The 72,089-nt window shown below is 42.8% G+C and overlaps 1 long non-coding RNA gene across 1 annotated transcript; it reads right to left on the bottom strand.

Moving 5' to 3' along the window:
* Window positions 1-36,426: 36,426 nt before the first annotated feature.
* Window positions 36,427-52,022, bottom strand: LOC130302776 (uncharacterized). The gene is made up of 3 exons (XR_008852938.1): window positions 52,008-52,022; window positions 47,133-47,172; window positions 36,427-36,573 (listed from the first exon to the last, which is right to left on the bottom strand). It is a non-coding gene; the product is annotated as an uncharacterized LOC130302776 (long non-coding RNA).
* Between the last annotated feature and the right edge of the window lie 20,067 nt (window positions 52,023-72,089).

Here is a 72,089-nt window from a genome sequence, read left to right as displayed (position 1 = left end):
TTCCCTTCTGTTTGTTCTTTCTTGTATTTTTTATTTATCCAACCTCCTCCAATTAATCACAGCACATAGTACCTCCGAGAATAAATGTTTTCAAGCAAAGTATAATACTGTCATTTGGTTATAAATACTCAAAATGAGAGATACATTACAGGTCTATTATGTTTTAAAACCAAGGATAACATATTGGGAGCCACAGGTTTTAAATTTAAGAACAACATTAACATGATTTTCAGTTTAACTCTCTGGCAAGCGTCCCTGTGTTTATTTGTGGATTCCAACTAACTGATCACATGCCATGTTTGTTCCACTCTGGAATACCAACACTTTCCACTTTGTTTTTGCTTTGTTTAAAAAAAAAAAAAAAAAAAAAGAAATTACAAGATGCAGACTGTGGTCACAAATTAATCCAGAAGAATATTTACAACTATAATGCGTTATAAATAAACACTTAACATATACAAAGCAATTTGTTTTAAGTTGTTCTCAACACATTTTTCATTTATGTGCACTATATACTTTTTCCTCAGCAGACAAATGAGATTAAAATACAAAACAGAAAAAAAGTTTTTTCCGGCAATACATATGTATACTCTACCTATAAAATGCAATGTTGTACTAGTTCTAACACTGTAATTCGTATTGTGCCAGTCACTCTATAAACCAGATGTTAGGGTATGGCCACACAGAGTGGAAATGCTGCAGATTTTCTACATCTGAAAATCTGCACCAAATGATATCGATTTGGTGGATTCGTATGATGAGGTTGCATTGCAATGTGGTTGCTTTGCGGGTGGCCATATACAGTTAACACTTATAAAATGCTGCTGTTAACCTGTGCTTTTTAGTATTTGCCAGTTTATGCTATTTAGCAATTAGGAGCTATTGCTAAAATATTAAAAAGAGAAAAAAAAAAAACAGGTTAGGCCTACTTCACACTACCATTATCACACAACAGTGTGATGGCAGTCAGGGCTGCCGGGGAAAATAGCGGGAGAGGTGGGACAAGTGCTGAAAAACAGCAGCACCCAATGGACCCCATTGATTATAATGGAGTCCATCAGGACCTGCTGTTGCCTGTTGAGAGTTTGACACAGCGGCAGTGTGAAAGAAGCCTTAAAAGAAGCATTTCAGAAGTACTTACTACATACAGCCAACTGCAACATAACCGCATTGTGTGTGTTTACCCTTACAGATTTTCTGCTGCATGTTGGTGTAAAACATAAAAAAATGCACCATGGCCCATATTTAGTGGACCAAACCCATTTTAACCATAAAGGGGTACTCCCGTGGAAAACTTATTTTTTTTTTTAAATCATTTGGTGCCAGAAAGTTGAACAGATTTGTAAATTACTTCTATTAAAAAATCTTAATCCTTCCAGTACTTATTAGCTGCGTAATACTACAGAGGAAATTATTTTCTTTTTTGAACACTTTGCTCTCTGCTGACATCACGAGCACAGTGCTCTCTGCTGACCTCTCTGTCCATTATAGGAACTGTCCAGAGAATCATATGTCAGCAGAGAGCACTGTGCACGTGATTCAGCAGAGAGCTCTCTGTTCCAGAAAGAAAATAATTTCCTCTGTAGTATTCAGCAGCTAATAAGTACCGGAAGGATTGAGATTTTTTAATAGAAGTAATTTACAAATCTGTTTAACTTTCTTGCACCAGCTTTCCCAAAGTTTTCCACCAGAGTACCCCTTTAACCCCTTAAGGACCAAGGGAGTACAGATATGCCTTTGCTCCCTGGTACTTAAGGACCAAGGGCATACCTGTACGCCCGTGGGAATTTCGGTCCCCGCCGGACGCCGGGCACTGGGGTGACTGCTGATATCGATCAGCAGGCACCCCGCGCAAATGCCCAGGGGGTCATCAGACCCCCCCATGTCGGCAATCGGCGCAAATCGCAAGTGAAATCACACTTGTGATTTGCGGTTATTCCGGGTCATACGGGTCTATGGTGACCCGGTCACCCGGAAAATAAGGGGGATCGCAGTTTTCCAAGACACCCACGATCCCACTGAAGGGATAGGAGTGAGGTGGCAGGGGTGCCACCCCTCCTATCCCTGCTATTGGTCGTCAAGACGCGACCACCAATAGCAGATCAGGGGTGGGGGGGGGGGGGTTACTTTCGGTTTCCCCGTCCTGCCCACCCACAATAGGCAGGGCAGAACGAGGAAACCGAAGCGGACCAGCGCCGACGTCCACTTACCCTGCGGGTGAGGCTGCGGGCAACGATCGGTGTCGAAGATAGAGTGGTCTCTACACTGTAACCCTCCAATTGTTGCAAAACTACAACTCCCAGCAAGCCCAGACAGCTGTTTGGGCATGCTGGGATTTGTAGTTTTGCAACAGCTGGAGGGCTAAAGTTTGGAGATCACTTTGCAGTGATCTCTAAACTGGCCCTCTAGATCTTGCAAAACTACAACTCCTAGCATGCCCACAAAGCAGTTTGCTGTCTGGGCATGCTGGGAATTCTAGTTTTGCAACATCTTGAGGGCCACAGTTTGGAGATCACTGTGCAGTGGTCTCTAAACTATAGCCCTCCAGATGTTGCAAAACTGCAAATCCCAGCATGCCCAAACAGCAAACAGCTGTCTCGGCATGCTGGGAGTTGTAGTTAAGTACCTCCAGCTGTTGCATAACTACATCTCCCAGCATGCCCTTCGGTGATCAGTACATGCTGGGAGTTGTAGTTTTGCAACAGCTGGAGGCACACTGGTTGAAAAATACTGAGTTAGGTAACAGAACCTAACTAAAGGTTTTCCAACCAGTGTGCATCCAGCTGTTGCAAAAATACAACTCCCAGCATCCACGGTCTGTCATTACATGCTGGGAGTTGTAGTTTTGAAACAGCTGGAGGTTTGCCCCCCCCCCCCCCATGTGAATGTACAGGGTAGATTCATACGGGCAGATTTACAGTAAGTTTCCTGCTTCAAGTATAAGCTGTGGCAAATTTTTCGCCGCAGCGCAAACTCCTAGCGGTAAACCCACTGTAAACCTCCGCCAGTGTGAATGTACCGTAAAATCACTACACTACACTTACACAAAATAAAGGGTAAAACACTACATATACACCCCCTTACACTGTCCCCCCCAATAAAAAAAAAAACATATCGTACGGCAGTGTTTCCAAAATGGAGCCTCCAGCTGTTGCAAAACAAATCCTTCCAGCATTTCCGGACAGCCAATGACTGTCCAGGCATGCTGGGAGTTTAGCAACAGCTGGAGGCACCCTGTTTGGGAATCACTGGCGTAGAATGCCCCTATGTCCACCCCTATGCAATCCGTAATTTAGTCCTCAAATGCGCATGGCGCTCGCTCACTTCGGAGCCCTGTCATATTTCAAGGAAACAGTTTAGGGCCACATATGGGGTATTTCCGTACTCGGGAGAAATTGCACTGCAAATTTTGGGGGGCTTTTTCTCCTTTTACCACTTATGAAAAGGATAATTTGGGGTCTACACCAGCCTGTTAGTTAAAAACAAAAAAGTTTACACAAACATGCTGGTTTTGCCCTTTACTTTTTAATTTTCACAAGAGGTAATAGGAAAATAGACCCCCAAAATTAGTAATGCAATTTCTCCTGAGTACGGTAATACCCCATATGTGGGCGTAAAATGCTCTGTTGACGCACAACAAGGCTCAGGAGTGAGAGCGCACTATGTACATTTGAGGCCTAAATTGGTGATTTGACATAAACGCAAAAAAATAAATACCCACATGTGACCCCATTTTGGAAACTACACCCCCCACGGAACGTAACTAGGGGTATAGTGAGCCTTAACACCCCACAGGTATTTGACTAATTTTCATAAAATTTGGATGGGAAAATTAAAAACGAAAAAAAAATTTCACTAACATGTTGGTGTTACCCTAAATTTTTCATTTTCACAAGGGAAAATAGGAAAAAAAAGCCCCCCAATATTTGTAGAGTAAGAACATACCCCATATGTGGATGTAAAGTGCTCTGCTGGCGCACTACAATGCTCAGTAGAGAAGGAGCGCCATTGAGATTTTGAAGAGAAAATTTGTCCGGAATTGAAGGCCACGTGTGTTTACAAAGCCCCCATAGTGCCAGAACAATGGGCCCCTCCCACATGTGACCCCATTTTGGAAACTACACCCCTCATGGAATGTAATATGGGGTACAGTGAGAATTTACGCCCCACAGGTGATTTTTGGAACAGTGGTCCGTGAAAATGAAAAATGTAATTTTTCATTTGCACAGCCCACTGTTCAAAAGATCTGTCATATGCCAGTGGGGTGTAAATACTCACTGCACCACTTTTTTAATTCTGTGAGGAGTGTAGTTTCCAAAATGGGGTCACATGTGGGGGGGCCCACTGTTCTGGCAGCACGGGGGGCTTTGTAAATGCACTTGGCCCCTGACTTCCATTCCAAACAAATTACCTTTTCAAAAGCTCAGCAGAGTACTTGACGTCCACACATGCAGTATTTTAATACTCAGAAGAAATGGGGTTACAAATTTTGGGGGTAATTTTCCGCTATTACCCCTTGTAAAAATGTAAAATTTGGGGGAAAAACTGCATTTTAGGGAAACATTTTTTTTTTCATTTACACATCCAACTTCAACAAAACGTTGTGAAATACCTGTGAGGTATTTAGGCTCACTGTACCCCTTGGTACGTTCCTTGAGGGGTGTAGTTTCAAAAATAGTATGCCATGTGTTTTTTTTTTTTTGCTGTTCTGGCACCATAGGTGCTTCTTAAATGTGACATGCCCCCCAAAAACCATTTCAGCAAAATTTGCTTTCCAAAAGCCAAATGTGACTCCTTTTCTTCTGAGCATTGTAATTCGCCCGCAGAGCATTTTCTGTCCTAACATGGGGTATTTCCATACTCCGAAGAGATGGGGTTGCAAATTTTGGGAGGCATTTTCTCCCATTACCCTTAATAAAAATGGTAAATTTGGGAAAAAAACAGCACTTCAGTGAAAAAAGAATTTTTTTTCATTTACACATCCGACTTTAACGAAAAGTCATCAAACACCTGTGGGGTGTTAGGGCTCCCTGGACCCCTTGATACATGCCTTGAGGGGTGTTGTTTCCAAAATAGTATGCCATGTGGGGGTTTCCTGCTGTTCTGGCACCATAGTGACTTCCTAAATGTGACATGCCCCCAAAAACCATTTCAGAAAAACTCACTCTCCAAAATCCCATTGTCGCTCCTTCCCTTCTGAGCTCGCTACTGTGCTCGCCGAACACTTGACATACACATATGAGGTATTTCCTCAAGAGAAATTGGGTTACAAATTTGAATTAGAATTTTCTCCTTTATTTTACTTTTATTCCTGTGAAACACCTAAAGGTTTAAAACACTTACTGAATGTCATGCAGTTTTAAGAATGGGGTCATTTGTGGAGTATTTTCAAAACGAAGGCCCTTCAAATCCACTTCAAGCCTGAACTGGTCCATGAAAAATTCCGATATTGAAAATGTTGTGAAAAATTGGAAAATTGCTGCTGTACTTTGAAGCCCTCTGATCTTTTAACCAAAAAAAAAAACATGTCAACTTTATGATGTAAACATAATATATTTGTGAATCAAAATATAATTTATTTGGAATGTCTATTTTCCTTATAAGCAGAGAGCTTCAAAGTTAGAAAAATACAAAACTTTCAATTTTTTCATAAAATTTTAGAATTTTTTACCATGAAATGATGCAAGTATCTTAATCTTAATGATGCAAAAATCTTAATCCTTCCATTATTTATCAGCTTTTCTTGATGTTCTTTTCTTTTTGAGTTTCCTTTCTGCCTGACCACAGTGCTCTCTGCTGACACCTCTGTCCATTTTAGGAACTGTCCAGAGCAGGAGAGGTTTTCTATGGGGATTTGCTCCTACTCTGGACAGTTCCTGATATGGACAGAGGTGTCAGCAGAGAGCACTGTGGTCAGGCAGAAAGGAACTTAAAAAAGAAAACAACTTCCTGTGGATCACATGGCAGCTGATAACTACTGGAGGATTAAGATTTTTTAATTGAAGTAATTTACAAATCTGTTTAACTTTCTGGCATCAGTTGATTTAAGAAAAAATGTTTTCCAGTGGAGTAACCCTTTAACCCCTTAATGACGCAGGACGTATATTTACGTCCTGTGCCGGCTCCAGCGATATGAAGCGGGGTCGCGCCGCGATCCAGCATCATACCGCGTCGGTCCCAGCACTCATCAACGGCCGGGACCCGCGGCTAATTCCACACATCGCCGATCGCGGCGATGTGCGGTATTAACCCTTTAGAAGCGGCGGTCAAAGCTGACCTCCGCTTCTAAAGTGAAAGTGAAACTATCCCGGCTAGTCAGTCGGGCTGTTCGTGACCGCCGCAGTGTCCCGAACAGCTTACAGGACACCGGGAGGGCCCTTACCTGCCTCCTCGGTGTCCGATTGACGAATGACTGCTCCGTTCCTGAGATCCAGGCAGGAGCAGTCAAGCGCCGATAACACTGATCACAGGCGTGTTAATACACACCAGTGATCAGGATGAGAGATCAGTGTGTGCAGTGTTATAGGTCCCTATGGGACCTATAACACTGCAAAAAAAAAGTAAAAGAAAAAGTGTTAATAAAGGTAATTTAACCCCTTCCCTAATAAAAGTTTGAATCACCCCCTTTTCCCATAAAAAAAATAAAACAGTGTAAATAAAAAAAATATAAACATATGTGGTATCACCGCGTGCGTAAATGTCCGAAATATAAAAATGTATCATTAATTAAACCGCACGGTCAATGGCGTACGCGCAAAAAAATTCCAAAGTCCAAAAAAGCGTATTTTTGGTCACTTTTTATACCATTAAAAAATTAATAAAAAGTGATCAAAAAGTCCAATCAAAACAATACCAATAAAAACTTCACATCACGGCGCAAAAAAATTAGCCCTCATACCGCCCTGTACGTGGAAAAATAAAAAAGTTATAGGGGTCAGAAGATGACATTTTTAAACGTTTACATTTTCCTGCATGTAGTTATGATTTTTTCCAGAAGTACGACAAAATCAAACCTATATAAGTAGGGCATCATTTTAACCGTATGGACCTACAGAATAATGATATGGTGTCATTTTTGCCGAAATATGCACTGCGTAGAAACGGAAGCCCCCAAAATTTACAAAATGGCGTTTTTTCTTCGATTTTGACGCACAATGATTATTTTTTCCGTTTCGCCGTGAATTTTTGGGTAAAATGACTGAAGTCACTGCAAAGTAGAATTGGTGACGCAAAAAATAAGCCATAATATGGATTTTTTTAGGTGGAAAATTGAAAGGGTTATGATTTTTAAAAGGTAAGGAGGAAAAAACGGAAGTGCAAAAACTGAAAAACCCTGAGTCCTTAAGGGGTTAAGCCGTGCTCCCTTTATACAGCATCCAAAACACTTTTATTGAACTTGGGATAGAAGAAATGTCTAAAACTCATAATAAGGGTGCGTTCCCACACGGCGTATACGCAGCGTATTTGACGCTGCGCAAAATTTACGGCAGCAGCGGGAAATACGCTGCGTATTCCTTGCTCACTATACACACAGGGCTTTCCGGCGGCAGCCCTATGTGTGTAGTGAGTATTAGAGGTGGGGCCGTGACTGTGACGCGTGGCCCCGTCTCCAAAACTCACTGCACACATTGGGCTGCCGCCGGAAAGCCCTGTGTGTATAGTGAGCAAGGAATACGCAGCGTATTTCCCGCTGCTGCCGTACATTTTGCGCAGCGTCAAATACGCTGCATATACGCCGTGTGGGAACGCACCCTAAAGGAGAGCAATTCATGTAAACCAGTTTTTTGGAGCAAATGACGTCAGAGTTCTGACGCATTTGCATTAGCAAACATCTGCAGCTGGGAATTTTGCTGCATTGCTTCCACTGTGTAATTCACAAGGCTGCAAATAAATTGTGATACCTGCAATAAATCTGGGGAGTATCTTTGCATATTTGCATCATTAATCCACAGCATATACACAACATTTTAAAACCATACTGCAAATCAATTTCCACATGGATTTTAAATTGTCATTTATTTTGCTGCCACTGTTAAAAGGGTACTCCGCTGAAAAACATTTATTTTTATTTTTTAAATCAACTGGTGCCAGAAAGTTAAACAGATTTCTAAATTAATTATATAAAAAAATCTTAATCCTTCTAGTACTCATCAGCTGCTGTATATTACAGAGGAAGTTGAGTTGTTCTTCCTGTCAAGAGCAGGATTGGTTTGCTATGGGGATTTTCTCCTACTCTGGAAATTTCCTGACATGGACAGAGATGTCAGCAGAGAGCACTGTGGTCGTGACAGGAAAGAAATCCAAAAACAAAAGAATTTCCTCTGTTGTATACAGCCGCTAAAAAATACTGGAAGGATTAAGATTTTTTCTTAGAAATAATTTACAAATCTGTTTAACTTTCTGGCATCAGTTGATTTAAAAAGAAAAAAGTTTTCCACCGGAGTACCCAATTAAAGGGGTACTCTTGCCCTAAGACATCTTATCCCCTATCAAAAGGATAGGGGATAAGATGCCCGTTCATGGGGGTCCCATCGCAATCTTTCAGCCACCATGCCCCCTCCCATAGGCTTGCATTGAGGGGGTGGAGCGTGACATCACACAGGGGCAGAGCCGTGATGTCACAATACTCCGGCCCTGTGATTCATCAGACTCGGAGCGATGTTCACTCTGGAGGATGATGATAGCGGGGTGCTGCATGAAAGATTGCAGGGGTCCCCAGTGGCGTGACCCCCGCGATCAGGCATCTGATACCCTATCCTTTTGATAAGGGATGTCTTAGGGCCAGAGTACCCCTTTAAGGCCCTCTAATCGAGCCCTTCAGCTACTCCCAACTCCACTTCTCCTAGACTTTCAATTCTTAATGGTACAAAGCAGGGATGCCCCTTAATCCCCCCCCCCTCTATATGTCCTTAGTGTGGGATCCTGTGGAGCATACAGCGGCTGATAAGTACTGGAAGGATTAAGGCTTAAGATTTTTTAATAGAAGTCATTTACAAATCTGTTTAACTTTCTGTCATTAGTTGATTAAAAAAAATTTTTTCCAGTGGAGTACCCCTTTAATGTTGCAGATTTACTGTATAGAATTAGGAAAATCCGCTCCAAAAATGCTATGTACGTTTTTTTTCACTGTGCTTTTGTGAGCCAAAGCCAGAACTGAATTGAGGAGGAAGGAGAAGTGTAACGGTAAGCTCAAACTACCAAATTTCTTTGCAAACTCCATTTTTAAATTACGCTTGGAAATTCTGGTGCAGCAGAGCTCTACTGCTGTCCACGGGATTCCTTTGCACAATCCACACTACAGTATTTCAGTGGTGGATATTCGGACACACTTGGAATCTCTGGCCGCAATTTTTCCTTAATGGGAACTTTTTTTTTTTTAAACTGGCTCCAGAAAGTTAAACGTGATTTATAAATGACTTCTATTAAAAAATCTTAATCCATCCAATAATTATCAGCTGCTGAAGTTGAGTTGTTATTTTCTGTCTGGCAACAGTGCTCTCTGCTGACATCTCTGCTTGTCTAGGGAACTGCACAGAGTAGAAGAGGTTTGCTATGGGGATTTGCTTCTACTCTGGACAGTTCCCGAGACAGGTGTCATCAGAGAGCACTTAGACAGAAAAGAACAATTCAACTTCAGCAGCTCATGAGTACTGAAAGGATTAAGATTTTTTTTAATAGAAGTAATTTACAAATCTGCTGTGCGGCGTTTGTTGCCGCCGGGGCGCCGTGTCTGCGGGGAGGTGCGACCCATGGACTGGTTTGAGTGGCATTGGGGCGCTCTGCCGGTGGGTCGTTTCCCCCCCCCCCCCCCGTGGGCACTGGTGTCGCGGCGGTGGTGGTCGCCGCCCGGTGCTGCGCCATTTTGTGCTGGGGACGTTGGGGACCCACTCTAGGTGGGTGGCCTTGACGTGGCGAGTGGGCTTGTACTTTTTGATCAAAGATGTATACTAACAACCTGTTAGTTTTTGGCAATCGGATCGTTATACAAGATTGTGGATGTGCACCATGTCTGTTTTCTTCCCGAATTCATAATTTACAAATCTGTTTAACTTTCTGAAGCCAGTTGATATATATATAAAAATGTTTTCCTGGATAACCCCTTTAAGAAACCTAAGAACATTAAGAAAATTATTATTTTTAGTATTCTTTTTGACACATATGTTCATGCATAGATTGTATATGAAAGTAATGGCCACCGGCATAAACTGTTTAGTCCTTGCTGCTCTTACAATATGATCAAGGTGTCCGTTTATTACCTGGCATAGTGTTTCCCAACCAGGGTGCCTCCAGCTGTTGCAAAACTACAATTCCCAGCATTCCCGGACAGCAAAATGCTGTCCGGGCATGCTGGGAATTGTAGTTTGGCAACAGCTGGAGGCACCCTGGTTGATAAAACACTGACCTGGCAGGATACAAGCAGTGGGCTTACAGTAATACGTCTGTCATGGTGTAATGTATTCTCACTGGCTCATTTGCAGCCTTCCATCCTCACAAGGATTTCATGATTAAATGTGTCACAACTCCTCAGAAAGCAGAGTTCAAGTAGACTGCCTAAAATGTTTGGCAAGAGATCATACACACAAGGTCAGCAGGAAACAGATTTAATTTTATTGGGCCACACTGTCTGTAGTCATAACAGGAATTTTTCAGGAAAATATGGAATTAAAAAACATTACTTAGGCACTGCTGGAAAATACGTTGTTGGTCCTAGAAGGTCTTAAAACATAGACAATATCCCTGCTGTGACAGTCAAAATAGTTCATTCCAAAATGTTTACAAGCTAAATATTCATTGAATTTAAGAGGATTTTAAACCCCAATTATTTTTTTTTACCAGAAAGTAATAATGAAACACTCCAAAAATGTCACTGGATCCACTGAATACTTTTATTCTCACCAAATTAATAACATTTATACCATTAAAATGTTATACAAAAAACCTTTGTATTTAGGTAGATGGAACGAAGAAAAAAGTACCGTATATTCCGGCGTATAAGACGACTTTTTAACCCCGTCTTATACGCCGGGTATTGGGGTCCGGGATAGGAAAACTTATGACTATCTGCCCGGGCCGGCTCCAGTGTGCGGGGGGCCGGCCAGAGCGGATAAAGACTAATTACTGATACTAAAAACCAGGGTGTCTCCAGCTGTTGTGAAACTACAACTCCCAGCATGCCCGGACAGCCTTTGCCGGTTTGTTGTAGTTATACAACAGCTGGAGGCACCCTGGTTTTTAGTATCACGGGAGCAGATAATCCTAGCTTTTCCTATGCCGGACATCCCTGTGTCCCGAAAGATCTTTTTGGGACATAGGGATGTCTGCCGGTCACTCACCATTCTCCAACCGGCGCGCGTCCTCCTGCGGACCTCCTCCGCTTCTCCGCCTCTATGGTTGTATGCACGGGATGTCAGTGACGTCCTCCTGCGACCATAGAGACGCAGGAGGACCAGGAGGACCACAGGACCATCGCCGGCCGGGGCCTGGTGAGTGACCGGCGGCGCATCATCTTCTTCAGTGATCCGGTCACCGCTCCTACAGGCCCGGGACTGCTGCTATGGTCCATAGCAGTAGATGGTTACCCCGGGCCGGAGGGGCCTTAATCAGAACACTGTGGGGGCAGTACAGACATACAGCCTCCAGCCATACCTTGTATATGGCTGGAGGCTGTATGTCTGTGAGGGGGGGGGACTGTCTGCTAATGTGGGGGAGCTGCCTACTAATGTGGGGTAACTCCCAAACTAATGTGGGGTAACTCCCGACCTAATGTGGGGGAAGCTGCCTACTATTGTGGGGGAACTGTCGACCTAATGTGGGGGAACTTCTGACCTAATGTGGTGGGAGCTACCTACTATTGTGGGGGAACTGCTGACCTAATGTGGGGGGATCTGCCTACTATTGTGGGGGAACTGCTGAACTAATGTGGGGGAGCTGCCTACTATTGTGGGGGAACTGCCGACCTAATGTGGGGGAACTACAACCTAATGTGGGGGAACTGCAACCTAATGTGGGGGAACTGCCTACTAATGGGAGGGAGTTGGCAACCTAATGCGGGGGAACTGCCAACCTAATATGGGGGAACTGCAACCTAATGTGGGGGAACATGCTGCCTACCTAATGAGAGGGGAACTATACTGCCTACCTGATGTGGGGGGAACTACAAGGTACTGTATATCACGGTAGAAGTGGTAGTCTTATACGGCGAGTATATCCCAAACTCTATATTTTAACTGTAAAAGTTGGGGGTGGTCTTATACGCCGGCATATACGGGTAATGCAATTTTGCAAACCGTGTTAGGCTAGGTTCAGATCATATTTTTCCCATACGGGAGCGCATACAGCAGGGGGGAGCTAAAGCCTTGCGCTCCCGCATGCCTTCGTATGGGCTCCCGTATGTAATTAATTTCAATGAGCCGACCACATTGAAACGTTCGGTCCGGTCGGCTCATTTTTGCGCCGTATGCGCTTTTTCCCTGGACCTAAAACTGTGGTCAACCACGGTTTGAGGTCCGATTGTAAAAGCGCATACAGCACAAAAATGAGGCCAACCGGACCGAACGTTTGACTCCGGCCGGCTCATTGAAATAAATTACATACGGGAGCACATAGAAAGGCATGCGGGAGCGCAAGGTATTAGCTCCCCCCTTCCGTATGCGCTCCCGTATGGGAGAAAACATAGTGGAAACCCAGCCTCAGGCTGGGTTCACATCATGTTTTTGCCATACTGTTTTAACCAGTTTTTCTAAAGAAAACCGTTTGGGAAAAAAAACGGATGGAACAGTATGGGAAAAAGTAAAGCATCTTCGTTTTTAAACCGTATACTGTTTTTAAAAGTGTATACAGTTCCGTCCGTTTTTATTTTTAGAAAAACATACGATTTTGAACATTTTGTCCATTTTTAATGGGATGGGTCTTGAGTGGGGACTTTAGAATGCAAATGCGCATGTGCAAAGTAAAAACCATATACGGTTTCCCGTATGGAACCATATACTTGTGCGTTTCTCATTGACGTCCATGTTAAAAAACGTATGCGGTTGTAGTACGGTTTTTAAAACGGAGACAAAACCATGGTCAACCACGGTCTTGAGTACGGGAGAAAACCGTATTGCAAGCAAACCGTACGCAACCGGATACATCCGGGTGCATGCGGTTTTCAATTATTTGTCTATGTATATGGTTTTCAATACGGTTCCATACGTTTTCAATGAAAACGTATACTGGAAACTTACTTGAAAAACGTGGTGTGAACCCACCCTTAGTGTGGTCAGACCCAGTGGTCAGACCCCCCCCCCCCCCTCCATCAGACACTTCTCTCCTATCTCTGAAATACTTCTTTAAACCTAGTTCGGATTCTCCTCCATATTAACTTATTCACGACAATCTCCAGAGTCTTGAGCCATTTGTCGGATATCAATATTGGGGAGGCATCTAGGAGAAAAAGCTGTCTTCCTTTATTAGCCATTGATGATGGCATTTTGATCTATATGTCAATTTTCTTCTGCAGTCCCTTAATTTTGGGCTTAAAATTCAAATGAGTGAGGTTTCCAGGGTTCGCTTAAATCTTCACACCAAGGTATTACTGAAACTGCATATGAATATGAGGCAGAGGTTTAACTCATAGCTTCTGGGGCCTACAATCTGCAACAGGGTCCCATATGCCAATTATAATATGGGTCTCTATTGGGGAAAAAAGTGCATTGGGCCCCCTTACCAGGGCCCCGCTGCGACTGCTACCTCTGTACCTCCTATAGTTACGCCCCTGATATGAAGGTAATACTGTCCATTAGGTGGGTTTCTAAAATACAAACTATGGCAGGTATATGTCAATTAGATTGGTCAAAATGGTACATCTTTTAGTCCTTTTCTCCATACCTCTTACAACATTTAATACAAAGTGTACCTATCATTAGCAAAAACATTTTATATAATGTAGATAATACCATTATATGTATATTTGTGATATACATTGGTTAGAAAATTTGTATATTTTTGGGTGAAAAAATGCTGTCTCTGCAGCTATTGTCTGTGTATCTCTGTGAGGAGATCAAATACAGGAAGTGCGTGTATAGGACAAGCAGGGCTCTGAGTGTACAGAGTGTACAGTGTACAGAGCCCTGCTCGTCCTCACTGCACAGAGCCCCGCTTGTCCTCACTGCATAGAGCACCGCTTGTACTCACTGCACAGAGCCCCGCTTGTCCTCACTGCACAGAGCCCTGCTTGTCCACACTGCACAGAGCCCTGCTTGTCCTCACTGCACAGAGCCCTGCTTGTCCTCACTGCACAGACCCCTGCTTGTCCTCAGTGTAAAGAGCCCTGCTTGTCCTCAGTGTACAGAGCCCTGCTTGTCCTCACTGCACAGAGCCCTGCTTGTCCTCACTGCACAAAGCCCTGCTTGTCCACACTGCACAGACGCCTGCTTGTCCTCAGTGTACAGAGCCCTGCTTGTCCTCACTGTACAGGCCCCTGATTGTCATCAGTGTACAGAGCCCTGCTTGTCCTCAGTGTACAGAGCCCTGCTTGTCCTCAGTGTACAGAGCTCTGCTTGTCCTCAGTGTACAGAGCCCTGCTTGTCCTCAGTGTACAGAACCCTGCTTGTCCTCAGTGTACAGAGCCCTGCTTGTCCTCAGTGTACAGAGCCCTGCTTGTCCTCAGTGTACAGAGCCCTGCTTGTCCTCAGTTTACAGAGCCCTGCTTGTCCTCCCTGCACAGACCCCTGCTTGTCCTCAGTGTACAGACCCCTGCTTGTCCTCAGTGCACAGAGCCCTGCTTGTCCTCAGTGTATAGAGCCCTGCTTGTCCTCAGTGTACAGAGCCCTGCTTGTCCTCAGTGTACAGAGCCCTGCTTGCCCTCAGTGTACAGAGCCCTGCTTGTCCTCACAGCACAGAGCCGTGCTTGTCCTCAGAATAGCAAACTGCTCAGAACATCCCATTTAACACACACCTAAACAGAAAAATACAAAAACAAATAAACTGACATTACACTTCCTATTCTGCCCGGAGCACTCACACCATCTCTGATGCCTGGATCTATCACCACCGAGCCAGATGCCATTCCGTGCCATCCAGAGGACATTTGAAGTCTGGACCTGCAGCATCACCTCCCAGTAGTCAGGCAAGTCTTACCATCATCTGCCAGTCTCCACACCAGCACGGCAATCCATCCCGCAAATGTAAATTGCGCATCGCACCAGGACAGCAGGTAATATGAGCCAGTAGACCGGGTGCAGACCTGTGCCATCCTGCAAGTAAACTATATTTTCCTTGCATTACCTTTGCATGGATCAACACTATGAACTGTTATCCTCAGGCATACTAATGCTGCAATAAGAACTTGAACATTACTGTTACCAGCGCTCTGAGTGCAATATAAAGGACATTGCTATATATCTACATAGGTGACAGAATTTCTACTCATACCTACGCATTTATTTTAACCTCTTAAGGACTGAGCCCTTTATCACCTTAAGGACTGAGCCCTTTTTTGTAATTCTGACCACTGTCACTTTAAGCATTAATAACTCTGGGATGCTTTTACCGATTGTTTTGATTACGAGATTGTTTTTTCGTGACATATTCTACTTTAACAAAGTTGTAAATTTTTGCTGTTACTTGCATCCTTTCTTTTTGAAAAATCCCCAAATTTCATGAACATTTTGAAAATTTTGCATTTTTCTAACTTTGAAACTCTCTGCTTGTAAAGAAAATGAATATTCCAAATAAATGATATATTGATTCACAAATACAAAATGTCCACTTTATGTTGGCATCATAAAGTTGACATGTTTTTACTTTTGGAAAACATCAGAGGGCTTCAAAGTTTAGCAGCAATTTTCCAATTTTTCACAAAATTTTCAAAATAGGAATTTTTCAGGGACCAGTTCAGTTTCGAAGTGGATTTGAGGGGTCTTCATATTAGAAATTCCCCACAAATTACCCCATTATAAAAACTGCACCCCTCCAAGTATTCAAAATGATATTGAGAAAGTGTGTTTACCCTTTAGGTGTTTCACAGGAATAGCAGCAAGGTAAAATAGCAAAATTAAAAACCTTAATTTTTTACACTCGCATGATCTTGTAGACCCAGTTTTTCAAATTTTACAAGGGGTAAAAGGAGAAAAATTCCCCCAAAATTTTGAACCCAATTTTTCTCGAGTAAGGAAATACCTCATATGTGCATGTCAAGTGTTTGGCGGGCGCAGTAGAGGGCTCAGAAGGGAAGGAGTAACAATGGGATTTTGAAGAGTGAATTTTGCTGAAATGGTTTTTGGGGGGCATGTCACATTTAGGAAGCCCCTATGGTGCCAGAACAGCAGAAAACCCCTCATGGCATACCATTTTGGAAACTCAAGGCAGGTAACAAGGGGTCCAGTGAGCCTTAACACCCCACAGGTGTTTGATGACTTTTTGTTAAAGTTGTAATTTAATTTTTATTTTTTTTTAACTTAAAATGCTGGTTTTCCCCCAACTTTTACATTTTACAAGGGGTTATAGGAGAAATGCCCCCCAAAATTTGTAACCCCATCTCTTCTGAGTATGGAAATACCCTATGTGTGGATGTCAAGTGCACTGCTGGCGCACTACAATGCTCAGAAGAGGAGAAGTCACATTTGGCTTTTGGAAAGCAAATTTAGCTAAAATGGTTTTTGGGGGGCATGTTGCATTTAGGAAGCCCCTATGGTGCCAGAACAGCAAAAATAAACCACACATGGCATACTATTTTGGAAACTGCACCCCTCAAGGAATGTAACAAGGGGTACAGTGTGCCTTAACACCCCACAGGTGCTTGACAAATTTCTGCTAAAGTTGGACGTGAAAATGAAAAATTAGATTTTTTTTCACTGAAATGCTGGTTTTACCCCATATTTTTCATTTTCACAAGGGGTAATTGGATAAAAAGCCTCCCAAAATTTGTAACCCCATTTCTTCTGAGTATGGAAGTAAAATGTTCTGCGGGCTAACTACAATGCTCAGAAGAGAAGGAGTGCCATTGAGCTTATGGCGAGAGAATTCGTTTGGAATGGAAGTCAGGGGCCATGTGCATTTACAAAGCTCCCTGTAGTGTCCCCCCCCCCCAAGATGTGACCCTATTTTGGAAACTACACCCCTCACAAAATTTAATAAGGGGTGCAGTGAACATTTACACCCCACTGGCGTCTGACAGATCTTTGGAACAGTGGGCTGTGCAAATGAAAAATAAAAGTTATAATTTTCACGGACCACTGTTCCAAAAATCTGTCAGACACCTGTGAGGTGTAAATGCTTACTGCACTCCTTATTAAAATATGTGAGGGGGGTAGTTTCCAAAATGGGGTCACATGGGGGGGGAGGGGTCCACTGTTCTGCCTCTATGGGGGCTTTGTAAACACACATGGCCTTCAATTTCGGACACATTCTCTCTCCAGAAGCCCAATAGCGCTCCTTCTCTTCAGAGCATTGTAGTTCACCCGCAGAGCACTTTACATCCACATGTGGGGTATGTTCTTACTCAGAAGAAATGGGGTTACACATTTTGGCGGGCTTTTTTCCTATTTTCCCTTGTGAAAATGAAAAATGTAGAGTAACACCAGAATTTTAGGGAATTTTTTTTTCATATTCACATCCAACTTTAACGGAAATTTGTCAAACACATGTGGGGAGTTAGGGCTCACTATACCCCTTATTACATTCCGTGAGGGGTGTAGTTTCCAAAATGGGGTTATATCTGGGTATTTATTGTTTTGCGTTTATAACCGCTGTAAATTCAGCCACCCCTGTGCAAATCACCAATTTAGACCTCAAATGTACATGGCACGCTCTCACTTCTGAGCCATGTTGTGCACTCGCAGAGCACTTAACCATCACATATGGGGTAGTTCTGTACTCAGGAGAAATTGTGTTTCGCAACCAGTGTGCCTCCAGCTGTTGCAAAACTAGAACTCCCAGCATGTACAGTCTCTCAGTGCATGCTTGGAGTTGTATTTTTGCAACAGCTGGAGGCACACTGGTTACAAAACACTGAGTTAGCTAACAAACTCAGTTTCAGAACCAAAGTGTGACCAGCTGTTGCAAAACTGCAACAATCAGCATGCATTGACAGCTGAAGGACATGGTGGGAGTTGTAGTTTTGCAACAGCTGGAGGCACACTGCTACAACTCCAAGCATGCCCTTTGGTAGTCTCTGCATGCTGGGAGTTGTAGTTTTGCAACAGCTGGCTGCACACTTTTTCATAGAAAAAAATTGCCGCCAGCTGTTGCAAAACTACAACCCCCAGCATGTACAGACTACCAAAGGGCATGCTGGGAGTTGTATTTGGAACTCTTGCTGTTGCAAAACTACAACTCCCAGCATGCCCTTTGCCTGTGCATGCTGTGATTTGTTGCTAAGCAACAGCAGGAAGTGATCAGGCCTCACCTCCTGCTGTATCCTTCCGCTGGGACCGTCACCCTTGCTGCCGCTACCCTGCTGCTCCTGTCGCCGCCACCGTTCCCGAGGGGACCCCCACCGGACCAGGGAAAAGTAGGAGACCCCGCCAACACCGATCTCCACCATCGTCGCCATCCTGATCGCCGCCCAGCAGGGTCGTGATTGATCGGTCGTTCCAACCGATCAATCACGTGATCGTGAGGCGGAACCTGTGCCACCTCACTCCTGCTGGGTAAGGGTGAATGGGGCTGTCTCGGACAGCCCCATTCACCCTTTTTTTCCAGGTCACCGGGTCACCAGAGACCCGATTGACCCGTAAAAGCCGCAAATCGTTGGTCTGGGGACCCCCCAGGGGTTTGCACGGGGTGCCTGCAGATAGATATCAGCAGTCACCCCGGTCCGGTCCCCACCCGGCAAGCGGCGGGGACCAGAATTTCCATGGGTGTATCCATACGCCCTCAGTCCTTAAGGACTTTAAAATGGGGGCATATGCCTTCGCCCACCATCCTTAAGGAGTTAAAGGGGTACTCCACCGGAAAACATTATTTTTTTTTTAAATCTACTGGTGTCAAAAAGTTAAACAGATTTGTAAATTATGTATAGGAGAAACAGGTGATATCCAGCACAACCGCAGGATACTTCCTTAGAGCTCTCCCACTGTCAATCCATACAGGTCCGCTGGATACAGTGACCTTGATACTGGGAGGGATCTTGAGTATGCTGGCAGTGGTGCGACCGGATAATGCACAAATCGCATAGACAATGTGGTAAAGGTAGAAAAACGATGCACTCACCGCAATGGCAGGTACAAAACTTTCTTATTTATTCAGGACCGGTGAAGAGACATAAAACCAACGTGTGGAGGGCAGGGGGTGCAGGACGCCGTAATGGTAACAGCCGTTTCACCCGCGCATGCGGGCTTCTTCAGACCACACCTGTCAGTGACGGCAGGACAGGTAAATACTCGCCCTGTGCCACGTCACTGATCAGGTGTTACAAAGAGATCATGTGATTAAAACAATGATAAAAACAAAACACAGGTAATGCAAGACAGTATGAAAATTATAGGAAAATTCCTAAATCAATCTTATCGTTAAGACCCAGGGGCCCCTGGGCCATAGTGCGGGGTATCCAGACCGCTTCTGCTTTAAGCAAGCGTTTTTTTCTATCCGTACCCTCTATTATTGGGATTTTTTCCAGACCAAAAAACCTTAAGGATGCAGGATTACCTCCGTGCGATTCATGCAGGTGTTGGATCACACCGGAGGAACCCTTCATTGATTTCAGTGAATAAAGATGTTCACAAAACCGTGTGTGCATTGTCTGCCTGCATATCATAAGACTCCAGTGTACTATTGACCCTGCGGAGCCTCAGATACTGCCCATAGGGCATTGCTTTTTTCACAAGCAGTGGGTGATAACTGGTATAATGAAGCAGAGAATTCCCCGCTGTAGGTTTTCTGTTCCCTATTGTATGTAATTTATTATCGTTGATCTTTACCAATACATCCAAAAATTCTATTTCACTGTTACTTGTTTTGTATGTAAAATGTAGATTCATGTTATTTGTTAAGTTTAGAAAATCGACAAAAGAAACAAAGTCTTTCTCTGGTCCTGTCCAAACAATAAGAACATCGTCTACAAACCGAACATAATCCAAAATAAAATGGCGGTATGGATTGACTTCTGAAAAAAAAAAATCGTTTTTCTAATACTGCAACATAAAAATTTGCTAAAGTGCATGCTACGGGTGTCCCCATAGCTACACCACTCTTCTGTGTATACCATACCTCGTTAAACTGAAAAATTTTGTTGGACAGGACCAGAGAAAGACCCTCTAGTACAAACTCCTTGAACTCCGGACTTCTATCTGACCCTTGGAGTAACTCCGATATGCAGGAAACAGCCATGTCTTGATTGATATTAGTGTATAAGCTTTCGATATCAATACTACACAGTAAATTGCCAGGTTGCCAAGGAATTTTGTTAATGACTACCAAAAACTCATTCATAGAAAAAAATTGCCGCCAGCTGTTGCAAAACTACAACCCCCAGCATGTACAGACTACCAAAGGGCATGCTGGGAGTTGTATTTGGAACTCTCGCTGTTGCAAAACTACAACTCCCAGCATGCCCTTTGCCTGTGCATGCTGTGATTTGTTGCTAAGCAACAGCAGGAAGTGATCAGGCCTCACCTCCTGCTGTATCCTTCCGCTGGGACCGTCACCCTTGCTGCCGCTACCCTGCTGCTCCTGTCGCCGCCACCGTTCCCGAGGGGACCCCCACCGGACCAGGGAAAAGTAGGAGACCCCGCCAACACCGATCTCCACCATCGTCGCCATCCTGATCGCCGCCCAGCAGGGTCGTGATTGATCGGTCGTTCCAACCGATCAATCACGTGATCGTGAGGCGGAACCTGTGCCACCTCACTCCTGCTGGGTAAGGGTGAATGGGGCTGTCTCGGACAGCCCCATTCACCCTTTTTTTCCAGGTCACCGGGTCACCAGAGACCCGATTGACCCGTAAAAGCCGCAAATCGTTGGTCTGGGGACCCCCCAGGGGTTTGCACGGGGTGCCTGCAGATAGATATCAGCAGTCACCCCGGTCCGGTCCCCACCCGGCAAGCGGCGGGGACCAGAATTTCCATGGGTGTATCCATACGCCCTCAGTCCTTAAGGACTTTAAAATGGGGGCATATGCCTTCGCCCACCATCCTTAAGGAGTTAAAGGGGTACTCCACCGGAAAACATTATTTTTTTTTTTAAATCTACTGGTGTCAAAAAGTTAAACAGATTTGTAAATTATGTATAGGAGAAACAGGTGATATCCAGCACAACCGCAGGATACTTCCTTAGAGCTCTCCCACTGTCAATCCATACAGGTCCGCTGGATACAGTGACCGTGATACTGGGAGGGATCTTGAGTATGCTGGCAGTGGTGCGACCGGATAATGCACAAATCGCATAGACAATGTGGTAAAGGTAGAAAAACGATGCACTCACCGCAATGGCAGGTACAAAACTTTCTTATTTATTCAGGACCGGTGAAGAGACATAAAACCAACGTGTGGAGGGCAGGGGGTGCAGGACGCCGTAATGGTAACAGCCGTTTCACCCGCGCATGCGGGCTTCTTCAGACCACACCTGTCAGTGACGGCAGGACAGGTAAATACTCGCCCTGTGCCACGTCACTGATCAGGTGTTACAAAGAGATCATGTGATTAAAACAATGATAAAAACAAAACACAGGTAATGCAAGACAGTATGAAAATTATAGGAAAATTCCTAAATCAATCTTGTCGTTAAGACCCAGGGGCCCCTGGGCCATAGTGCGGGGTATCCAGACCGCTTCTGCTTTAAGCAAGCGTTTTTTTCTATCCGTACCCTCTATTATTGGGATTTTTTCCAGACCAAAAAACCTTAAGGATGCAGGATTACCTCCGTGCGATTCATGCAGGTGTTGGATCACACAGGAGGAACCCTTCATTGATTTCAGTGAATAAAGATGTTCACGAAACCGTGTGTGCATTGGACGAGTGGTACTACCCACATAAAACCGCCCGCACTGACACACCATTGCATAAACCACAAAACTAGTGCGGCAACAAATGAAGTCCCTAATTGTAATGTCTATACACCCTAAGGTATAGTTAGGTCTGGTATCTAACTGGTGGCACCATTTGCAACTTCCACATTTGTGGTTGCCGTTAGGTATGGATTTTTTTAGCCAGTTCTTATTTTCTTTTCGCAGTACTTGCTCTTAGTTAATCTATCTCCCAAATTCGGGACCCGTTTAAATGCAATAATCGGATTCTATACACTATAATCTGTCAAGGCAGGATCTTTTTGGATCAGGTACCAGTTTTTTTCTATTGTTTGTTTAATGGTAATGGACAGGGGGCTGTGTTGGAAAACAGAGCAGAATCTAGAGGATTGCGGTTTTACCATTGTTTTTTACAGTAGGTTTTTGACAACAAGGCATCTCTGTCTTGGTTTCTAGCCTTTGAATATGCAGCCCCCAAGGCTGCCTTGGGGTAACCCCTATTTAGCAATCTCATGGTAAGGTTGTCTGCCTGCATATCATAAGACTCCAGTGTACTATTGACCCTGCGGAGCCTCAGATACTGCCCATAGGGCATTGCTTTTTTCACAAGCAGTGGGTGATAACTGGTATAATGAAGCAGAGAATTCCCCGCTGTAGGTTTTCTGTTCCCTATTGTATGTAATTTATTATCGTTGATCTTTACTAATACATCCAAAAATTCAATTTCACTGTTACTTGTTTTGTATGTAAAATGTAGATTCATGTTATTTGTTAAGTTTAGAAAATCGACAAAAGAAACAAAGTCTTTCTCTGGTCCTGTCCAAACAATAAGAACATCGTCTACAAACCGAACATAATCCAAAATGAAATGGCGGTATGGATTGACTTCTGAAAAAAAAAAATTGTTTTTCTAATACTGCAACATAAAAATTTGCTAAAGTGCATGCTACGGGTGTCCCCATAGCTACACCACTCTTCTGTGTATACCATACCTCGTTAAACTGAAAAATTTTGTTGGACAGGACCAGAGAAAGACCCTCTAGTACAAACTCCTTGAACTCCGGACTTCTATCTGACCCTTGGAGTAACTCCGATATGCAGGAAACAGCCATGTCTTGATTGATATTAGTGTATAAGCTTTCTATATCAATACTACACAGTAAATTGCCAGGTTGCCAAGGAATTTTGTTAATGACTCCCAAAAACTCATTCGTGTCCTTAACTAAGAATGGTATTGATTTTAAACTGGGATGAAGTAACCAGTCAATATACCTGGATAATGGTTCCATTGGGGACCCCACCCCGGACACAATGGGTCGTCCGGGTGGGGTCTCCAACGTTTTGTGAATTTTAGGGAGGAAATACCACTGTGGGTATTTAGGGGTTACAGGAAGGGGTTTTGTGGCCATAGCGTTAGAGATGACACCTCGCTCTACGTTTTTCTGAGAAAGGACTGTAATTTTGATGTAACTTTGTTTATGGGATTGGATGTTACTTGTGTATAATGGGTGGGATTTGACAGTTGGCGATGGGCTTCTCTTTTATAGTATGTCTCAGACATTAAAACTATATTGCCACCTTTATCTGATTTTTTTATTATTACTTTGGGCAAATTTTTTAGCTTATTTAGAGACTTCTTCTCTGCTGGTGTTAAATTGAGTGCATCTTTTGGATATGTAAGGGCTCTTATGTCCTCCAACACCCTGTGTTGGAACAAATCCAGGTTGCTGCCAGGAACAACGTAATTTGTAAATTGTAAATTGTGAATTTGTAAATTTGTGAATTCTTCGACTACTTATCAGATGCTATATGATCAACAGGAAGTTCTTTTCTTTTTGAATTTCTTCAACAGTGACCATAGTGCTCTCTGCTGACAACTTTGTCCATGTCAGGAACTGTCCAGATCAGGAGAGGTTTGCTATGGGGATTGGAATGTTTTCCAGTGGAGTACCCTTTAACCATTTCTTGCATCTATGAGTTAGATAATTATAATACCTGTTTTGCCAGTGGTTGAGCTCTAACCACCAACCGTGTGAACAGGAAGGGGAAATGTGGCATTTTTGGTCAACTCAAAAGCAGTTGTTTACTTATGGAAAATGTTCAACATGTAAACTTGATGATATCTTTTCATCTGGAACATGGATTTTGGCTTATATTTTTATTAAGCTTTCCTCACAAGGCCTTAATACTTTGCTAACATGACCTGAAAGGAACTGGCAAGGACAGATAAATACAGATAGGAATGCTGCATAATAGAAGTTGTTGATTAAAGACACAATAGTAATAAATAAAAGGAATGCATTCATCCACTTAATATTAGAACATTAACATCAATGCAGTGCTTTATTAAATACAGAATGAATGAAATTATCCATGGCTATTTTTAAATATTAGCAGGCTATGGAAAAACCTCAAAAGTGTACAATTGATTTCTAAGTGCTTAATGCATTCAATATGGAAATCCTGGGAGGGCATTCCTGGAGGTGAACAGATTAATAGTAGATTAATAAACAACATAAGAGATTCATTCACATAAAAATCTAATATTTTCTTTGATTCAAAAAAAAATGTCATTAATAAACTAAGAGCACATCTGGAAGCCAAATTTACAGTCCATATACAAGTAGCTAGGGGAATCTAGACAGATTTTAGACATTACAGAGGAGCAAGCAGGTTATAACAAAAACAACACATGAATGAAAATAAGTAAATATCCATACCTGACCCCTTCAAAAGCTGAACTCTGATTGGTTGCTATGGGCAGCAAAGAGAATATTATAAGAATGCTTTATACATGTCACTTGTAATGCGTATCACTTTTTAGAAAAGCAGATGAAGACACATTTGAAATAATTGAAAGTAACAATTTATTGTCCACCATATTGGACCATTATTAAAGGGGTACTCCGCCCCTAGACATCTTATCCCCTATCCAAAGGATAGGGGATAAGATGTCAGATCGCCAGGGTCCCGCTGCTGGGGACCCCCTGGATCTACCATGCAGCACCCACCTGTAGCGGCTTCCGGAACCGCTGGAGGTCCTCAGGCTGAGTCCATCTCTACCACCGGGACGGAAGATCGTAACGTCACGACTCCGGCCCCCTGTGACGTCATTGCAAGAGTTAATTCACTTAACTGGAAGCCGTGTAGAGCCACTAAAATCTGTAGCAGTCAATTTCTACAGGTCAAAGGGGGGGCTCAGTGTCAAATCAGTCTAGGCATAGTAAGTCCAGCAAAAGATAAGAAAATTAAGACATGGCAACTCACCCATTAGACATCTGTAACAAAATGATTTATTCCAGCTTTGGAGCAAAATCCTCAGTGCACAGAGCCCTGCTTGTCCTCACTGCACAGAACCCTGCTTTTCCTCAGTGCACAGAGCCCTGCTTGTCCTCACTGCACAGAGCCCTGCTTGTCCTCAGTGTACAGAACCCTGCTTGTCCTCAGTGAACTGAGCCTTGCTTGTCCTCACTGCACAGAGCCCTGCTGTCCTCACTGCACAGAACCCTGTTTGTCCTCAGTGCACAGAGCCCTGTTCATCCTCAGTTTACGGAGTCCTGCTTGTCCTTAGTACACATAGCCCTGCTTGTCCTCACTGCACAGAACCCTGCTTTTCCTCAGTGCACAGAGCCCTGCTTGTCCTCACTGCACAGAGCCCTGCTTGTCCTCAGTGTACAGAACCCTGCTTATCCTCAGTGAACTGAGCCTTGCTTGTCCTCACTGCACAGAGCCCTGCTGTCCTCACTGCACAAAGCCCTGCTTGTCCTCACTGCACAGAACCCTGTTTGTCCTCAGTGCACAGAGCCCTGTTCATCCTCAGTTTACGGAGTCCTGCTTGTCCTTAGTACACAAAGCCCTGCTTGTCCTCACTGCACAGAGCCCTGCTTGTCCTCAGTGTACAGAACCCTGCTTATCCTCAGTGAACTGAGCCTTGCTTGTCCTCACTGCACAGAGCCCTGCTGTCCTCACTGCACAAAGCCCTGCTTGTCCTCACTGCACAGAACCCTGTTTGTCCTCAGTGCACAGAGCCCTGTTCATCCTCAGTTTACGGAGTCCTGCTTGTCCTTAGTACACAAAGCCCTGCTTGTCCTCACTGCACAGAGCCCTGCTTGTCCTCAGTGCACAGAGCCCTGCTTGTCCTCACTGCACAGAGCCCTGCTTGTGCTCAGTGCACAGAGCCCTGCTTGTGCTCAGTGCACAGAGCCCTGCTCATTCTCAGTGTACAGAGCCTTGCTAGTCCTCAGTGCACAGAGCCCTGCTTGTCCTCAGTGCACAGAGCCTTGCTTGTCCTCAGTGTACAGAACCCTGCTTGTCCTCAGTGTACAGAGCCCTGCTTGTCCTCAGTGCACATAGCCCTGCTTGTCCTCAGTGTACAGAGCCCTGCTTGTCCTCAGTGCACAGAGCCCTGCTTGTCCTCAGTGTACAGAACCCTGCTTGTCCTCAGTGCACAGAGCCCTGCTTGTTATCACTGCACAGAGCCCTGTGTGGTGCCTGGTGAGGCAATGATTTTGTGTGGTATGGTGGTATTAACCATTAATTGTCATACAGGCAGAGTGCGGTTTACTGAATATAGAAGGCCCTGCCGCCAACCGGCGCAAAAACGTCAGGGAATAAACGGAATGTCCACAGCTTGATTTATGTGATGACTGGAACTTTTACTGAATTTCGGATGCAAACAGTGCTTATAAACATACAGTCTCGCCGGAGGTAACTGGGATGCAGGTTCCTCACAGGCTTTGCTGGGACTAATAGTCTTTAGCTTTAAGCAGGCCACTGTGCTACTAATTGTATGAGTTTAGTTGAATAGTAGTTACAAGGATTTAGGAAACAGAGCTTTATAACTCACGGTTTTAGTGGCTGCTGGTTCTTTAGGCTTTGGCCTAGTTGAGATGAATTCAGATATGCTGATTGTCTGATTGTGCTTGCTTGATAGTCCGTAACTAAGAGAGAGTGCAGGAACTAAGAGCGTGAATTTAGTGACTACAGCCCCTTATATACTAAGGGGTCTGTACTAATCCCATTGGTTGCAAAGCCTGTAAGTCCTGAACCCATAGAACTCTGGGTATATCACATGACATCATCATATGACCCTGGAAAGTCCTAAATATCTATACAACCATTATAATATATCACGTGATCTAGGTAGGTCCTATACATTTGTACACTATACAGAATTATACTTATATGAGGCGACCAGGGGGCAAGCCCTGTAGAAGAGCCCTGTGGAATGGAGGGACACTAACTGAGGGGACTTTAGACAGGGACAGGACAAGGTCCTGTACCGGGACACCACACCTGCTTGTCCTCAGTGTACAGAGCCCTGCTTGTCCTCAGTGTACAGAGCCCTGCTTGTCCTCAGTGTACAGAGCCCTGCTTGTCCTCAGTGTACAGAGCCCTGCTTGTCCTCAGTGTACAGAGCCCTGCTTGTCCTCAGTGTACAGAGCCCTGCTTGTCCTCAGTGTAAAGAGCCCTGCTTGTTCTCAGTGTACAGAGCCCTGCTTGTCCTCAGTGTACAGAGCCCTGCTTGCCCTCATTTCACAGAGCCCTGCGTGTCCTCAGTGTACAGAGCCCTGCATGTCCTCAGTGTACAGAGCCCTGCTTGCCCTCAGTGTACAGAGGCCTGCTTGTCCTTAGTGCACAAAGCTCTGCTTGTCCACCCACACTTGTATTTGGCTCTGCATTTTTTAAACCCCCCCCCCCCCCATTAAATATAATATTATTATCTATATTATATAAAACATTTCTGGAAACATCTGGTAAACTTTTATATATATATATATATATATATATATTATATCTATATCTATCTATCTATATATATATATATATATATATATATATATATATACAGCAGTAAAAGAGGGAAAGCAGCACTTCCAGACAATCAAATAATAGGAGCACGCCAGTCTATGGGGTCCCGGTCACGGCCCAACACACATCCAAAACAGCAAGGCGACTGCGGCACACAAATTTGTGAAAAAATAAAGTTGTGTTTATTCCATGAACAAGAGCGACGTTCCGGTGTTCTAACAACACTATTCTCAAGCTTGCAGTCGCCTTGCTGTTATCTATATATATATATATATATATATATATATATATATAAACATGATTAGCTCTTCCCACTTTAGAACATGCCACTTGACAGTGACAGGTTCCCTATAACTCCTTTGAATTTTGGGGACTTAAAGGGGTAGTCCAGTGGTGAAAAACGTATCCCCTATCCTAAGGATAGGGGATAAGTTTGAGATTGCGGGGGGTCCGACTGCTGGGGTCCCTGCGATCTCTCTGTACGGGGGCCAGGCTCTCCGGCCAGATAGTGCGTGTCGACCTCCGCACGAAGCGGCGGCCGACACGCCCCCTCAATACATCTCTATGGCAGAGCCGGAGATTGCGGAAGGCAGCGCTTCGGCTCTGCCATAGAGTTGTATTGAGGGGGCGTGTCGGCCGTCGATTTGTGCGGAGGTCGACACGCCCCCTTCCCGTGGGCTGTCGGGGCTCCGTACAGGAGATCGCAGGGGGCCCCAGCGGTCGGACCCCCCGCGATCTCAAACTTATCCCATATCCTTAGGATAGGGGATAAGTTGTTCACCACTGGGTTCACCACTGGACTACTCCTTTAAAGGGGTACTCCAGTGGAAATTTTTTTTTAATTAACTGGTGCCAGAAAGTAAATTACTTCTATTTAAAAATCTTAATCCTTCCAGTACTTATTAGCTGCTGTATACTACAGAGGAATTTCTTTTCATTTCAATTTTTTTTCTGTCTGTCCACAGTGCTCTCTGTTGACACATCTGTCCATGTCAGGAACTGTCCAGAGCAGGAGAGGTTTGCTATAGGGATTTGCTTCTGCTCTGGACAGTTCCTGAGATGGACAGAGGTGTCAGCAGAGAGCACTGTGATCAAACAGAAAATAAATTCAAAAAGAAAATAACTTCCTGTGGAGCATATTGGAAGGATTAAGATTTTTTAAATATAATTTATTTCCAAATCTGTCTGGTACCAGCTGATTTAAAAAAAAAAATTCCAGCCGAGTACCCCTTTAAGCCAGAGTGCTAAATATCTTTCCGTGATGTAAAGCTTACGTTATTTTTTTTTATTAACTCTCTTTATGTGCAACTCCAGAAAACTTCTATTAAATCTGTTTAAACTGGTACAATGTTTGACACTGGGATCTAAACTTATTTTTGGACACTTGCATTTTTAATCTACTGCTTAGTTTACCAGAGCTCTTACTTTGTTAAGAAATATAATGGAGACCACCTTGTTCCTTCCATGTTTCCTTGCAGGCTAAGGGAGATCGATGACGACTATCATTTGGGATTTTAACACCTGAACTTTGGCTAAGGTTCATGGTAAGGGGATTCTTTATTCACTAAAAGTGGTTGCTATTATTTCTTGCACAAATTAAATACATTTAAGGCAAACAAGAAGATCCAAGGCATCATCCAAAAAGCACCAGTTGCTTTTTCCACCTTGAAACTAAGTTATTTCAATTTAAAGGAGTACTCCGCTGGGAAACAATTTTTTTGAAAAACAACTGGTGCCAGAAAGTTAAAAATGACTTCTATTTAAAAATCTTAACCCTTCCAGTACTTATCAGCTGTTGTATGCTTCACATGAATTTATTTTCTTTTTGAATTTATTTTCTGTCTGACCACAGTGCTCTCTGCTGACACCTCTGTCCGTGTCAGGAACTGCCAGAGAAGGAGAGGTTTGTTATGGAGAATTGCTCCTACTCATGACAGTTCCTGACATGGACAGAGGTGTCTGCAGAGAGCACTGTGGTCAGACAGAAAGGAAATAAAAAAAATAAAAGAACTTCCTCTGGAAAATACAGCACCTGATCAGTACTGAAAGGATTAAGATTTTTAAATAGAAGTAATTAACAAATCTATTTAACTTTCTGGCACCAGTTGATTTAAAAACCAAAAAATGGAAAAACAGTGTTTTCCACTGGAGTACCCCTTTAAAAAGCTATATATATTTACTATATCCTACTGTGGCACAGATACTATATAAAGCATGGCACACACAATAAATTGGGTTTTTTGATAATATTATCTACTGTATTCCTTATGCACATGCATATCATATGCAATCCTGTGTAACAATGTTTTTAAATGAATGAAATAATAATAGGGAGTAACTCAGGTTCCTAAAGAGTTAACTGGCACACTTGTTTACTTTCCACAGCAAAACATGTAAATGAATTTCACATTCAGTTCAATGCTTACATTTTTGGGCACAATGTGACTTGTGGTAGGATGTAACATTTTTACAGCCCTTTTTTTCAATGTTTTACATGTTTCCCTTTGGAAACCAAGAATTTCCCTTTCCCTTTTTTGTGGGAAGGTCTTGCTATTCCAGCAAACCTGGGAATGTATTTTTCATCTGCATCATTGTATTTCGGGAAATGAAGAAGGAAATGTGTCCCTGATTCAATGCATCTTTTGAGATGCGTTTTACACCACTTACTTTATGAGTACAATTTAAAGATCTGACTAAAAGGGGTTGTCTGAGGGTTTTACAAGTTGAACAAAACAAAAGTTCTTCACTCTTCACTTCAGTTCTTGTTAAATCCCTGCAGCTCAGGCGTCCATATTCCAGTGGCCTGAACATTTATTTTTGTACTTTTCCTGCAGCAATGTTGTGACGTACTTTTATGCGACTACGGCAGCCAATGACAAAAACTTGCTATGAAGCCCAGCCTCTTTTTTTTTTTAGTTTAGTTCTAGTCAATGTCAGGGTTGAAAAACGTTGGAAAAGATAAAAGAGGTAAAAACAACTTTTGTTTCCCTGTTTTCACATATACAGCACTCAGAGTACTGTGTAAGAAATAGGAGCAGAGGCACTGCCCCTGCCTTTATTGGTCCTAGTGGTCTTGTGGTTGGCAGATGCTTATAAGTAGTGCGAGAATCTTTCTAGTCCTAGCAGGTTGATGTAATGGTACAGGGCTGATTTATCCTTTAGATAAAAAAATATAATAAGGTCTTTATGAGGAATACACCATAAAACTTTTATACACCATAAAAGTACCTAAACTAAAATAATTAAACGCAATCACAAAAGAAAAGGAAATAATCCGGCACTGTCACTTTATCCTATGAGTATACTTCCTCTAATAGTGTGGCTAGTGTTAGCAGTCTGTGTTCTCCTATGGGTGATGCTGCACGCAAGATTAAACATTGCACAATGGAATCACAAAAGTAAAAGTGCGGAGCAACTCACCCAGTAAATCAGAGGCAGCGAGGCAAATCACATCACGGTCAGGCGATGATGGAGCGGGAGGCGGTAGGTGGAACGGGGGGAATCAGGCGTCGGGCCACAGCCATATTGCACCGTCAGGCGCCTAATTCCCCCTGTTCCACCTACCGCCTCCCTGCTCCATCATCGCCTGACCGTGATGTGATTTGCCTGGCTGCCTCCGATTTACTGGGTGAGTTGCTCCGCACTTTTAGTTTTGTGATTCCACTAAAATAATTAAACCCCTTATGAGTTTACTGCTGAATCTAAATAGTTAGGGAAAGGTAGGGGTTCCCTCTGTCACTCAATCGGCCCTAGTGATGCATTTGTGGAGTGCAGCTAGGTTGTCATGGCAGCTGGTAGCCTAATGAAATCACTCAAGCCTGTCATCTTAGTAAACCTATTAGACACTACCATTAAATTAAAGGGGTACTCCAGTGCAAAATATATATATATATTTTTTTTTTCAAGTTAACTGGTGGCAAAAAGTTAAACAGATTTGTAAATTACAAACAGCTGAAAAAGCCAGCACCGTAAAAACAAGGATTTATTAAGTTCCTTTAAAATTCCATTTGGAGAGGCAGTGTAAGAGAGTACATTAGGCGGTATTACAACAGTAACAGCATCGGACACATCCCTTTACGCCAATGCGTTTCAGGTCAACAGACATTCTGTCTGACCACAGTGCTCTCTGCTGACCTCTGTCCATGTCAGGATCTGGAGCAGGAGAGGTTTGCTGTGGGGATTTGCTCCTACTCTGGACAGTTCCTGATACAGACAGAGGTGTCAGCAGAAAAAGAACAACTCAACTTCCTCCCTAGTATACAGCAGCTGATAAGTACTGGAAGGATTAAGATTTTTTTTATAGAAGTAATTTACAAATCTGTATAACTTTCTGGAACCAGTTAATATGAAAAAAAAATTTCCACCAGATTACCCCTTTAACATACTTACAGAAATGCACTGCAATACAGAAGTGTTGCATTGTACTATACAATTAAGCAGGAGATCGGCATCACCAAGCACCTTAGTAAAACTTAAAAAAAAAAAAGTTTAATAAAACTTTAAAACATTAAAATAAGCCTTCAAAAAGAGTGAAAAATATTTTTAGGATTGAAAATTACTCCCCAAAACAAATCATCATATAGGTAGACTGATGTAAAAATGAAAACACTAAAATAAATTGCCAGTTTCTGTAACGGAAAATAGTCCCTAAAAATTAAAATTTACATTCAATAATTGACATAACAATTGCCCTGGCCCAATTACCTTTCAACATTAACAATAAATGATGACAAACACAAATTAAAACATATTTAATTCAATAATATTATCAGACAAATTAACTAGAATATAAAGATTAAAAAAATGTGTATAAAAATTAAAAGAAATAAACCTGTCTTGGTCAAAACAAAATTCTGCAAAAATCATGTTGATATGGTAACAAAGAAAAAGCTAGACCAGGTTCGCACAGCATAGAAAATGTACACATACGTTACACTTGCATTTCTATACTTTTTTTTTTTTTTTTTGCTGTAATCAGTGAAAAAACTAAATAAAAATGGCCAAAATTATGTCTGAAAACGTGAACGTAAATAAAGTACATGCATATTTTTTATGCTGCATGAACACGGTCTTATAGTTGTTAGTCTAAGGCTAAGTTTCTACTTTTTTGAAAAACACCAAGAAAAACGCAAATTCTGCAGCATGGCGTTTTTTCGGCCAAAAAATGCTGCGGCCAGATGTTAGCTGTAAATCAATGAGCAATTGCTAAATTTTTTTTTCACTTGACGTATTTCAGTTTGGTGTTTTTTTTAATCCTTTTGGAGTCTTTTCACTCTTTTTTGGAGTTTTTCAGCTCCTTGGCCGTTTTGCCAAAAATTGCAGCATGATGACCCACTTGCGTTTTTCTCCCTGAAATCGTGGCGTTTTTCTCCCATAAAAGTCTATGGGAGTAAAAGAACACTAAGAAAAACGCCATGTGGGTTTTAAATTTGGCATTTTTTAGGGCGTTTTTTATTCTCTTTTGGACTTTAGCGATCCAAAAAAGTGATGGAGATACCTTTTTTAATAACATTTCGTAGGGTACCATAAAAAAAATTAGAAAAAAGATACAGTAGTGATGGAAAAAATTGTATTTAAAGAAGTTTATCTTTTTTATAACAAAATTTTTATAAATTTTTAAACAGGGATCAATTTATGTGGGCGGGCAGGGCACTAAAAATGTAGCCGACAATAATAAAAATGTAGTGTGTGTGTTTTTCACTTTTTATTCTTTATTTTTTAGGTGGTACTACTAATCCCAGCATGGAACACACACAGTTCTATGATGGGAGTAGTAGTACTTGTACTAATTGACAGATCGCCCCGGGTTCTGTTGCGATTCTCCTGTATAATGTATAGATGCGGCTGCTCTTCTATGGTCCACTGCACTACCTTATATATACACCTATTTATATTTCCAGCAGAGAGCTGTGATTGGCCAGATGGCTCCAGTCAATCACAACTCTCTATGGGAAATATGAATAGGTGTAAATATATGTCAGTGCAGGGGACCATAGAAGAGCGGCTGCCCGCATCTAGACATCTATACAGGAGGATCACAGCAGGTGTCAGGAGTGACATCCACTGTGATCTTTCCTTAACTGAAGGTACTACAGCTCCCAACATGGAACAGTGTGTGCTCCATGATGGGAGTAGTAATACCTGCAGTTAAGGAAAGATCACAGCGGGTATCACTCCTGACATCCGCTGTGATCGTCCTATCTATTGCAGAGATGTGGAGAGGCTCTATACAGCGCTTGCATCTCTGCACTATACTCCGGCCAGTGATGTGAATAGAACATATTCATATTAATATTTCCCTCTGAGAGCTGTGATTGGCTGCAACCATCCAGCCAATCCCCACTCTGGCAGGAAAATATGAATGAGTGATGTTCTATTCACATCACTGGCCGGAGTATAGTGCCGAGATGTATGCGGTGTAAAGAGCCGTTCCGCATTTCTCTGATATATTATGGATGATCGCATCGGGCGATATGTCAATTAGTACAGGTACTACTACTCCCATCATGGAACAGTCTGTTCCATGCTGGGAGTAGTAGTACTACCTAAAAAATGTCCAAAAAGAGAGGGAAAAAGTGGAACACACACTTTATTAAAAGTTAATTAAAATTTTGTTATAAAAAAAATTAAACTTTAGTTAAATTCTTTTTTTTCCATCACTACTGCATTCTTTTTTTTTTTTTTTTTTTTTGGTGCGTAACAAATTTTGGGTACTAAAAAAAAAAAAACGCCAAAGGGGCAAAAATGCAATTTCCACACAAATGAAAAAACGCCAGAAAAAACGCCAGATGCAGGACATTGCACTGGCATTTTTTCAGGAGTTTTTTCTTGCGTTTTTTTCAAACCAAAACTCAGGACAAAAAAACAAGTAGAAACTTAGCCTTATATGTATTTAAAAATGGCTGACAGTGTGTCCTGTAGGTCCCAAATAACATAAATGTGTACTGTTTACATTTTATTTATGAGACATTTCATTTATACAAAAAAAGAAGTCACACCTGCTTATTGATGGTTTCTATGTATCACACAGAGTTTCATTCTGCACTGCACTACACAAAACATATTAAACTAACAAACCAAACAAACAGAAGCTTGCTGACAGTTTCTGGATATTAAATTCCTTTTATATCTATACTGTGCTGCACAGAGCTAAATGTAATAAAATGTTTCTGAATAATAAAAAAAAACAGTCAGAAGCTATAAATGATAATGAATGATAATGTGTGTAGGTATATATATATATATATATATATATATATATATATATATACAACAAGGAAAGCCGCACATCCCAAATAAAGTGCACGGGTCAGCCAGATCCCAGGTCCAGGGGTCCACGTAGGTACAAACAGATAAGCAGCAGCAACACGTTGTGTGAATAAAAGACACTATTTGCACTTTAAAACAGTGTTGCTGCTGCTTATCTGTTTGTATATATATATATATATATATATATATATATATATATATTATATATATTGTTATTAAATGATATTATGCCATCTTTATATTAAAGATAAAGTTTTTCTTAAGCCACATGTGGTCTACACATTTGTAAAACATATGCAGGAGGGTTACTCACATGCTGGAAAATCTAAAGCTAGTGAATGGACAAGAAGAAATGACAAAGAAATACATTTTAACCAATGATTCATTCCATTAATGTGCCTAAAGACCACAGTGTAATAGAGGCTTCCCGATGGTTAGGCATTGCACAAATGAAGATGTCATAAATAGTCACTGCCTTTCTTAGTGGGTGGTCATTCTGTTCCACAACAGAAAGTTAAAGAGAATATTTTAAAATATAGTTTTGTGCACCAAAATATACTCTTCAATTTGCATTTGAATCATGGAAATAAAACCGTATACAGTATTTTCCAATTAGTAATCCACAAAAAAACAGAACCCACAGACAGCAGAAACTACCTCCAACAAATAAGACATGAAGGAGCACATTCATAAAGTAGTCAGTGTTTCCTGTGTGTGATGTTCTCAGTTCACAATTTCCATTGCATTCCATTCAGTACCCTGATGTGGCTGCCAGTCTCTGGTCCCTATATTTCTGTGATCACTTGGGTTAATATCCATTAACAATATTAGAAGTTCTCATTATTTGTCAAATCATTTTCATTTTAAGTAATATAAAGTTGCAATAATACTCCTATATAAGTCCATAAAATGATTTGAATTAAGCTATCAATACAGACTGGCTGTTTACAGATTTTTATAAATGTAGACAGAGTGGAATAAACTTTTTATGAAAGGTGTCCCTGCTTAAAGTGAAAGAGAAGTATTTCTATGAGAACACTGAATTATAAGAACAAGAGAAAAAGAATTATACACCGGCAACTGGGCATTTTCATTCCCCTTGTATATTGGGTGCGTACCTATATCATTTGACACTGTCAAACAGACTATGATATTACCAGATTATGTAAGGAAAGAATCTGATGCCAATGGAAATGAGAATGCTAGGGGGACTCTCTGAAGTAGGCAAGGAGGGTGTTACGGAGCTGGATGTGGATCCTCTAACCTGTGTGGCTGATGACTCGGACCATATCTGGGAAGCGGTGTCTAAGGTGCCGCTGGTCTTCACCAGAGCCCGCCGCAAGGCAGGATGGGCTTGCTGCGGCAGGCGACACCCAAGTCGAACCTGGAGAAAAATGGAGACCACTGGCCCTGCTGTGGGTTGAGTCGATGGGCAGTTTGAAAATGGAGCAAGTTTTTGTGGTCTGAATAAATGGTAACAGGATGTATAGAGCCTTCCAAGAGGTGACGCCATTCTTCAAAAGCCAACTTGATTGTCAAGAGCTCATGATCTACAATGGTATGTGGGTAAAAATGTGGGTAAATACAATTAAAATGATACCCCTGATTACATACTTTTCTGTTGTTGTGCTTAAAAAAATCGCAAACTTTTTAACCAAATTAGTACTTTAAAAATCCCTCTATTTTGACAACCTATAACTTTTTAATTTTTTCGTATAAGTGGCGATATGAGGGCTAAATTTTTGAGCCATGATCTGTACTTTTTTTTGACACCACATGTGTGTATATAAAACCTTTCTTAATTTACCCATTTTTTTTAAAATAAAATGGGATAAAAAGCAGCAATTTCATTGTACGGAATCATTAACATCATATTTCAATAGTTCGGACATTTACACATGCGGTGATACCAAATATGTTTATTACCGTATTTATCGGGAGATACCACGCACCGGCCTATAACACGCACCCTCATTTTACAAAGGATATTTGGGGAAAAAAAGTTTTTTACCCAAATATCCATGGTAAAATGAGGGTGCGTGTGTGTGCGCGTGTATACCCCGATACACCCCCAGGAAAGGCAGCGGGAGAGATGCCGTCGCTTCCTGCTTCTCTCCCCCTGCCTTTCCTGGGGTCTAGAGCCCTGTTGCTGCCGCTTCTCTCCCCCTGGCTATCGGCGCCGCTGCCCGTTCTCTCCCCCTGACTATCGGTGCCGGCGCCCCATTGCCGGCGCTGATAGCAAGGGGGAGAGAAGCGGCGCCAGCAATGGGGCAGCGGTGCCGACAGCCAGGGGGAGAGAAGGGGCAGAAAAATGCCAATTCTGCCGCAAGGGTTTTTTTCGGGCAAGATGTTAGCTGTAAATCAATGAGAAATTGCTAAATTCTTTTTCCACTTGGTGTTTTTCAGTTTTTTGTTTTTTTAATCCTTTTGGCATCTTTTCACTCTTTTTTGGCGTTTTTCAGCTCCTTGGCGGTTTTGCAAAATTGCAGCATGATGAGCCACTTGCGTTTTTCTCCCTGAAATCATGATGTTTTTCTCCCATAGAAGTCTATGGGAGTAAAAGAACACCAAAAAAAACGCCATGTGGGTTTTAACTTTGGCATTAAAATGGGCGTTTTTTATTCTCTTTTGGACTTTTAGCGATCCAAAAAAGTGATGGAGATACCTTTTTTTAATAACATTTCGTAGGGTACCATAAAAAAAAAATAATAAAAAAGATACAGTCCGGCAGCAGGGCTCTAGACCCCAGGGCAGGCAGGGGCAGAGAAGCCGACAGCGCTGGCTGTCTCTGCACCTGCAAAGCTGCTGCAGTTCATTGATTTAAAGCACCCGCTTTAAATCATTGAACTGCAGCGGCTTATCGGCGTATAACACGCACATAGACTTTAGGCTAAAAATTTTAGCCTAAAAAGTGCGTGTTATACGCCGATAAATACGGTAATTATTTTTTGAACACTTTTTGGCGGTAAAATGGGAAAAAGGGACATTTTACATTTTTATTGGGGGGGCATTTTTCAATTTTCTTTTAACTTTTTTAAAACTTTCTTTTACTTCTTTTTTTTTTACACTTGAATAGTCCCCATAGGGGACTATTTATATCAATCAGTTGATTGCTAGTACTGTTTAATGCTATGCATAGGGCATAGCACTGATCAGTGTTATCGGCTATCTTCTGCTCTGGTCTGCTTGATCTCAAAGCAGAAGAAGCTGGCAAGGTGGAGGAGGCATGTGAGGGGACCTGCTGATAGCAGCCAGGGGCCCGCCGGTAAAGGCCGACATCTGCGATTGTGCGGATGTCTGCCATTAAACCCTCAGATGCCGTGATCAATACAGATGCCGTGATCTGTATTGATCACGGCATCTGAGGGGTTAATGGCAGACATCCGGATGATCGCGGATGTCGGCCATTACCGGCGGGTCCCTGGCTGCTATCATCGCTCCGATGCTTGCGGTCATGTACAGGATGTAAATGTACATCCTGGTGCGCTAAGTAATGCCGCACCAGGACGTACATTTACGTGCGTGGTCGTTAAGGGTTAAAGAAGTTACAGGTCTGAGAGAGACAGAAATCTTGCTTGTTTGTAGGTGACCAAATACTTATTTTCCACCATAATTTGCAAATAAATTCTTTAACCCCTTAAGGACCACGGGTTTTTCCGTTTTGGCACTTTCGTTTTTTCCTCCTCACCTTTTAAAAATCATAACCCTTTCAATTTTGCACCTAAAAATCCATATTATGGCTTATTTACTGTGCCACCAATTCTACTTTGCAGTGACATCAGTCATTTTATCCAAAAATCTACGGCAAAACAGAAAAAAAATCATTGTGCGACGAAATTGAAGAAAAAACGCCATTTTGTAATTTTTGGGGGCTTCCGTTTCTACGCAGTAAATTTTTTGGTAAAAATTACACCTTATCTTTATTCTGTAGGTCCATACAATTAAAATGATACCCTACTTATATAGGTTTTATCTAATCGTACTTCTGTAAAAAATCATGACTACATGCAGAAAAATGCATACATTTAAAATTGTCATCTTCTCACCCCTATAACTTTTTTATTTTACCACTTATGGAGCGGTATGAGGGCTAATTTTTTGTGCTGTGACCTGAAGTTTTTAGCGGTACCATTTATGTATTGATCGGACTTTGTGATCGCTTTTTATTCATTTTTTCATTATATAAAAAGTGACCAAAAATACATTATTTTGGACTTTGGAGTTTTTTTGCGCATACGCCATTGACCGTGCGGTCTAATTAATGATATATTTTTATAGTTTGGACATTTACGCACGCGGCGATACCACATATGTTTATATTTATTTTTATTTACATGTTTTTTTATGGGAAAAGGGGGGTGATTCAAACTTTTATTAGGGAAAGGGTTAAATGACATTTATTAACTATTTTTTTAGCTCCCATAGGGGGCTATAACATTGCACACACTGTTCTTATACCCTGTTCACTGCAAAGCCATAGCTTTGCATTGATCAGGGTTATCGGTGGTCGATTGCTCAAGCCTGCATCTCAGGCTTGGAGCAATCAATCGCCGAAGGGACCCGACGGAGGAAGCTAGGAGGACCTCCGCTCGTGTCCCAGCTGATCGGGACACCGCATTTTTACTGCGGTGGTCCCGATCAGCCCCACTGAGCAGCCGGGCAGCTTTCACTTTAATTTTAGACGCGGCGTTAAACTTTGAACGCCACGTCTAAAGGGTTAATAGCGAGCAGCACAGCGATCGCTGCCGCGCGCTATTAGCCCCGGGTCCCGGCTTCAGATACATGCCAGGACTCACTCGATATGACGCAGGGTCACCGCGTGACCCCGCGTTACATCGCAGGAGCCGGACAAGGATGTAAATATACGTCCTTGGTCATTAAGGGGTTAAAGGAGATGTCCGGCGAAGGCTTTTTCTAATCCATCCTGCCCGGGCTGCAAAAAAAGACAAAACAAACTTTCACTTACCTCCATATGTTCCCCCAGAGCTCCGCGACAGCTGATTGGTCAGCCGGGCTGTTTACTCCCTACTTCCATTAGCCCGGTACGTCGCTGCGGCCGGTGATAGGCTGAAGCGCTGTGTGACGTACCGAGCTAAAGGAAGTAGGAAGCAGACAGCCCAGCCGACATATCAGCTGTTGCAGAGCTCCGGAAGAACATGTGGAGGTAAGTGAAAGTTTGTTTTGTCTTTTTTTGCAGCCCGGGCAGGATGGAATAGAAAAAGTCTGCGCCGGACATCTCCTTTAAGCCCTTAAGGACCCAGCCAATTTTTACCTTAAGGACCCGGCCATTTTTTGCACATCTGACCACTGCCACTTTAAGCATTAATAACTTTGGGATGCTTTTACTTTTCATTCTGATTCCAAATTTTTTTTTTGAGACATATTCTTCTTTATGATAGTGGTAAAATTTTGTCGATACTTGTATCATTTCTTGGTGAAAAATTCCTAAATTTGATGAAAAAATAGAAAATTTTGCATTTTTTTTTACTTTGAAGCTTTCTGCTTATAAGGAAAATGGATATTCCAAATAAATTATATATTGATTCACATACACACTATGTCTACTTTATATTTGCATCATAAAATTGATGTGTTTTTACTTTTGGAAGACATCAGAGGGCTTCAAAGTTCAGCAGCAATTTTACAATATTTCACAAAATCTAAATTTTTCAGGGACCAGTTCTGTTTTGAAGTGGATTTGAAGGGCCTTCATATTAGAAATACCCCATATATGACCCCATTATAAAAAAAAATTACCCCTCAAAGTATTCAAAATGACATTCAAAAAGTTTGTTGACCCTTTAGTTGTTTCACAGGAATAGCAGCAAATTGAAGGAGAAAATTCAAAATCTTCATTTTTTTACACTCGCATGTTCTTGTAGACCCAGTTTTTGAATTTTTGCAAGGGGGTAAAAGGAGAGAAATCTTCCTCAAATTTATAATCCAATTTCTCTCAAGTAAGGAAAAACCTCATATGTGTATGTCAAGTGCTCTGTGGGTGCACTACAAGGCTCAGAAGGGAAGGAGCAACAGTGGGATTTTGTAGAGTGAGTTTTTCTGAAATGGTTTTTGAAGGGCATGTCACATTTAGGAAGCCCCTATGGTGCCAGAACAGCAAAAAAAAAACACATGGCATACTATTTTGGAAACTACACCCCTCAAGGAACGTAACAAGGGGTACAGTGAGCCTAAACACCCCACAGGTGTTTCAAGACTTTTCGTTAAATTTGAATGTGTAAATGATTTATTATTTTTTTTCACTAAAATGCTGGTTTCCCCCCAAATTTGAAAATTTTTACAAGGGGTAATAGGAGAAAATGCCCCCCAAAATTTGTAACCCCATTTCTTCTGAGTATGGAAATACCCCATGTGTGGACCTGAAGTGCACTGTGGGCGCACTACAATGCTCAGAAGAAAAAGAGTCACATTTGGCTTTTGGAAAGCAAATTTTGCTGAAATGGTTTTTGGGCAGCATGTCGCATTTAGGAAGCCCCTATGGTGCCAGAACAGAAGAAAAAAAACAACTTGGCCTTCAATTTGGAAATTACACCCCTCAAGGAATGTAACAATGGGTACAGTGAGCCTTAACACCCCACATGTGTTTGACTACTTTTCGTTAAAGTTGGATGTGTAAATGATTTATTTTTTCACGAAAATGCTGGTTTTCCCCCAAATTTGACATTTTTAGAAGGAGTAATAGGAGAAAATGCCCCCCAAAATTTGCAACCCCATCTCTTCTGAGTTTGTAGCCCAATTTCTCTCGAGTAAGCACTTACCTCATATGTCTATGTAAAAGGTTCGGCGGGCGCAGTAGAGGGCTCAGAAGCGAAGGAGCGACAAGGGGATTTTGGAGAGTACATTTTTCTGAAATGGTTTTTGGGAGGCATGTTGCATTTAGGAAGCCCCTATGGTGCCAGAACAGCAAAAACCTCCCACATGGCATACCATTTTGGAAACTAGACCCCTTGAGGAACGTAACAAGGAATAAAGTGAGCCTTAATACCCCACAGGTGTTTCACGACTTTTGCATATGTAAAAAAATAAAATAAAAATTTCACTAAAATGTGTGTTTCCCCCCTAATTTCACATTTTTGCAAGGGTTAATAGCGGAAAATACCCCACGAAATTTGTAAACCCATCTCTTCTGAGTATGGAGGTACCCCATAAGTTTACCTGAAGTGCACTGCGGGCGCACTACAATGCTCAGAAGAGAAAGAGTCACATTTGGCTTTTGGAAAGCAAATTTAGCTGAAATGGTTTTTGGGGGCATGTGGCATTTAGGAAGCCCCTATGGTGCCAGAACAGCAAAAAAAAAAAAAAAAACATGGTATACTTATTTGGAAACTACACCCCTCAAGGCACGTAACAAGGGGTACAGTAAGCCTTAACACCCCACAGGTGTTTGAGAAATGTTCATTAAAGTTGGATAGGAAAAGGAAAAAACTAGATTTTTTACACTAAAATGCTGGGGTTACCCCAAATTTTTCATTTTCACAAGTGGTAACAGGGAAAAATGTCACTGTAAATTTTTAAGCACATTTCTTTGGAGTAAGGACATACCTCATATCCAGGCGTTAACAGCGCTGCGGTTGCACACCAATCTCGGAAGAGCAAGAGCACAGTCAGGGACCTTGAGGTTTTACATAGCTGCCTACCTACCATCCCTCAAGGAGCGTTACATGGGTTAAATTATTAAAATGGGGTACAGTGGGATGTAAAATCATAAAACAGGTTATGTTCCTGGAATGAGGACCCAGAGCAAAGCCAAAACTAAAAAATATGCCCACCCCAAACCCTATGCTCTGAATCATCATTCTGGGAATGTGATGTGTGTGGCTGTCCCTAACCTGTTGCCACCGCTCAGGTGGAGAGATAGCGCTACGCATTTGAGGCAACATAAAAAAGTCCCCAATGATAGTGACTCAGTGACCCATGACACATTTTTTGAAAAAGTACCCCCAGAGGTCTTATCATTTTATTTTTTATTTTTTGATAAGAGTTTTTTGGGCAATTTAGTGGTTTTATGGGGTGAAAACTTGGAATGTACTCTGGACTGGTACATTGGGGTCAAATTATGGAAAATTTTAATGAAAAGGGAAAATTTAGTACTGCATGGAAGTGTCCTTCCGTATCCTCCTCTTGTGACATACTCTGCATTTTTTCTGGGATCGTCCCTTCTTTCCAGTGTTGGGGCCTCACCTGGAAAGTGTTGGCCGGGGACGATCCTGGCATCTAAAACTTCAGTTCCTTGGGAATTCCGGCCTGCTTTTTCCCGACGCCAAAGATTAGGGCCCTTAGGACTTCTTGGAACTGGAGGAATGTCCCTGTGTTGCTAGCATACTGGGACAGTACAAAAGAGTTGTACATGGCAACTTGTACCAAGTAGACCGCAACTTTTTTGGACCATACCCTTGTTTTCCGCATGGCCATGTATGGCTTGAAGACTTTATCAGAGAGATCAACTCCCCCATATACTGATTGTAGTCCAGAATACAATCAGGCTTGAGGACCATTGTTGTGGTACCTCGCACAGAGACAGGTGAGCTGCCATTACCATGAATTGGGGTCAGTATAAGGAGATCCCCCTTATCCTTATACCTGACCAGCAACAGGTTTCATGGGTAAGGGCATGGGACTCACCCTTGGGCATAGGTGTCTGGATAAAATTTAGAGGGAGGCCTCTCTGGTTCTTCTGCACGGTCCCACAAGTGGACATGGATCTGACGGCAAGGGATGTGAACAGAGGGAAGCTGGTATAAAAGTTGCCCACGTAAAGGTGATAACTGGTGATAAATCCAGCAATGGGTGCACAAGGTCCCAAATGAGTCACGCTGAAAAATTTGCGGCAGACCCTTGAGGACCTTTTTACGGGGTCGGGGGGGGGGGGGGGGTTAAAAAAGATATTTTTTTTAACTTTTTTTTTTCTACCTCCTACCTGTCACCTTACCGCTGTCAATCTGTGGCAACCACCGACATGGGGGGGGGGGGGGTCTCAGGACCCCCCTGGGCATTTGCATGGGATGCCTGCTAAATTATTTCAGCAGGTATCCCAGTCTGGTCCCCGCCCGGCGCATGGCAGGGACCGGAATTCTCACAGGCATACAGGTACACCCTGGGTCCTTAACTACCAGGGAGACAGGCTGTACCCATACGCCCTGGGTCCTTAACTCCTTGGGGACCAAGCCCGTTTTGACCCCAAGGACCAGAGCATTTTTTGCAATTCTGACCACTGTCACTTTAAGCATTAATAATCTGGGATGTTTTTACTTTTTGAAGATATCAGAGGGCTTCAAAGTTCAGCAGCACTTTTCCAATTTTTCAAGTAAATTTCAAAATCAGAATTTTTCAGGGACCAGAAAAATTAGTTAGAAATACCTCATAATGGACACCATTATGAAAACTGCACCCCTCAACATATTCAAAATGACATTCAGAAAGGTTGTTAACCCTTTAGGTGTTTCACAGGAACAGCAGCAAACTGGAGGCGAAAATTCAAAATCTTAATTTTTTACACTAACATGTTTTTGTAGACCCATATTTTTTATTTTTACAAGGGGTAAAAGGAGAAAAAGACCCTGCAAATATGTAACCCAATTTCTCTCGAGTAAGGAAATGCCTCATATGTGGATGTAAAGTGCTTTGTGGGTACACTAGAGGGCTCAGAAGAGAAGGAGTGACAATGGGATTTTGCTGAAATGCTTTTTGGGGTCATGTCGCATTTAGGAAGCCCCTATGGTGCCAGAACAGCGAAAAACAACCCACATGGTATACTATTTGGGAAACTACACCATTCAAGGAATGTAACAAGTGGTACAGTGTGCCTTAACACCCCACAGGTGTTTGATGAATTTTCAATAAATATGGATGTGAAAATGAAATTTTTTTCACTAAAATGCTGATGTTACCCCAAATTTTTCATTTTCACAAGAGGTAATAGGTAAAAATGTCCCCCAAAATTTGAAACACCATTTCTCTCGAGTAAGGAAAAATATCATATGTGGATGTAAAGTGCTCTGTGGGTGCACTAGAGGGCTCAGAAGGGAAGGAGCAACATTGGGCTTTTGGAAAGCGTTTTTTGGTAAATGGTTTTTGGGGGACATGTCACATTTAGGAAGCCCCTATGGTTCCAGAACAGCAAAAAACACCCCACATGGCATACTATTTGGGAAACTACACCCCTCAAGGAATGTAACAAGGGGTACAGTGAGCATTTACACCCCACTGGTGTTTGACAGATCTTTTTAACAGTGGGCTGTGCAAATGAAAAATTACATTCTTCATTTTCAAGGACCACTGTTTCAAAAATCTGTCAGTCACCTGGGGGGTGTTAAGGCTCACTATACCCCTTGTTACATTCCGTGAGGGGTGTCGTTTTCAAAATGGGGTCACATGTGGGTATTTATTTATTTTGTGTTTATGTCAGAACCGCTGTAACCAACAGCCACCCCTGTGCAAATCACCAATTTAGGCCTCAAATGTACATGGCGCTCTCTCACTCCTGAGCCTTGTTGTGCGCCCGCAGCGCATTTTACGTTCACATATGGGGTATTTCCGTACTTGGGAGAAATTGTGTTACAAATTTTGGGGGTCTTTTTCTTCTATTACCTTTTAAGAAAATAAAAAGAATGGGGCAACACCAGGATGGTAGAGTAAAAAAAATATATATTTTTTACACTAACATGCTGGTGTAGACCCCAACTTTACCTTTTCATAAGGGGTAAAAGGAGAAAAAGCCCCACAAAATTTGTAGCGCAATTTCTTCCGAGTACGGGGATACCCCATGTGTGGCCCTAAACTGTTGCCTTGAAATACAACAGGGCTCTGTATTGAGAGAGCGCCATTTGCATTTGAGGCCTAAATTAGGGATTTTCATAGGGGTGTACCCGGATGCAAGCGTTACACTTGCCTCCTCCACTAAAAATACTGTACGTCAGTTTTCCCCAAACAGGGTGCCTCCAGCTGTTGCAAAACTCCCAACATGCCTGGACAGTCAATGGCTGTCCGGCAATACTGGAAGTTGTAAAAGCTGGAGGCTCCGTTTTGGAAAAACAGATGTACAAAAAGTTTTTTTTTTTTATTCGGGGGGGGGGGGGGGGGGGGGCGACAGTGTAAGGGTTTAGTGTATGTTTAGTGTTTTACTCTTTATTTAGTGTTTTTAGGGTACATTCACACGAGCGGAGATTTACAGTGCATTTCCCGCTGTGGCGGAAAATTAGCCGCATCTCAAACTTGAAGCGGAAAACTTGCTGTAAACCCCTGCTCATGTGAATGTACAACTCGTGTGAATGTACAACTCCCAGCATGCACTGACAGACCATGCATGCTGGGAGTTGTAGTTATGCAACAGCTGGAGGCACACTGGTTGGGATTGGGAAACACTGTGTTAGGTAACAGACTACCGCAGTGTTTCCGCACCACTGTCTGTTTCCTAACTCAGTGTTTCCCAACCCATGCGCCTCCAGCTGTTGCAAAACTATACCTCCCATCATACATGGTCTGTCAGTGCATGCTGGGAGTTATAGTTTTGCAACATCAGGAGGCACACATGTTGGGAAACACTGAGTTAGGAAACAGACAATGTTTTTCAACCAGTGTGCCTCCAGATGTTGCAAAACTACAACTCCCAGCATGTTGAGACTGTCCAAGCATGCTGGAAGTTGTAGTTCTGCAACATCTGAAGGGCCAGATGTTACAGAACTACAACTCCCAGCATGCCTGGACAGTCTGGGCATTCTGAGAGTTGTAGTTTTGCAACATCTGGAAGGACAGTGGTCTCCAAACTGTGGCCCTCCAGATATTGCAAAACTACTACCCCCAGCCAAAGGTTGTCTGGGCATGCTGGGAGTTGTAGTTAGCTCCTAGATACAGGAGTGAAGATCACTTTACGGCGATCTTCACACCTGTATCTGGTAAAACGCCTCCGCCGCCGCCTCCACTTGCATGTGCCTCCTGTGAGCCGCCGTTCCCTGGTCCTCGGTCGCCGCGTAAGCCTAGGTAACTGGCGCTGGCGGTCCCCGCAACGGCCCCCGCACATCTCCTCCATCTTCCCCAACTCTGCCCCAAAATCCAGGGGGGGGGAGTTTGGTGATCCCCTGTGGAGTTAGCTTACCTCTCCTTCATGCCCATCCATGGCTCTGCATTTGACCTGGCTGGAAAGTGTAAAAAAAAAAAAAAAAAAAAAAAAAAGTTTAATAAATGTTTAAAAAAAAAAAAACCACACATTAACCCCTTCCATATAAAAAGTTTACATTTACAACAAATTTACAGCATACGTAATTGTTCAAACTATTAGAGTAAAACATTGTTAATACTGTACGGTAAATGACGTAAAAGTAAAACAAACACAAAACCCCAGAATTGCGTCTTTTATTATTATGTCTTCCTGATATGCAATGGCATAGTCCCTTGAGGGGGGGGGGGGGGGGGGGAGCATTTCACTCCTGAACAATGTCTCGAGCCAGCCCTGAGAAGAGCATACACCACATGAGCATGGCTATCTTGATTACTTAGGTTAATAGACCCTATGGGAAAAGTTTACTTTGATAACACTGTGATAACACTCTGTATTTTGGTTTGTTTGTTTGTTTATTTTCATGAGGTTCTACATTCATATTAGACATTATGAAATTGTATTTACAAAACAGGTGTTAAATAACTAAATTGTAATGAAAAACATAGGAAAAGTCTATAAAGTATTTAAAAATAGAAAGAAATGGAAAGAGCACAGATCCCAGCTTCAGATTTTTCTAGAGAGAATAGGAAGACAACCATTGTTTGCCAGGCTGCATACCACCAATACAGATGTATTGCATTTTTGGGAACTTATAAAATAGTCTTTTTTTTTTCTCCTCTTGTCCATATTGGTCAGCAGAAAAAGACACAGACTATAAAACAAAAATCTCCATGCCACATTTGTGAACACCGTACATATATAGTTCACTACTTTTCTTCGACTTATGTTCTGCTCAGGCAAAAGAAAACTGAGCTGGATGCAATGTCTATATATGATGACCCCCTAGAAGATGTATCGTTATGGGTTTATACCATCCTCCATAAGACAGCTCACTATAGGATTTAGAACTAAGGACAAGATGGAATCCCACATCTAGAAATTAGGACAACCTTAAAGCAAACTCTGGGAAAGTCTTTCCTAATTTTACAGGAAAGGATACAATCCATGCATGCCATCAGAGACGTAACAATCGCAGGAACATGGTTGTGTTAGCGGTATTGGGCACACATGGAAAGGCACCCATCTGAGGATTCGGGACACATGCGGCTCTCAACTGTGTATGCTTCCTTAAGAAAAACACATAGTTAAGTATGTTGCGCTCACAACAGAATAGAGGTGACTCCCGTGTCGTGTCACTTAAGTTGGGACTTCCTGTATGGGCAGAATTTCCTTATGACACTGTCTGCATTGGTAGCTCGGGAAGCAGGGGGGCGGAAGCTGCAGGAGAATGATGGGAGAGTTTTTTTTTTCATGGGGTCTACTAATATAAGAGAGCCATATGGGGGCCTTTTATTATATGGGGCAAAATGAAGGCCTAGTACTAATATTTTATGGGGGAGGTATGGGGGACTATCTACTATATGGGGACAGTGTGGAGGCCAAATACTATAAGGTGTCAGTATGGGGGGGGGGGGGGGGGGGACTGAAAGGGATTATCCAGGAAAAAACTTTTTTTTTATATATCAACTGGCTCCAGAAAGTTAAACAGATTTGTAAATTACTTTTATTAAAAAATCTTAATCCTTGCAGTACTTATGAGCTGCTGAAGTTGAGTTGTTCTTTTCTGTCTAAGTGCTCTCTGATGATACCTGTCTCGGGAACAGTCCAGAGTAGAAGCAAATCCCCCAGCTGTTGTAAAACTACAACTCCCAGCATGCCCTAACAGACTTAGGGCATGCTGGGAGTTGTAGATTTGCAACATCTGGAGGCACACTGGCTGGGAAACACTGATCTAGCCTATTCAGCATACACATCATGTTACACCAGTGTTTCCCAACCAGTGTGCCTCCAGCTGTTGCAAAACTACAACTCCTAGCATGACCAAAGGCTGTCAGGGCATGCTGGGAGTTGTAGTTTTGCAACACCTGGAGGCACCCTGGTTGGGAAACACTGATGTATGCCCTACAGAGGTGTGGTGAACTACAAGCCCCAGGAGACTACAGAGGCAGCATGCTGGTGTTATACTGAGGATTCCTGAATGACACATGCTGGGAGTTGTAGTCCTTTTTGTGTGTGTATGACAGTGTATCCCAACCAGGGCTGATTTATATTAGTGTGCTGTGTATAAGGGGGCCAACCCAGGAAAATAGTAGGATGGGTAAAGGGTGGGAAAAAAAAAAGGAGCCACCCCAAACCAGCAAGGCATGTGGCATGCTGGGATTTGTAGTTTTCAGTGCAGCAAGAAACAGGAAATAGAAGCAAAGATAGGAAAACAAAGTGGGGGATAAAAAGACAACAAAGAACGGAAATTGAGTAGCTTAAACAACAAGAATAGAAATTAAACAAAACAAATAGGGTAAGTCAAAAACGGAAAAACAACCGGAGTACCCCTTTAATACTATTTTGGGGGCAGTATAGAGGGTCTAATACTATATTGAGGCAGCATGGGGCCTAATACTATATGGGGGCGCAAAGCAGGCCTTACTTTTGTATGGGGGCACCGTGGGACCAAATTACTATGCTAGATAGATAAAGTGGCATTGTGCTTTATGCCCCATTAACAGCTGATTGGTGATTGATTACCCATTTTGAGGATAGACCATTAATCTTCTTCCACAACAAAAGCAAAATCTGCAACATAAAATGCAACAAAAGCATACATAGAAAGACAAAAAGGTACCCGCACTCACCGCAAGGAAACAGTAGACCGTCTTCTATGGCATCTCGGACGCTCAGAGTGGAGGTGACTGCTGGCAAAGTTTCGCGCAGATCGCGCTTCTTCCGGCCTCATGCGAGGCCGGAAGAAGCGCGATCTGCGCGAAACTTTGCCGGCATTCGCCTCCACTCTGAGTGTCCTGGGTGACTTCGGGTTTCTTGGTTCCAAGCACCTCCGGACCCACAGGCATCAGGACTCCACGTTGCTATAGTGACAGGACGCTAGCCTCCACAGTACATGCTGACATAATTGGTCTTTCTCCACAGCAGTGCCCTCTAGCTTGTGTTAGTTAAAATGCAACAAAAGCCACACAACTTTGCGAGGATTTACAGTTGTGGATTTCCATAAAGATTACAGTGGATTTGCTGTGAAGACCTTTAAAGTACGTATAAAAAAAACCTTTAAAGTATGTATAAAAAAATCTGTTCATCTATTACATTTTACCAGAAGAAAAAAAAAAATAATCAAAGATCGAAAATTAATTTACCCCACTTTGCTTTTGATGTTTGAAAGTATTTCTATTAACACTGACATATAAAATGAATTCTTTATTTTTTCAGGTAAACCAAGTGTTTGTGTTCCTAGTACTACAAACCATCATAACATACTCTCCTTATGTGATTTCATAATCTTTCCTGTGGAGCTCTGCCATGTTTTGTTGACTCTGTGTGGTCTCTGTAATGTAGATTTTTCTCTGCAGGGGTATGTTTTCAGATCAGGCTTGTGGCTAAGAAGGTTTATGGTACGGGCTTCTCACTTAAACCACTATGTTACTACAACAAACACGCTTGTTGACATAAAAATTTATTACAGAAATGCAGCACACACATTGGGCTTAATTTGATGTTTGTTTATTAGTATTTGTCTTTGCTGTCTTTCCCCAAGCTATGGTAGTCCCAAATAATGCCATTTACATCAATTTCTTTACAATCACTTTATGCAAAGTATTATGTTTTGGTAGTAATATTCTGACCCCGAAAAGCTTGGTGGGAATAATCCCTTCTCATTTTGGTCAAATATAATTTTTAAAACTGGTTGTGGCAGAACATTTTCAAAGATCTACTATGAAGTAAGTATAAAAAATTGAGAATCTTTAAAAGAAAACTGTGAGCCTGAGTACTCACACTATTTCATTGAAACAGCTCCTTTGTTGCTGTTGTATGCAGATATAAGACCCTATAGTCTTGTTTTATATTTATGCGTGCAGTTTTATGAGACATAAGTTGTAAAGAGAATAATCGGCACCACACATGAACACATAACATGTGATTTCAACTAGAGAAAAAAAACAAACAGACATAGTCGCACATCCACAACATGTACCTTGATCTAATGCTTCTCAGCAACATTTATTATTAAACGAACAGTTCATTAGTGTACTTTATGATCATGAAGTGCAAGCCCCCTAGCCAAGTCACGGCCACCTGTAAGTAATGGGTCCCTAGCATCCCCATTGCCACTCAAACCAGTCCCTGGGCCGTGCCTCCCCACAGACACGGCGCCGGGGGAGCAATGGATGCCACACAGCACCGCACCAATGTGAACAGATGTAAAACGTTCACTCACCATGTGCTCCCAGCCAGAGACTGGGAAGCTGCCAGAAAAGAATAGGGCCCTAATGCAGCATCCTGCTCATTTACATAGGCCTGGGCTGAGGGGAGGGGCAGAATGCTGACCAAGTGAAAACAAAAAAAGAGGGGGATAGAAAACACAATATGAATTCAACTAGAGAAAAAAACAGACATGGTCGCACATCCACAACATGCACAATGATCTAATGCTTCTCAGCAACATTTATTAAACTAACAGGTCGTTAGTGTACTTTATGATCATGAAGTGCAAGCCCACTATCCATGTCACGGCCACCTGTAAGTAGCGGGTCCCTAACATCCCCAGCATAATATGGTGCTGCACTGAGCAGCGACCACCACTGCCCCAACACCAGTGCCCACAGTGGGAACAACCCACTGGCAGAACAGCCCCAATGCCACTCAAACCAGTCCCTGGGCCACACTTCCCCACAGACATGGTGCCGGGGCAGCAATGGATGCCGCACTCACCGCACCAATGTGAACAGATGTAAAAAGTTCACTCACAATGTGCTCCCAGCCAGAGACTGGGACGCTGCCAGAAAAGAATAGGGCCTTAATGCAGCTTCCTGCTAATTTATATAGTCCTGGGCTGAGGGGGAGGGGCAGAATGCTGATCAAGTCAAAACAAAAAAAAGAAGGGGATAGAAAACACAATGTGAATTTAACTCGAAAAAAATACAGACATGGTCGCACATCCACAACAAGCACCTCGATCTAATGCTTCTCAGCACATTTATTAACCCCTTGCCACATATGGACATTTATAAATGTGCATAAGCGACTCCTGAGGTATGACGCCTGTTCAGCAGGTGAGCGCGCATCATACCCCGTGGGTCCCGGTTGCTATAAGCAACCAGGACCCACGGCTAATGCCGGACATTAGGGCCCTATTCTTTTCTGGCAGCTTCCCAGGCTGGGAGCACATGGTTAGTGAACTTTCTACATCTGTTCACAATGGTGCAGTGCTGTGCGGTGTCCATTGCTGCCCCGGAGCAGTGTCTGTGGAGAGGCATGGCCCAGGGACTGGTTTAAGTGGCAATGGGGCTGTTAGGGTTGCTAGGGACCCGCTGCTTACAGGTGGCCATGACGTGGCTAGCGGGCTTGCACTTCATGATCATCAAGTACACTAACGATATGTTAGTTTTATAAATGTTGCTGAGAAGCATTAGATCAAAGTACATGTTGTGGATGTGCGACCATGTCTTTTTTTTTTTTCTCTAGTTGAAATCACATGTTATGTGTTCGTGTGTGGTGCCGATTAATCTCTTTACAACTCTTACGTCTCATAAAACTGCAAACATTAATATAAAACAAGACTATATGGTCTTATATCTGCATACAACAGCAACCAAAGAGTTTTTTCAATGAAATAGTGTGAGTAATGACGGACATCTCCGATCGGGCTGATGTCTGGCATTAACTCTTTAGATGTGGCGATCAAAGTTGATTGCCGTGTCTAAAGTGAAGGTAAAAGCTTCCCGGCAGCTCAGTCGGGCTGATCGGGACCATGGCGGTAAAATCGCCAAATGTCCCGATCAGCTAGAACGCAACAGGAGGGTGCCTTACCTGCCTCCTGCACGTCCAATTGGCGATTGCTCCAAGCCTGAAATCCAGGCTTGAGCAATCAACCGCTGATAACACTGATCAATGCATTGCAATGCAATGGCAGAGATCAGTGTATTAAATCAATGTACTGCATGTTATAGTCACCTATGGGGGCCATAACATTGCAAAAAAAGTTGAAAAAAAAAGTTAATAAAGATGATTTAACCCCTTCCCTAATAAAAGTTTGAATCACCCCCTTTTTCCATAAAAAAACAGTGTAAATAAAAATAAATATTAACATACTAGGAGGCTGCCAGAAAAGAATAGGGCCCTAATGAAACTTCCTGCTAATTTATATAGGCCTGAGCTGAGGGGGACATTGGGGGACTGAGGGGGACATTCACATTGGTGCAGTTCTTTGTGGAATCCATTGCTGCCCCAGCGCCGTGTCTGTGGGGAGGCGTGGCCCAGGGACTGGTTTGAGTGGCATTAGGGCTGCTCTGCCAGTGGGTCATTCCCCCTATGGGAACTGGTGTTGGGGCGGTGGTGGTGGCCACTCAGTGCTGCGCCATTTTATGGTAGGGATGTTAGGGACCCGCTACTTACAGGTGGCCCTGACATGGCTAGTGGGCTTGCACTTCATGATCATAAAGTACACTAACGACCTATTAGTTTAATAAATGTTGCTGAGAAGCCTTAGATCAAGGTGCATGTTTTTGATGTGCGACCATGTCTGTTTTTTTTCTCTAATTGAGAACACATAACATGGCTTGTGCTTGGTGCAGGAAAAGAAGTCCGATTATGGTAAATGTTTGCTTTTATAGTCTACAAATATTTACTTTTTTATATATTTGCCTTTTAATATGTTTTATTGGGCAAGTCCTCGGAATATTTACAGATTAGTTTATTTTCAAAAATGTTTCAAAATTATAAAAAAATAAAGTTCCTATGTGTAGTTGGTCGGGCCTAAAGTAAAAAATGTGTGTAAGTTTCATAGGTTTTGTGTCATACAGGGATCTTGTGAACCTTACTATATCTGCACATAATCTGATTATTATTGTTCCTCCATCCTGGGGTGGAAATAGTCAATTCAGGAAGTTTCATAATATTTCATATTTTTCAATTTTTATTAATTTGTTTTCTGTAACACAGAAAGTTTAACCAAAAAATTATGCTGAATATTTACTACCCCGAAGGCTAAATCTGCACATAATCTGATTAATCAGATTTTTCACATTTCAACTTTTATTGTGATTAAAGAAATTTCCATTATTTTTTTTTTCCCTTATAGGTACCATTTATTTATTTAAAATAGAGATAGTGGACATAACATTAACACATATTAGTTATAGTAGTAGGGTTGTTGTTAGGTTTAATGTGAGGTTTGACTGAGCTAATATACTGAGTTAATATCATAGAGGCAGTGAGGACAAAAAGACATATCAGATACTGTCTGAGCTATAAATCAAACATCAGGCAATGGTCAAGTTAGTAGAATATAGAAGGATGGAGGGATAGATAAAAGAAACAGGCAGAAAGATGACAGATTTAAGAAATGATAGGTAGATAGATAGATACATATGAGACATATATGAGATAGATATTAGATAGATATATATGAGATCGTTAGACACTGCTTAAAAAAATAAAGGGAACACTTAAACAACACAATGTAACTCCAAGTCAATCACACTTCTGTGAAATTACACAGTCCACTCAGGAAGCAACACTGATTGACAATCAATTTCACATGCTGTTGTGCAAATGGAACAGACAACAGGTGGATATTATAGACAATTAGACCAGACCCCCCCCCCAATAAAGGAGTAGCTCTGCAGGTGGTGACCACAGACCACTTCTTAGTTTCTATACTTCCTGGCTGATGTTTTGGTTACTTTTGAATGCTGGCGGGGCTTTCACTCTAGTGGTAGCATGAGATAAAGTCTACAACCCACACAAGTGCAGCTCATCCAGGATGGCACATGTGAGCTGTAGCAAGAAGGTTAGCTGTGTCTGTCAGCGTAGTGTCCAGAGCATGGAGGCGCTACCAGGAGATGGGCCAGTACATCAGGAGATGTGGAGGAGGCCATATGAGAGCAACAACCCAGCAGCAGGACCGCTACCTCCACCTTTGTGCAAGGAGGAGCAGGAGGAGCACTGCCAGAGCCCTGCAAAATGACCTCCAGCAGGCCACAAATATGCATGTGTCCACTCAAGTGGTAGGAAACAGACTCCATGAGGATGGTATGAGGGCCCGACGTCCACAGGTGGGGGTTGTGCTTACAGCCCAACACGTGCAGGACGTTTGGCATTTGCCAGAGAACACCAAGATTGGCAAATTCGCCACTGGCGCCCTGTGCTCATAACAGATGAAAGTCGGTTCACACTAAGCACATGTGACAAATGTGACAGAGTCTGGAGATGCCGTGGAGAACGTTCTGCTGCCTGCAACATCCTCCAGCATGACCAGTTTGGAGGTGGGTCAGTAATGGTTTGGGGTGGCATTTCTTTGGGGGGCCCTCCATGTGCCTGCCAGAGGTAGCCTGACTGCCATTAGACACAGAGATGAGATCCTCAGACCCCTTGTGAGACCATATGCTGGTGCGGTTGGCCCTGAGTTCCTCCTAATGCAAGACAATGCTAGACCTCATGTGGCTGGTATGTGTCAGCAGCTCCTGCAAGAGGAAGGCATTGATGCTATGGACTGGCCCGCTCGTTCCCCAGACCTGAATCCGATTGAGCACATCTGGGACATCATGTCTCGCTCCATCCACCAACTATATAATATTATGTTAAGATACACCGGCTAATCAGATAGTATCACATATGACTGGCTTAGATACAGCAATTTATCAGTATGGCAGTCTTAGATACAACAGCTGATAATACTGTGTTACACATACTATTTTCGACAATAGCACCACAGACTGTCCAGGGTTTTGACAGACACTTTAGTCCAGGTCTGGCAGGACATTCCTCAGGAGACCATCCACCACCTCATCAGGAGCTTGCCCAGGCATTGTAGGGAGGTCATGCGGGCACGTGGAGGCCACACACACTACTGAGCCTCATTTTGACTTGTTTTAAGGACATTACATCAAAGTTAGATCAGCCTGTAGTGTGGTTTTCACTTTGATTATGAGTGTGACTCCATATCCAGACCTCCGTGGGTTGATAAATTTGATTTCCATTGATAATTTTTGTGTGACGAAAGTATTTTATACGATTTGTTCATTCATTCAGATCTAGGATGTGTTATCTTAGTGTTCCATTAATTTTTTTTGAGCAGTGTAGATAGACAGATAAGGTATGAGACTGTTACGTACTGTAAATGGAAAATAGATAGATAGAAAAAAAGAAAGATAGATAGATCGTAAAATAGCCATTACACATTCATTTGGATATCACTGTGGATCAGTTATACAAAGCAGTTACATTCACAGCACTTATAAACTTTGACATCTCCCTTGAGATTATACACACAGGATAACCAAGGTCACATCTGTATCTAAACTTTAACAGCACGGAAACAGTAAAATAAATCTGTGTTGTGTCTTAAATCAATCACAGAATTTATTATAAACATTTCAGGATCATATATAATGTGAAGCAAATGTACAGATGCTGCAGGTGCTGAAGAGGCAGAGCTCTAACTACATCTTGCCGACATGTTCATATAAAAATACATATGCACACATAGTATATATGTTTTGAGGTGGTCTTGGTCAGTGTCTCGTGTCTTCTGTGAGGTCAAAAACAAATGTTCAAGGATGAATTCTTTTAAAAATACACTGTTGCTTCCAACCTAGACACCTCTGTTAGTTGATTCTACGGGGAAACAGCTTAGTTTTTCGTTGTTGCCTTTTAAAGTTGACATAAATTTCATCTGTCTGTTTATTGGTCTTGCTTCAGGATACATTTTATTTTTACATGATTTTGTGTATTCTACTCTCATTAAATGCAAAAAGACACTATTTTTACAATAAGTTGAGACTACGGACCACAAGCAAATGGAGAAGTGGAGTCCATTCACTAAGAGAAAATGTTTACTGAAACTTTAAAATACTGGAACACCCATGTTTAGGAGAAGATATATTTATTATTTCACACTACGGTGGTCTTAGGCTTAAAACCTGTCCTGTTAAAATTTGGATGCTCACACCATGATGTGTGCAGATGTTTGCTCTGTGCAGCACATTCAATAATTAATTTAAAAACAAATAACTCTGTTCAGAGAAGAAATTATTCAGCATTTTTCCATATGCAAAGAAACCTGTTCAAGGTCACCGAGCCCGGCCACCTGGCAATCTTACCTAATTAGCCATGCTTTGGTTGGCATGTAGAGGGTACTGTTCTAGTGTTCGTCATTGATAAAAATATGATTAAAATAAAAATAGTAACTAATTTAAATTATGATACACTACATCGTTACACATATGCTTTATGTACATTTAAAGGGGTTTTCTCATCATAAGAAAAACTGTGTTAATACCATATTAAGGCATATGGATGCCATACTGTATAAGAGAGTCTCTTAATCTGTACCCTTGCTATTTGCCATAGCTTGAGAACTACTGTAAACAATGGCTCTTGCTCTAGCGGACTAGGCCTGTCCATTTATTACATACATTTCTATGAATGGTGCTGAACAGATTACAACTAGAGATGAGCGAAATATTGAAAAATTCTATTCGGCCGATTCACCGAATTTCCCAAAAAAATTTGGTTCAGTCCGAATTTATTCACGCCGAATCTGGACAGTAAGTATGTGGTATGCAATTATGAGGGCAGAAAAATGTGCTACAGTACACTTAAAAAAGTACCTGAGTACAACACCAGCCAGTGAGTACTTTTGCCTGGACTATCACAGTTTGTAGGCCCTTGAAAGATTAACAGGTACAAAATAGTACACTACTTAGATGAATGTATGTGGTATGCACTTATAAGGGCAGAAAAATTTGCTACAGTACACTTAAAAAAGAATATGAGTACAAAACCAGCCAGTGAGTACTTTTACCTGGACTTTACCAGTATGTAGGCCCTTGACAGATTAACAGGTACAAAATAGTACACTACTTGATGTAGCAAAACAAAGCAAAAGTGACCGCTCTCCTCGGCTGAATGCTTACACCTGCGCCTGGATTAGCCGGCAGTGTTCCCAGTTCAAGCAATGCAGAAAGAAGAGATTTCCAGCGCAGGATGAATGCAACAGGTTCTGTATTACGGATCACAGGTACCACAGGTACCACAGGTATGGAATGCACAGGTACTTAGATGTAGGTATGTGGTATCAGGTATGCTCTTATGAGGGCAGAAAAATGTGGTACAGTATGCTTAAAGGGGTATTCCGGGCAAAAACGTTTTATCCCCTATCCAAAGGATAGGGGATAAGATGTCTGATCGCGGGGGACCCACTGCTGAGACCCCCCCGTGATCTCCCTGCAGCACCCGCTTTCTATGCGGGTGCTGAATCTCCAGTCTCGGAAACCTCCGGGTTTCCGGGACTGGTGACATGACTGACTGTCTAAGGGAGGGGGCGTGACAGCCTCAAAGACTATTAGGAATGGACTGCTTGGTTTTATATTATTTACAGACTAGTATAACCAGTAGATGATTTGTTGTGGAACAAAGGGGCGTTCCTTGCCCCATGTACTGAAATATGGATCCACCATTTTAGATGCCCGGGAGTCAGGACCACAGTAAATGGAGTTTAATGAAGCGATTCACACGATAGAATCTGTTGCGAATCGAATATTTCATGACATTCGTAACAAATTTGTGTTTGTCAGTTTGATTCGCTCATCTCTTTACATGAAGCAGTGGAATGACATTGTTCATCCCGTAATCCTGGCGACTGACTAATAATGTGGCTTCCTTAAAGGGCCTGAGTAAACGGTAGGTGTCTCGTATGAGCTGCCACTGGTTGACATTGACGTTACACAGGGGAGTTCCCCTATCCGATTGGATCATCAAGAAATCGTTGATGGCTTTTCTCTGTTCTTCGAGTCAGTCCAACATATGGAGGGTGGAATTTCAGTGTGTGGAATCATTGCAAACCAGACTATGTTGAGGGATACAGTTCTGACACTGCAGGTCAAGGAGGGTGTGTTTTTCGGTGTATGAGTGGCTGAAGTGCATGCAAAGTTTCTTCCCATTGTTAGGATGTCTTGCAGGTGTGGGGAACACTACAGGATCCGCTTGACAACCAGATTGAACACGTGTGCCATAAAGGGCGCATGTCTCAGGCTTCCTTGTCGCAGTGCAGACAAGATGTTCTTCCCGTTGTCGGTCACCATAGTTCCCATTTTCATTTTTCGTGGAGTAAGCGATGATTTGATTTCTTGATTAATGACTTTTAGCAGTTCCTCCCCTGTGTGACTCTGTTCGCCAAGGCAAACCATGTGAAGAACGGCGTGACACCGCTGTGCCCTGCACACATGGTATGCTGAAGGGGCACTGACACTGAGGCTGAGGACATGGTGGAGGATGAGGAGGCCAAGTCCCACACTGTCACAGGACCAATGGCCTGAGAGCGTGGAAGCGGAAACGGCATGATCTGTCAAAGTTGCTGTTGTGGCTGTGCAAAAACCACATTCATCCAGTGGGCCGTAAAGGATATGTATTGTACCTGACCGTAGTTACAGCTCCACACGTTGGCACTGCCGTGCACTTTGCTACACACCAACAGGCTCAAGGACTGGCCCACCTTCTGTTCCACAAAATTGTGCAGGGCTGGTACTGCCTTCTTTGCAAAGAAATTATGGCTTGGCACTCTCCCCCTCGGCTCGGCACAAGCCATCAGTTCTCTGAAAGGTGCAGAGTCCATCACTTGAAAAGGGAGGGACGACAGCACCAGCACCTTGGACAGGAGCACAGTCAGCTTATGCACCGTTGGATGAGTGGGCGCATAATGTTGTCTCCTGGACATGGCTTTGCCGATTAAATGCTGATGAAATGACTGACTCAAAGTGGGAGGAGCAGGAGCATCTGGAGCGACAGAAGATGGGTGTGACACACAGCTCCCTTCGGCTGAGGTGGTGGAGCCTTGGCTGGCTGAAACAGGGAGCGGCGTGCCACTGGCTGATGCAGCAGGCTGGACCACCACATCGGAGGCATGGTTCTCCATCGCCGCTTTATGTTGATAAATTGACACATGGCCGTGGTGCCAACATTGGGACCCTGGCCACACTTCAACTTCTGCCGACACATCTTTCATGAGGCTAGGTTAACACTGAAAACTGCCACACCGCGAATAGCTAATTTTCCCACCAGCAGTCTGCACTGGTTGACTGCTACTGCTGCCATCTCCGGGAACCCCTATTCCACTACCTCCCTGGAAGGTAGGCTGCCATGCAGCAGGTGGTCTCCCCCAGGCACGTTTGGCTCCAGACTTTTCACTTCTGCCACCATGCTGACTGCCAATCATGCTAACACCATGCTGGCTCAGCTGCTGCCTCAAGGGCAACCTGCAACCCCCTTCTCCTGATGATGATGAAGCCCCTTCTGCACCCGGTTCCCAAGTGCGATGGGCTTCATGATTATCACTGAGTTGTGTCTGCACGTCACTGATGTCCCCCTAAGGTTCCTCAACTGTGTCTGCTTCAGGAGCCTGAACGCTCGCAACACCACCTCCCACGCCACTCTCCTCATCACTTCTTGCCTGCCTATTGGAGGAAGTGGAGGATGTCCCCTCCACTTCTTGGCTGGGCAGTATCTGCTGACTGTCCTCTAGTAGATCGTCCTCACTAAATAGTGGAGCTGAACCCACAGCATAAAATACTTCTGTGGGGGAGCGAACAGCATAGGACAGAGGCAATGGGAGGACAGGGACTGCTCCCGGGTGATGCCAACTGAGGGTTGTGTCTGAGGAACCCATCGACTGTTGACTTGGGGTGTCAGATGTCACTTGTGATGAAGTGGATGACCATGTTAACCAATCAATGATGGATTGCTGGTCGAGACACGACCGCTAGCTGATACCGGGAGCTCAGGCCTTTCACTGAGACTTCTGCTGCCACTCGCCCTTAGTCTGCTGCAACCTCTTCCTGATGAATTTAGGCCTCTGCCACTCCTTTGTGCACATCCGGGCACTTCTCTGCCTGACATACTTAGTACGTATATGAGGGGAGTACAAAATGCTCCACTATGCTTAAAACAGTATTTGTCTACAACACCAGCAGGTGTGTACTTGGCTGGTCTTACACAGTATCTAGGCCCTTAAGACTTTAGCAGGAACAAAATGGTACACCACTTCGATGTACGCACAGGTTACACTTAATAGAGGAAAATACGCTTTTAGTGCTCTGTTCACCCTAACTGGCTGGGGACTATTAGCTTTTCAGTTGTTGTACACACCAATGGTGCAGCACACAGTTGCTGTGTACTACACCCAAAATTGCACTTTCTCACTCAGTCTCGCTCCCTTCCCTATCAGTTCTTCTAGGCTGTTCTTCTAAGCTTTTCTGTGCAACACACAGCTCTCTGTCCCTTTCTGCAATAGAACGCTGATGTGACTGGGAGGTGAATTGCTGCTGTAGAAAAGCTTTTCTGTACAACACACACTGCTCTCTGTCCCTCTCTCTTTGCAATAGAACGGTGATGTGACTGGGAGGTGAATCGCTGCTGTAAAAATGCTTTTCTGTGCAACACACACTGCTGTCTGTCCCTCTCTCTGTAATAGAATGCTGATTGACTGGCCGCAAAATGTGTGCCGATTATATAGGGCTGTGACATCACAGGGGTGGCTGGCTTCTGATAGGCTGCATGCTGCATGTGATTCAGGGTCACCCCGCTGACCCTTGTTCCCACCTTCCCAGGATTCCTTGCCCCATGTCCTCACATGTGGATCCACCATTTTAGATGCCTGGCCCCTGCAGCCTAGACCGCACTAAATGGAGCTTAATGAAGCGATTCATGCGATCGAATTGCAGCGATATTCGCATCCATTACTAATCAAATGTTTTCTGAAATTCGTAACAAATTTGGATTCGTCAGATTCGATTCGCTCATCCCTAATTACAACTGATCATGTGTATAGGTGCTGTATATTGTATGTGTAACAACACATGTCCCGGCGTGCATATTGTATGACCATGACAATGAAAACCATGATGGATTGAAATAGAAAGCAAAATGTACAAAAGTTGAGTTCTTTATTATATAGAAATATTCTAAGTGCATTGTGCATATATGATAGCTATAATCCTCAACCCCTCCATAAACATGAATGCTTTCTCCATGCCAAACAGTTTTGTTTTGTTTTTCGGATAAGTGCTAAATGATACAGTACTAAAAGTGTTAAAGAGAAAGCATTTAACAATACAAGTAACTATATTATTTATCATATGAAAGTAGTAAAGAATTTTTTTTAAACTCCTTGCAGCAAATGGACGTTCATTAACGTCCATTTGCGGCTCCCGAGGTATGACGTGCGTCGGTAGGTCCCGGTTGCTATAGGCAACCAGAACCACGGCAAATGCCAGACATCGCCGATCAGGCTGATATCTGGCATTAACCCTTTAGATGCGGTTATCAAACTTGATCGCCGAGTCTATAACGAAAGTAAACATTGCAGTTTAGCTCAGTGGTGTTGTTCGGGGCCGCCACGTTGAAATCTCGGCGTCCCGAACAGCTTGCAGGACTCGAGGAGGATCCCTACCTACCTCCTCACTGTCTAGTCCCCGAATGACTGCTCCGTGTCTGAGATCTAGGCAGGAGCTGTCGAGCGGCGATAACACTGATCAATGCCATGCTATTGTATGGCAGTGATCCTTGTGTGCAATGTGATAGTGCCCTATGGGGGCTATAACATGGCAAAAAAAAAAGTTAAACTAAAGTGTTAATAAATGTGATTTCACTTCTTCCCTAATAAAAGTTTGAATCACCCCCCTTTTTCCATTTAAAAAAAAAACTGTGTAAATAAAAATAAAGATACGTGGTAACACTGCGTGTATAAACTTTAAAAACACATTGTTAATTAAACTGCATGGCCGATGGCGTACAAGTAAAAAAATTCCAAAGTCACAAATAGTGTCTTTTTGGTCACTTTTTATACCATAAAAAAATGAATAAAAAGTGATCAAAAAGTAAGATCAAAACAAAAATGATACTGATAAAAACTTCAGATCACAGTGCAAAAAATTAGCCCTCATACCGCCCCTTATACAAAAAAATAAAAAAGTTATAGGGGTCAAAAAAGGACATTTGTTCAACATTTTAATTTTGGTGCATGTAGTTATAATTTTTATTTAGTAGTAAAATAAAATAATACCTATATTAAATGGGTATGGACCTACAGAATAAATATAAGGTGACATTTTTACCGAAAAAACTGTACTGCGTAGAAAAGGAACAATTTTGCCCCACACATTTTTTTTTTCTGGTTTCCCTGTACATTTTGTGGTGAAATTATTAATGGTATTACGAAGTAAAATTGTTGGCACATATAACAAGCCCACATATGGATTTTTAGGTGGAAAATTGAAAGTGTTATGATTTTTAGAAGGTGAGGAGGAAAAAACAAAAGTGCAAAAATGAAAAATCACCAAAGAGAGAAGGAGTAAATAACACGACCAGACTGTTAGCAAAAAATACTGCCACACCATGACCCCATACTGACTAAATAATACCTTCATACTGTTGCCAGATCATACCATCACACCATGACCACACATTTCCACTATACTGTTAATAAAAAGCACACTATACATGGACCAAAATTTCCTGAAAGATATCAGTTGGTTATAGGTACTCCACTAACAGTAACTACAATACAGTTATATCAAGTGACTTACAAATGACATTTTCTCTTATTGAAGTTGTCTACTTTTTAAACATTTTCAATCCAATCTAGACCACCATTACAACTTCTTCCAGCTACGACTTGTGCTCCCACACTGTAGAGTGGCCTCTTTTTTGCCCCCACGCTGTTAATTAACTACAGAACGGGAGGCACAAATGGTCACTTAACTACAGAATGGGGCACAAATGAGGTTAAGTGACCATTTGTGCCTCCACATTGTAGAGAGACCTCTTTAGTGCCTCCACGCCATTGTTAGGCCCCTTTTGCAGCCCCCTTTTGAAGTCAGGTCCCCACAATGTGCCCCTTTGTATAGTTACACTGTGCCTTATACTGTATGCTCTCAGTGGATTCATTTATTCCACAATTCATTCCACAAATGATCAAATCAATGCTCTCATTGGAATCATTATAGAAAGTGCACACATAACCTGCTGCAAGTTTCAGCAAATTTGAGAACTTGTCATGTTGTTTGGGCAGAATTGAAATTGAGCCAATAACCAGCCAATGACAAGTAGTTTAAATACACTAAAAACACATTTTGAAGGAGGTTAACAGGCCACAAAATTACATTCTGCTGGGAGTGGCTTTTTAATTGGGTTCTCCGGGGAACTGAACCCATAGCACATCCTTTCCCTTTCATCATTCATTAGCTATATATAGCAGTTTCTCTCTTTCAGCCGTCACATACATGCAGGGAGTGAGAGAAAGATGTCATAATCAGATCCTCATTGTCTTTGTGCAAAGCCCTAATTAAGAGTAGCCTCCTCCCTCCTGGAGGACAAAGACCACATGGTTTCTGTCTTGTCTAGGAACCACACACCCCCTCCCACCCCTGGGTAAGATCTTGCCAGCAGAGAATGCTACTCTTTGCCTGCTGTAGATCTAATCACTGACTGCTGCCATTCAGAGCATAGCATGATTTATTTCTGGGGGAGGGATAGTTTATAAGAAAAGATTTGTAGAGTGTGTGCTGTGTTGTTTACAACAACACAGAGCATGCACACAGATAGTAATAGCAATTGGCCGGCAGCCATTACACAGAGCTGGGAGTTGTAATCTGGGCTGCAAGCAAGGAAAAGGAATATACAAAAGCCAACAGGGGCCAGGGGCAGGGCCGGATTAATGTAGGGGCTGATGGAGCTGCAGCTCCAGGCCCCTCCAGTAAAATAGGCCCAGCCGGCCGCCAAAAAGGCCACCGAGGAGCGGAGCCGCCCACGCTGCAAGACTGCGAGAGAACAGAGTTTAAATCCTCTCTACTCTCGCAACTCTGTACTCTCGCGGGCCGGCAGTCAGAGCCAGAGGCAGCTCTACCAACCCTCGCTCTGGTTGGGGCCTCGCTCTTGCCCTGACCACCGCAGGTGGCCCCCATCACATTCTGGACATCCCTGTGTCCCGAAAGATCTTTTCGGGACACAAGGATGTCTCAGCGTTTACCTCTCTGTGGCGACCCCCGCGTTAACTTTAAATAAGCAGGGCCGCCGGGAGGTAGCGAACGCAGGGACGTCACTGACGTCCCATGTGTGCACCCATGGCAACAGCGGAGCGGAGCATTGAGGATGAGGATGTGCGCACATGGTGAGTTACCTGTATGTTGTACATCTTCTTCAGTGTTCCGACCACCACGCCTCCGATCCCAGGACCTACTGTTATGGCCTGTAGGCCACAGCAGTAGATTGTGACCCCGGATCGGAGGAGTGGTGGTCGGAACACTGAAGTGGGGAAGTACACAGGCATACAGCCTCCAGCCATACACTGTATATGGCTGGAGGCTGTATGTGTGGGGGAACTGTACTGCACCTAATGTGGGGAGCTATACTGCACCTAATGTGGGGAACTATACTGCACCTAATGTGGGGAACTATACTGCACCTAATGGGGGGAGCTATACTGCACCTAATGTGGGGAGCTATACTGCACCTAATGTGGGGAACTATACTGCACCTAATGTGGGGACCATACTGCACCTAATATGGGGAGCTATACTGCACCTAATGTGGGGGAACTATACTGCACCTAATGTGGCCAGCTATACTGCACCTAATGTGAGGTACTATACTGCACCTAATGTGGGGAGCTATACTGCACCTAATGTGGGGGAACTATACTGCACCTAATGTGGGGGAATTATACTGCACCTAATGTGGGGAACTATACTGCACCTAATGTGGGGAACTATACTGCACCTAATGTGGGGGAACTATACTGTACCTAATGTGGGGAAACAATACTGCACCTAATGTGGGGAAACTATACTGCACCTAATGTGGGGAACTATACTGCACATAATGTGGGGGACTATACTGCACCTAATGTGGCGAGCTATACTGCACCTAATGTGGGGAACTATACTGCACCTAATGTGGGCGACTATACTGCACCTATTGTGGGGAGCTATACTGCACCTAATGTGGGGAACTATACTGCACCTAATGTGGGGAGCTAAACTGCACCTAATGTGGGGAGCCATACTACACCTAATGTGGGGAGCTATACTGCACCTAATGTGGGGAGCTATACTGCACCTAATGTGGGAAACTATACTGCACCTAATGTGGGGAGCTATACTGCACCTAATGTGGGGAACTATACTGCACCTAATGTGGGGAAACTATACTGCACCTAATGTGGGGGAACTATACTGCACCTAATGTGGGGGAACTATATTGCACCTAATGTGGGGGAACTATACTGCACCTAATGTGGGGAGCTATACTGCACCTAATGTGGGGGAACTATACTGCACCTAATGTGGGGAGTTACAATATAAGGATAGGAGTTATACCGTACCACCATCAGTTTCTGGATCACTATATAAGGATAGGAGTGATACATTTCATAAAAAGGCCCAGAAAAATTCTCAGCACCTGGCCCATGATGCTCTTAATCCGGCACTGGCCAGGGGAGCTGGCAAAATCACAAGGATAACGACAGGGGACACAGAAAAGGTATTGTGGTGGCTTTGGGGCATTTTTTCTCCTTTACTAGCCTATTTCAATCTTCGTGAAGTTCTAATCTTCAAAAAAAAAAAAAATAACATTTTTATCACCGTGTTCTGAGACACTCAAGTACTTTTTTTTGTTAGCTTAGTTTATTGGGAGAATATTTTTATGGCACAATTTAGTAATGTATTATTAAACTTTTTTTTATAATGTATTATTAAACTTTTTTTATGGAGGGGAAAGAAAAAAAGCAATGTTTTATGGCATTCAACAAGTTGTATAAAATGCAAAATAAAATGAGTATGGTTATGGTGATATTACATTTTTATAGTTTTTAAGCTTCTTTTGTTGCAGGTTTATTTGTCAATTTTATCAGTACATATATTTTTTTTAAATTGCTTATTATACTGTTTTGGGGGAAGGGGATAGAGATAAAGCAATTTTGGAAATATTTATTTGTATAAAGATGGTTTTATGTTTGTGTGTTTAACTTTTTTCTTGCTTCCATTAAAACGTATCAGCAACCTGCAATCATGTTGCAGTGGGCTCTAACAACTCAGCTGCTATAGTCAATATCGATCATAGTGTAAGGAGTTAAAGGGGTACTCAGCCCCTAGACAGCTTATCCCCTATCCAAAGGATAGGGATAAGATGTCTGATTGCGGGGGTCCTGCCGCTGGGGACCCAGCAATCTCTCCTGCAGCCCTCCATCATCAGTTGCACAGAGCGAGCCTGATGACTCATGATACAGGGGCCAGAGGATCTTGATGCCCCCTCCCATAGACTTGCACTTCAGGGGGCGGGGCCATGACACCACGATCCTCCAGACCCTGTATCGTGAGTCATCAGGCACGGAGCGAACTTCACTCTGTGCAGCTGATGACAGGGGGGCTACAGGAGAGATCACGGGGGTCACCAGGAGCAGGACCCCCCCATCAAACTTCTTATCCCCTATCCTTTGGATAGGGGATAAGATGTCTAGGGGCGGAGTAGCCCTTTAAATAGCTGGCGTCAGAATTATCAGGGTAATGCCTGTATGATACCAGTGCGCCATCATTAATATGTACTATTGTGGTAGCCCTTGGGGGGTGTATGGTAGTGGTGGTATGGTATCAGTATATGAGGGGTTAATGTTAACCCAATAGTTCGTGACGCCAGGCTGAGGGCTGGTATGCTGAGGCAATGCTCCGGCCTATCGCCGCCCTTCCCAGTAACGATAGGTGCATAAAAATGACTGAAGGTCCACAAGGAGATTGAACTTGAACTTGAGCAACTTTACTTAAGTGCTTGTGATACATCCAAGGCACAGTAACAGTCTTGTACAAACAGTCCTTATATTGCTCAGTGACTGACAGTTGTTGCGGACCTTGAGCTATTTAGAAAGTCTCTGAATTTAGGGTAGATATTTGCAGATTCGTCCGGATTTAGGGGTTATATTAGGTCCGGTGATGCTGCAGAGTGTCTGGGAATTGATACACTCTCTATTCTGAATTACTCAGCCGTTGCCGCAAGGCTCGGGCCTAACTCACTGCGATAGCTGCTGCGCAGATCCTTCTCGTTTGACAGCCCAGGAACAAGAGAGAGAAAAGATGGCCGCCGCTCCCTTATATGGGCAGGGGGCGGGGTGAATCCGATTGGTCCGAACATCTGTCACTCACCATTACACAGAGTAATGGGATTGCATACGTCACAGGGCCTCCAAAGGTCCTTAAGCAAAATACCATAGAGTTTACCTAGTCACATGACCCGCAGGTCCTGCAACTCTATGGAAACGGTAATTAACCATTTATCTACATATATATTACTATATTTACATTACCCTTATATAAATTACTAGGCTATTAGTTGGAATAGAGGCGACAAGGGGTAGGCTACACAACAGGGATCCCTACGTCCTAGGGACTCTGGCTATGGGGACCCACACATACATAAGTACCGTATAAGATGCGGTACCGGGACACCACACTATTATGTTATATTAATATATTAATAGCAAAGTTTCCATGATATAATAGTCATTGTCAGGTTTAAATTAGTAAAAAAAAACTATACTGTAGATAATAAATTTCTTTTAATGACTAAATCTGGTCACAATAACCTGTGGACTTTATCTGGTTCTCCTAAACTTGGAACAAAATCCTATAATATTGGTATTGGGACAGCATTAAACAAAATATTAGAGAAGTTCTCTGACAAAAAAATTATTTTCTTGCAGAGTCCAAAATTTCCAAGCTTAAAGGGGTTATCCAGGAAAAAACTTTTTTTTAATATATCAGCTGGCTCCGGAAAGTTAAACAGATTTGTAAATTACTTCTATAAAAAATGTTTTAATCCTTTCAGTACTTGCTGAAGTTGAATTGTTCTTTTCTGTCTAACTGCTCTCTGATGACACGTGTCTCGGGAGCTGTCCAGAGTAGACGCAAATCCCCATAGAAAATGCACAGAGCAGAAGAGGTTTGCTATGGGAATTTGCTTCTACTCTGTACAGCTCCCGAGACAGGTGTCATCAGAGAGCACTTAGACAGAAAATAACAACTCAACTTCATCAGCTGAAAATTTTTGGAAGGATTAAGATTTTTTAATAGAAGTAATTTACAGATCTGTTTAACTTTCTGGAGCCAGTTGATATAAAAAAAAATTCCTGGAATACCCCTTTAATTCTTACTTTAAATAATTCCCATTTTAAAAACCAGTAATTATGAGGCAATCACAAATTGGGTAGATGACATTGATCTACAGGTAATAAAAACAGAGAAATCTTCCTTGAATATAGTTGCTTTGAATGGGCACTGTCATCAACCTTTTTTTTTATATGTTGTAGTACATATGTACTACAACACATCTCTAATATAGTTTCATAATTTTTTTTTATTATTATGTTGTATTTAACGTTTGAAAACCGGCCACTAGGGGTCTCCCTCTTAGTGGCCGGCTGCAGGCTGGCGTGACGTTATGCCTGAATTCGGACCGATGCCAACCGGGCATCGGTCCTAATTCATTCAGCGTGTGCTCACTCCCTGCCTGTCAATCAGACAGGCGGGAGCGAGCGCTGAGAGCGCATTGGCTCCCTGGCCTCACACACCAGCCAAGCCTCCAGGCCTCTACACGCCGCTGCTGCTGCTCTGCACACTCGGGTATGTCTCTTGGGGTGGGGGGTTGGGGTAGCTCTGCGGTATGTCTCTTGGGAAGGGGTGCGGGCGTTTGGGGTAGCGCTGCGGTATGTCTCTTGGGGGGGTTTGGGGTAGTGCTGCAGCCCTACAACTATTGTTTTCAACAGGGGGGAGAGCGGGGGGAGGGAGGGGAGGGGAGAGCCGCAGCCCTAACAAAGTTATTGCTTTCAACATAGGGTGCCTCCTGCTGTTTCACCACTACAACTCCCAGCATGCCCTGACAGCGAATAGCAAGCTGGGAGTTGTAGTGGGGAAACAGCTGAAGGCACCCTGTATAGATGAACTAAGGGCGGAAGTGTCGGCCCCAGCAGGCATCAGTGATGTAGTGCCTGCTGGGAAAGTCTGCCTGGTAGTGAGCACACTACCAGGCAGACAAAAAGGCCTTTTTAATATAGTAAAAAAAAAAAATTTAAAGGCAGGGAGGGGGTTAGGGATAGATGGGCAATAGGCAGCTACAGGAAAAAAAAAGGATGGTGGGAGTTACCCTTTAACCAGTATAAACAAAGAAACCAAGGTGGGTGGCAAAATCTTGGAACTTCCACAAGAAGAGGGGAAAACAAATGAAATCAGAGGATTATAAATACTGTCCAGGAAGGATAAAAATAGGATTTGCTTCCTATTCTCCTTCAGCATTTGTGGTCACTTCTCTCCTGTTTCCTCTTTCCTTAGAAAAGCACTGAAGTCAGGCTTGCACAAGTTCCTCTAGTTGGGGCAAATTCTTTTGTTCAGAGCCCCAGAAGTAGTCCTAAATGATTGTTCTTCTCATTTGATTGTAAAGCAATCCAAGAGAGTATGAGACAAAAAGCCTTTGAGCTGTTAGCTAAAAAAAAAAATTGATGTAAAGAATGTAAATCCATGAGGGTGGAGCTTACGTTTTTAGACCTTTTAACACATTTTTCAAAAGTGGATTCTTCTTCACTACATAATTTTGCTTCCCTGAAGAACCCCCTATTCTTTTCCATACATTCAAAAGATTCATCCAAGGTGTAGATGTTTTAACCTGCATATAAGGAATTATCATCTGGTCGCTTTTCCCCTAGCCACAGGATAGGGGATAAGTGTCTGATCTTTGGGGGGCCAACCACTGGGGCCCCAATATGGAGATAACAGTGGGTCCATAAAAACATAGAAACATAATGGGGCCCTGGCTCTCAAAGTGTTTTAGAGCTTCAGGTGTCACATCATCCAATCATCTTTATGGGAGCACCAGAGATACCCAAGTGCTGTACTTTGGTTTTTCCAGCACTCCCATAGACAGTGCATGCTGACATGTAGAACATTATAAGCCAGGGCCTTTTTTACCCAGCAAGCCACAAGAGTCTAGGAGTAGTCTAGAGTAGCCTTCCTGAGGGAAGAATGTATAACAGTCAGCTGTGTGCTCTATCCCTACAGCCATAGTTAGCAAGGCCTAACGCCAGGATAGCTTAGGGCCTTCCTGGTTCCTGTGGAGAGTGTTTAAATGGGCACTGTCACAATAAAAAAAAAAAAAAAAAAATTTTGTAAAGACAAGTCAAAAGTTGTGATTGGTCGGGGTCTAAGTGTTCAGACCATGACTGATAGCAAGAATTAGCTTGAAGAAGAGCATGCAAAGTGAGACAAACTTTCAAAGTAAGTCTATTGGATTGTTTTGGTCAGCAGAACTTTTCTCCCCTCTCATTCTAACAATTGGTTGGGGTCTGAACACCCAGACCTCCACTGATCAAAACTTTTGACATGTCTCTACAACATGTCAAAAGTTTCTTAAAGTGACAGGTACACTTTAAATGGTCACTGTCGTTTCAAACAACTTCCTTCCATTTGATTTTTAAGCCTTCCATTTAATGCCTAGCATTCCTACTTTATTTACCACAAATGACTCCATACCCAAACAGCTCTAAAGTTCTGCGATTATCTGTCTCCTTTTACTGCAATCTTCTGTCCACAGCCTGCTGTTAACCTTTAGTAATTAACCTTTAGTAACAACCTCCACAAGGAAGTGGGGACAGGGCCTAGCCATGTGATTTGTGCTTAAACTAGGAGAAAGACAGATGCAACTGCATTTGTGAATGTCCAGGGGATCTGCACTGTCTATGCTAGGTAAATCATGGCTTCTCTCTCAACTTAACAGTGGTTTTCAGAGTACCCATTTTTT

The sequence above is a fragment of the Hyla sarda genome, chromosome 1, assembly GCF_029499605.1.
Source record: "Hyla sarda isolate aHylSar1 chromosome 1, aHylSar1.hap1, whole genome shotgun sequence".
Lineage (NCBI taxonomy): Eukaryota > Metazoa > Chordata > Amphibia > Anura > Hylidae > Hyla > Hyla sarda.
The sequence above is the reverse complement of the archived record's forward strand: the minus strand, read 5'-3'. Positions and strand labels throughout refer to the sequence as shown.